This window comes from Callionymus lyra, chromosome 15 (genome assembly GCF_982586985.1).
Source record: "Callionymus lyra chromosome 15, fCalLyr1.hap1.1, whole genome shotgun sequence".
In the NCBI taxonomy this organism is placed as follows: Eukaryota; Metazoa; Chordata; class Actinopteri; order Syngnathiformes; family Callionymidae; genus Callionymus; species Callionymus lyra.
In genome coordinates, this window is record NC_141832.1 from 22,127,031 (window position 1) to 22,199,119 (window position 72,089).

Genomic DNA, 72,089 nt, shown 5'->3' on the forward strand with positions numbered 1-72,089 from the left:
AGGAAGAGAAGTAAAACAAATCCACAAAAACATATCACAACTGTATTACAATGCTATTGCAAAAGTAATTGCTCACCAGCCAACCAGTTCTTGGCCGTAATATTCAATGACAGGGGACCATCTTTTTTCAAACAGAGGGACTTTAAGTTGCAGTTTGGTAAGTCATTTTTTCCATCTGGTAAACATGCTTTATCTTCTGTTTCCATTGATCCAATGTTGGTGGGTTTATTTTCATCCAGTGAATTGTGATCATTTTTCTTGCAGTTAACAACAGTATATGTAGGAAATAAAGTTGGTCTTTGTTATACAGATATTCTTCTGATACATCAAGAAGATACAGCATGTTATTATTTTTTAACTTGTATATTATTATTGAAAACCACCACAGAACGCTGGCAATAACGTTTCGTAGTGTGTTTTTCTTCTTGTGTGTTTTTATTTTTTGTTATTATTTTTTATTTTATTTTATTTTATTCTGTTAATAGTGTTAATTTTTAATTATGTAAATAATTTGTATATTTTTAAGATCGTTTTATTTTATTATCTCTTTTATTTGTGACCCTGGTCTAGAAAGGCGCTATATAAATAGAGATTATTATTATTATTATTATTATTTCTTTTTTTCCTTGCACTTTAATCTCATTGTTCACCATTTTAAAGTCCAACAGGTGGCGCTCTTTGGTAAATAATCGCGGACTTTACCTTCGTGTTTAAAGAAATATAATAAAAAAGAGAGCATTATACGGTTCGGGGGCAAATAGTTTCTTGTAAATGTAAAGGTCAAACCTGACAAGGGTCGTCAGTGGTCAAATGGTCAATTATGTTTATTATAAAGAATGTAAATATTACGTTGGAAATATGTATAATGTATGATTTGTCAAACTAAATTCACGTTGAATCTGAACATGAAAAAACGTGTATAAACTTAAATAAACGAATTCATGTTAATTGTCATTATTATGACAACAGGTGGAAACATTTATTATTGTCATCCCAGTGTGTCGGAGGATCAGGTCACCGTCAGTCCCTCAGACGCGTTCGGAAGGCGTGGCCAGTCCTCGGGAGTCCCGGAGTTCTCTGGTCCTCCTCCCGGGTCAGTGTCAGTCTCAGCGTCCGCTTAGACCGGAGCGCAGCGTGGAGCCAGGCTGGAGAGGACGCACCGCCCCGGCGCATGTCTCTGCTGCTTCCTCCCCTTCTTCTCGACTCCTGGAGCGGATGCTGGATGCCAGCGAGCCCCGCGTCCAGACTGCACCCCTGACGGCCCCAGCATGGACAGCCTCGGCAGCCGCTGCAAGATCGTGGTGGTGGGAGACACTCAGTGCGGGAAGACCGCGCTGCTCCACGTCTTCGCCAAAGACTGCTATCCTGAGGTAACACGCGCAAAAACTTGTTTTTTTTTTATTTCTTGAGCTGAGAACAGCGACAGGTGGAATTAAGATTTAGGATTTATTATCACTGCTCACTGACAAGTGCGTCTACTGATGATAAAGTTTGGTACTATGAGTCAGGCTTTTTATTTATACTTCAAAATGTACATGATATTTAGTATTTCATGATATTTTTCTTAACTAGAAGATTCATTGGATGGAAAAAGGAAAATCAAAAAAACGTTTAAAAAAAAGTCTTGAGGAATAAGAGGTTGTTTAAAGGGGGAAATATAAATATTTGTTTGAAAACATGATAATACTGATCACTTTTTTGTCGAGTGCTTTTAAATGATTTGTGTCATGAGCAGTCAAAGATGAGTGAGTTATATAGTTATTTTGTGGCACTGACCAAATGCTTCGGTATTATCGAGTATCGAAACATGCTTCATCTTTTGGTGGCAGTTTTCTGTACCCATGCGTGATAAAAACTAACGTGTGGATTTTCCGTGAGTGTGACAAAGGCAGTTGACGTCAGTTCCATATATAAGAAGGTGTTCTTTTGCACTTGAAATTATTTGTTATGTATATTTTTCTAAAAAAAATGGCTTAAAGTGGAAATATACCTATGTGAAAGTCAAGGTCTTTACTATGTGTGATGTCATTTCCTTTCGGTTAAATTTGATCTGGGAAGAACTGTATCGTCAGGAACTGATATGGAAGTGAAGGTATCGCTATCAGTACCGGTATCAACAATTTTCGATAGATAACCAGCTTTAGATGCCAATTTTTACGCCATTTTCTAGATGTAAAACTTTGCAGTAATAACATTGTCTCAGTTAATAGCGTAAGGAGCCATAATTGCATTTCTAAAGACTTCAGATTTCTAAGAATGGAATTCATGAATTTTTATAGTTCTTTTCATTAACAACAACTTCCTTTAACTCATGAATATCAATCCTTGTTAATCTGGTTTTCTGTTGTTGTGTTATTATTATTAATGTTATTATTATTGTTGGTGTTGAATAAGTTCATTTATATCCAAAGAGTGGAAGCTAAATGAATTAAACATGGCTTTGCTTGATTTAACAACAATAACATTAGTTATGAAGCCAATTTTTCATGTAAATGTGATGATTAAAAAAAGGAAAAACATTAGAATACAGATATTACTTAAATATTACAGAATACTGTCCAACATATAATAAATGAAATCAACGTTTAACAAACTGACAAGTAACAGGGATATGTTTTTGCAATACATACACATTAAAAATGAATACACAGCCATTACTGGAGCTGTTCGCTCATTGTGTTGAAAAATGACTACTTCACTGTTTATTGTTTGTAACGATGGAAATAGTTGCCGTGATTTTAAAGGGTTACAAATAGATTCAAAGTGAGATACTTGAGTTGAGGACAGGTTATAATCAGGTAAGTGATCCAGCTCACCTCATCAAAGAGATGGATAAGTTGAAAGACTCATTCCTATTGAAATGAATGAATGAATAAATCATCAAATTGCTTGACTTTTTTAAAGTTCAAACCTTGAGAAATGTTCTTACAAGACATAAAAAGAGCCTGTTCATTATATGCCGCTGATGTTTGATAGTTCATAAAAGGGTGAGACAGTCTGTAAACAAAGAATTATGATGATGAATTAGTGAAGAAGAGGTTTAAGTTAAAGTTTATTTTATCTTTTTAGTGCATTTTTTATTTAAAAACATTTTTTTTTTTACCAGTTTAAGTTGAGTGTCACTGCATGCAGACAATCCTAGTGAATTAAATAGTATATCCATCTGAATGTACGTTCAGAAAATATTCAAAAATTATAATTTTATTCTTAAAATTAAAAGAAAGATGGCATTGTTGTAGATCAGGGGTCACCAATTCTCTGCCCCTAGTGGGCGATGACGAGGACCCCCTAGAGTGCCTTTAAAGTAAATATAGCAATGGAACAGCTTACATTAATACATGTTTTAAATGTATGGATTTAACAATGTATTTACAAAACAAACTCTGGACACTTAAGTCAAATATAATGCTCATGTAAACACACTTCTTTCCTGACACATTGAGGAGCAGCTTAAGCCCTTAAAAAGTTGACAGAAAAGTGATAGAGGAAACTCTATTTCCACAGTGATCAGGAGGAATATTTGAAAAAAAGTTTGTATCAAACAGAACCTGCTACTTGAGCTACTCATTGACCATGAAAATGCATAGGGTTTAGTGAACCTTGTGATGGATTTAATGATGCTTTGAATCGTGTTATTGCTTCTCTACATGCACATGCTGTCTCCTACTCACTAAAACCATGAATGACTCCCTTGTTTGCAGACCTACGTGCCCACCGTCTTCGAGAACTACACGGCCAGTTTTGAGATCGACAAGCACCGGATAGAGCTGAACATGTGGGACACGTCAGGTAAGACAAACGTTTGAGATCAGAGCTGCTGAGGATCATGCAGATGGTGGGCTTTAGAGGGTCCGTGTCAGAGGTTTGACGGATGGGTTCTGACCCTGCTGGCTGTCTTCGGTCTCGGTTATTTTCTGTGTCAGAGCATCTGCTATTTATGTTGTTATTGCAAGCACTGCCGGTGCCAGCCCAGTCTGGACGCAGGCCGTGTGTGTTTGCATTCCGGCTGCTTGCTCGGATTCTCTCAAGCTCTGGCTCAGGGTCAGGCGACTATCAGGGGGTTGGGGAGTGGATGACGGTGCCAAGAAGGGACTGAGGGGAGGTATTTTTTGGGGGTGGAAAAGAAAAAGGGCTTTGTCTAATTGTAGCAACAATGTTAAAGTGGAGTGAAGTGTTACTTTCGAGGTTGACCATGATATTATCAGCACCAACACAACATAAGGCTACACACACATTTTTCCACACCAGCTTCCTTTTGTGTCACCGAGTGATTTTATGTTGCCTGGCAGACGGTTGGCTTCAAAATCCAAGACATTTTTATGTTGTTATTGTGACCTCTTAATATATCAGTGTTTAAAATAAAACAAGAATCAGATTACCAATTATGCTAAGACTTTAGAATGGGGAACACATTAGAACTATAAATAGGCAATTTATTTATATATGTATTAACAGCAAATTAGCTACGTATTAACCATTATAAAGTACTAACTCACACCTTGTATATTGTTTATTCTACCCTCAGTATCATGATAATAAGGAGTAAGCTTAAGCTGAACAACACCTTAATTACTTATTATAAAAAGAAAAATAAAGAAGTAAATAAACTAAATCATGGCCTTATTATGTAAAGTACAATTAGTCATTCACTTTTAATAATTCTCTCTCTTTTAAAGTAAAAACATAAGATTGCTATTAATGCTAGTATACATTTCCTTTTTTCTCCTTTAAAAGACACAGTAGTGTGAATGGTGAATAACTTCTTTAATTGTATTTAAACCTAATAAGGGGGAAATATAGAGTAGTTTGTTTTCAAGTTATTTCTTTTATAAGTTATTTATTTTCCGTTAATAATCAGTTATTATGGTGTTGTTCCAATTGAACTCCCTAATAGCATTGGAAATCAAAATCCTAGTACTTCCTATTAGTGAAATTTACATTTGTTTGGCCCCTAACTTAGCCTGCTAAAGCAGTTTGGCCCCCTGTGTGATAGAGATGGACACCCGTGCTCTTTGTGAAAGGTTTATAGGTGTAATAAGATGGTTCAGAAACTTGAACATTCAGAAAGCAAAACTAGTTTCATGTCCCGTTTTAACGTGTTGCTGATGGAATCCCAACCCAAAAAAGTATGAGTGAAGGGTCAAACAAGAGTCAAACTGCCTTTTTAAAAAATTGGACATCATGCATCCGCTTAAATAATAAATAAAGCGGAGTAAAACATTTTCTAGATCTGTAATAAATGCAGGCAAGAGGTGGATATACGTGGCTAGATGGATGGTGGCTTACGAGAGACTGCCTTGCGATGTGAAATGGGACCCTTGAGTAGTGTCTGTAATAAAAGATCAATCTCTACAATTATATTTGATAACTCGTGTGAGCACAGGTGCACCTTGGGAAATGTGGTTTTACGACAGATATGCTCCACTTACATTTCAATTATTTCAGGGCAGATGGCATCTCTGTCGCCACTATCTGTATTTTACATCTCACTCACGCCTGACCAGCAGAACGAGCGGTCGGCCTGTAACACAAGCTCCTCCCCTTAATCTCTGCCCAAAGACTTTCCCAACCTATCTTTAGATTTCATGGGAGCCAGATCTTTTTTTTTTTTTTTACTACAAAAATGTTTTCCTTAAAAGCCATATTGACCCAGCGAGTAAATATCCTCGAGCCTGTCAGTCCAGGGTCGGGGTCTTCGAGGGCCTGGGGGCCACAATTAAGCCGGGTCTCCTTATCTCCTTCTCTAATGACGTGGGCGGGGGGGTGGGGGGGGAAGATGATGTGCTTCTGTTGCTTTTTTTTAAATCCCAAAACTACCTTTAGCAGTTTGAGTCTTTTAATCTCCGTCCAGGAGCTGCCCAACAAACATGACGACAAACCCACGGGCGTGTGTGTGTGTGTGTGGACTCCATTATTCATTGATTCACAGCAAACACAGATGTTCATATTTTCTCTTGACAAAGAAAATAATTGGCTCACACACACATGAGAAAGGCTTTCATCTGATAAAAACGGGTCTGCGGGTTGGAATTGGATTTCTTTATCTTAACCAAAACACATATTAGAGGCACAATTGCCTAAAGACACCGGTTCTGTGAATTACCCACTTCACATATTTCTTCCTTTTTATTCATTAAAACGACTCGGGAGACGTTTTCATTCCTCCCCAACCTTATTATGCCGTTTCCATAGAAGCACAGGTCCTCGGATTTTTGTGAGAATTAAGCCCAAGAGTGATCAGGAAACAGCTACAGGCGTCAAGGGTTTGACTTGAAAAGAGAATTTACAATTGCAATTCTGACCTGAAAGTTGAAAGAACATTTCAGGGAGAGAGAGAGAGTAGAGAAAACCGTCTTACAGGTTCTTGCACTTAACACATTAGGTGTTCTCTTGAGGAGTCATCCACATAATCACATGTGGCCACACAGGATTGTTGAAACGGCGGCGTAAGCACGAGCACACCAATTTGTCTATTACTGAACTCAGGTGTGATAAATAACTGTTAACGTTGTTTTGTTTGTGTTACACAAGTACGTTGTCGGGGACAAGACGTGTCCATTAGGGGGTTTAATGAGAAACGGGTCTGAGGTAACATACCAGAGAAAAATACATTGGTACAATACAGCAGAAGTTTTTGGCCGAATGGTGGTCATGATGTCTCCTCTAGGGGCGGTCAGTTCTCAGGGTGGGGTCCGCTTGTGGAATCCTGGACTAGGAATGAAATAGAAACATGAACTTACGCAAATATGCTTCAATGAAGTTGTTTCGGTCAGTTTTGCATCCTTGAGCTCCAATCTGACAAAGACAGTACTTGTAAGTCGGAATTCTTTCCTGTTTAGTAACCGGGGTTCAATGACATGCTTCCTGTTAGTTTTGAGAACTGGGTTGAGTTGCGTTATCAGAGGTCTGTCTTTTTTTTTTGCGTCAGTGAGTCTACACGGCTGCAAAGTGTTATAGGAGATTCAGGTTTAGCCACAAATGTCAAAAAATGTTCTTTTCATGAACAAGTCAGTCTGAGCTTAATCTAATTTCCACTCGTATCCTGCTTGAAAGCACTCTTCCTGGTGTGGAAAATACAACAACCTAACCTCTTTTATCCAAAACCCTACTGTAATGGTTATTGCAGGATGATCTATATCGGTTCAGTTGATGGGATGACAAGCAACATACCATCCAGCTTAGTGGTGTATTTTTGTTTTGTTTTCAGGGCAAGAGGAGCAGCCTCTCGTGACAATCCCAATTGTTGGGCATTCACTGTGAGAGCATTGAACGCCAAGCTTTTAGTTTGATATGCAATTTATGTAGGAATGTAAGCTGTAAACACTTCCATTTAAGTTCTTCCAGCATTCACCGTTGGTAAACTCGAGTCCACCAGTGATTTGATTTGATCTTATTCATTCAATTTCCTCCTTTGCATGCTCAGAGCGAACAGTGTTACTCAATATATCAAATGTCGGAAACACTCACTCGTGAATCTGGACATTTGTGCTGCATTCCTTCCATGAAGGTACTTTCAGTATAGTTTGTGACTTTCCATCACATGTTGAAATGTGTAGTACCTGGTGAATCAGACTCAGGGTTGAACAGAGAAGAGTTTATTTTGCCTTTAATGAATCGGATGATTCCACGATTAATTTGGTCCTCGAGCGAGTGGTCAATAATGAACGGAAACTGCTTGAAAAAGCCATTAAAGCGACTACCAAGTAATGATTTGTCTATATTATCATGTTGTTGTGTTGTTCTTCTAGTTTCAAACTCTCGAAAAAGGCCAAAACAAGGCAATATGTTGTCTACTTGAGTCTGGAAGTGCATGATTGGGTGATTTCATCAAGCATCTCCAATAACAAGATTGTGTTTAAGCATTTCTGCGTCTGATCTCCCACATCCACCAAGAAGATTTAGTTGGAGTCATCCAAACCCACCGAAAGTAGGTCAAAGACTGAAACACCATTGTTTGTGTCCTAGGTCCCTCATTTAATCAGATGTTTCCTCTCCTCAATTGGCTCCTCGAGCAAGTCATCAAGTGGTCAAAATGTCAATGAGGCCTGTTGATGGCTTGTCAAGGGGGCAGCGTTGATTGCTGAAAATGCTCAAGGGCGACATTTGAGTCAGCGATTCTGGCTTTCTTTTAAAAGCGTTTTGAGCCGAGCCAGGGGCGTTTACACGCTTTCTACCCTTTCCCAAGATGGTTCCTGGGAATGATCCCCCCCCCCCCCCCCCCGGCCATGACCTCAGACTCATTCCCTTTCCCAGAGGTGTGTTGGCTGTTTCTCACCAGCCCAAGTCATGACAGACGGGGGTTCCCCAAACCCGACTTCAGGAATTGCCACATGTCTTCCTTTGTTCAGTAAACTGGATTATCATTGGAACACATCATGTCTCACTGTTTCAGTTCAGTCATCGGAATGTCTGCAGGATCTAGAGCTCTATTGTTACTAATCCTTCATGAGAATTAATTTTGATGTCACACCCTTGTCCACCAAATCACACCCTTTCTTTTTCATATCACCACGTCTCATTGGAATGTTGTATAAACTTGTCATCAATAATTATACTTAACATCTGAATTATCACTGAATTATACATACTATTAAAAAAATATTGTGGTAAATTAATGTAGGTTAAAACAAATGATTTCTTTCTTTCGAACCTCCTTTCTCTTAGTCATGATCTCGTCATTCTTCAGGTATTCCAACAAACAAGTTACCAGCGTTTTGGTTGTTGTGTTTCACTGAGATACCAAGTCGTTCCCACAGAAAAAGATCTCAAAGATACCAGGGGATCTTCCAGCTCAAGTTGTTTATTTGTTGTAGCCGCCACGCTGTTTGCAGTCTGTTGTGTGCTTCCTCTTCCGTGTGGGATCACATAGTGTACTATTATGGCACTTTAGTTCCGTGTGTGTGCTCAGATCGGCTCGGGTTGCCGAAGGAACCGAAAACAGAAATGGTCCAGTCAGAGTGCGTTTACTGGTGCACACCTACACATACTATTGAAGACACGTCCAATTCAGGGGGGGACAATCCGACCGGCCAAAATGTTTTGTTGTCCCATCAATTAACGTCAACATTTAACGTTGATCTAAAACTGGATCGGCTACATTGTAAGGTACAGGCCAAAAGTTTAGACACACCTTTTCATTCATTAACATTTTCCATGACTGTTTAGATTGTAAATTATCCCTGAAGGCATCAAAACTATGAATGAATACATTTGGAATGATGTACTCAACAAACAAATTTGAAATAACTTAAAACCTGTTTTATAGTCTAGTTTCTTCAAGTTAGCCACATTTTTCTAAATCCTGCTTTGTAGACTTATAGTTTTTTCTTGATGAATTCAAGAGTTAGTTCCCCCGACAATATGTTACAGGTGTGTCTAGTCTGGGTTACTTTGTGGCATTTCCTGTCTTTTAATGGAGTTCATCAGTTGTGTTGTGCAGAGTTCAGGTTGAAACACAGCCGACAGCCATTGTCAGAATTCTTATTATGACAAGAAAAAATCGGCTCAACTGAGGGAAACGAGTGAGCAGAATTACTTAAAGAGGTGAAGGTCATTGCAAAAAAATTCGAATGAGCCCATTAGGTGTGTCCAAACTTTTGGCCTGAACTTTATGTTAGCTGCTTTGTGGACTCATAGTTAGGCTACGTTAAAGTGCTACTTTCTAGAAGTGATATTTTGTAGGTCAAAAATTCTAAAAGTAAATTTGTTCAAAGTCATGTTTTGGCATCTGACAAAAACAGTACAATTTGTTGTCTAAGAAAACAACTTCTGTAGCAAATGTCTTGGTCTCAAGCAATGAACAGTACAAGTTATGTATTAGCAGCTTTGTTTTTGTCCGGCCTACGTCTGAGTTGAACCTTTTTAGAGCCATTGCGTCATGGAGTTTGATACCTCTGCTTAAGATACATAGTGTCATGGGAAGAATTGGTGAAAAGAAGAGATGATCACAGAACCAGTGGGATGGCTTGGTTCTATTGCATCACATCATATCACATCATCACAATACCATCAGAATACCGTCCAAAGACCATCAAAATGACAAGTATACATTGAGTTAGTAATACACGCTGGAATGGTCTTTACAAGAAATCGTGTAAACACAGAAATGTTTATCTAAATTTATGCTTAGTGACGTTAATTTGTCCAGGATAATACAAAAACAGAGACATAAAAGACCAAAGATGAATTGTGACATTTTCACAGCTACATTCTAGTTTCATACAAACACACTTTGACAACAGATTCAACAATAACACACATCATAGAACATTTTGACTTTGAAGCAATTAAATGTCCAAGCTGTGGCGAACATATTAAAACTAAACCTTCTTCTTCTGTCAGTATTTTTTCCAGAGCTATAATTGTTTCTCCTGCTGAAATAGAAAGAGAATCACTTCCTCTGCAGGATTTTGACTGAAAAAAAAAAAAAGCTCTTTTGTAATTTTCCTCCGACAACACAGTGAGTGACGTTAAGTACAAGAAAAACAGGTTTGGAAATGTCACAAATTGTGAGAAGCTGCTAAAGAACATTACTTGGTTTAAATATGACTGCTCAGTGGGCAGCTTTATACTTCTACACGCTGTGTGTCTCGGTAGCACATTCGTCACAATAAAGCTGTCAGAGAGTTGTTGTTTTGAACTGGACGGACAAGGTGCAGCGAGTGAGCGATGCTCAGCTTGTCACTTTCCCCTCACACCTTCACCCACAGCTTTTTCTGCCACCTTCAAGCCTGACATTCCTCTCACGCTCACAAGTACGACGCCCCAGACGCCTGTAACACCAGACCCTCGTCATTTCTGCCTCAGCAGCAAGAACACCGAGCAGACCCTATGGGATCTTACTTGACTGTAATATACAGAATATTGTTTGTTGAAAGGTACAAAGGTAGTTCAACAGTTTTTCTTTTCTTCGGCCAAAAGAAATTGAAATGATTTGAATTCATCTAAATAATGCTAATTCTATGTTAATATCATATAGTGGTTAGGAAATATGTTAACTTGAACACGCACATTTTTATTTTAAGGCCATTTAAAAAAGAAAAAATGTATATCAACATCTAATGTCATCAAACCAATTTATTTATAAATTGCGTCTTTATTATAAGGGAAGAGCAAACATTAGTGCAGAAATATTACTTAAAAGTTTAAGTTATGATATGTTCATGACTCCATTTATATAAACGCTTGTAAGTATTACCTTTGTAACTATTACCTATTGTAATTATTAAATATGTATTACCTATGTAATAAGGGTATTTTCTAATGACAGATGCTAATTATTAAGGGGGTCAGAAAATATTGACACTCTGTTATATCGCAATATTGTTTTTTCACGATACTATATTAATATTTTACAGCACTGTGCCAACTTTTCTTTTTTTTCCTTTTAATTATATTTGATGTTTTACCATACTTTTTTCATAGATAACATTTAATCTTCATTACAATTAAAATGCAAATATTTGTAAATGCCATTTGTTCATTTTTGTGTCGCAATTAAACTTTCGGTCGCTAGATGGCAGCTGTCATTACGTACAACGCATCTTAAGCAACAATGAAATCGCACAAGATCCCAGCAATGACTAGGGACGAGAGGATACAGTCGACTTCATCAGCTTTTAAGCTGATGTTTGGACATATTTTCGTTTCAAAATTAAAATAAAAGCAGTTTATTTTCTGCAACATTAGAGTTAAATACTCGAGCAATACTACAAATGTAACCTTGTTTCTATTTTATCGCAATATTATTATATCACTGTCTTGCCAATACAAACTTATAAATGCATCACATTTTCAAGTCCTCAAGTGCTTCTGTTCTGCTGCCTGATCCTGTGGTTAAACTTATAAAAGCATTAGATCAGAAACATCACTTTTTGTGTCATAAAGGGAACATGGCTGATTGTAGACATTACTTGTATTACGGCGAATGAACCTCATTCTTATCATGAATCAGACGTTCTCTCCCTAGACACGATACTTTCCAGAGTAATGCTGTTTACAGGTTTCAGGAAAGGCAACAACAGGAGATATTTAAGATGAATTACCATCCTGGGGCAAGGTTGACGACATACTTTTATCTGCTCCGTGCTCAGAGCCAAACCCCCTCCGCCCCCCTGAAAAGTCTCTGCCAGAATCAGCCCCGGGCAACACTGGAGCTTCCAAACCCGTACTGATGAGACCGAGCTGGCTGGAAGACCCAGCCCTGCCCCCCGGGGGATGTTCAGGATGACAGTTTGGGGTAATGAGTAAACAGGAAATAGTGCAAGGTTGATGAAATACAGCAAAATAAGGGATTTTAAATGATTCATCAAAAATCCCTGCACAGTATTTTTGTACAGAGCGTATAATGTTAGAAGTTTTAACTACACAGTCATTCTGGTTATAAATGCTTCATGTCTAAAAGAGCTAAAAGTACAAAAGGGTTGACAATATGGGAATAAATCTCAGGGTGTTGCCTGTTTTCGTCTAAAGAATTAAGAGACTTAATGTGGGCATGTCTCGGCGAGGCAGCGCAGGTAGACGTTCTCCACAAATATGTTACTCCTCAGGAAATTCAATGAAATATTTCAGGACATTCGGTCGTGTGAAAAACTCAATCTATGTTTGAAATGTTTTTTTTTTTTAATTTTAGGCAAGGAATTGAATATTAAAGTGTAACTACTATATACATACTTATTTTAACACATCTTCTCTTAATAACTAAAATATAATACCAAGACGCATTTCCAAGCAGTATTTTGTAACTAGAATTAAAAAAAAGGAATTAAACAATGGATATAATCTTTTGTTTACCATTGCAACATTACAACCTAATACTTCTGATTGTTGAAGTCAATACTATTTATTAATATGCATTATTTGTTCTTGTTGGCATCTGTTGATGAAGCGTATTGACATGGAGTATTTACTAATTGAAAAAATCCAATGTAACCTTTATAGAGCAGCTCCTGCTGAAAAGAAACAAGCTCCTGATGTGACCCATTGAATGTGCAGCTGCGGGAACATTCAGTTCTCATGTTTCTTGTTCTGTTTTGACTTTCTTAAAAAAAAGTCTTGGCTATGTTTGGAAAATGAAAAGTCATCAAGAGGGAAAAGGTGTCGAGGCAGCGATTGCACCTTGCAGATGGGTGAGTCTAAGTGTCGGATGTGTAAGTGGTTGAAATGAGGGGGTCTGTCAGGGGACGGATTTCATCCCCATATGAGTCAACTCATGTATTTGTGATTCACGGCTGATTGTTGTGGAGGAAATTGTTACGTCCTCGTGGTCTGACAGCATCACATTATACTCAGGGAAACTCATTCACATTGAATTGTGGTGGAAAAAAGTCAGCATAACGTGTTCTTTTGATGTTTGTCAAATGTAAAGGAACCATTAGTCAACTTAAAAAACATTTATTGCTTATTATAATATAATTATTCTCAGCCGGTTTCAGTATTTAAATTGCAGATGTGTGCTCCACCTGGTGGCTGCTCTCTATTATATTCTTTATAAAAGTTACTGAAATACATGTTTGGATTTCACCTCCATCTTCTCCATTTTCACACAGAGCCCCAACATGACACACAAGTCTAACAAAATATAGAAATACTAAGGTAGTACATTCTTCAGAATAAACTCCCTGGTCCCTCCAATTATGTGAGAATATAAATAATGTCTTAACAAAAAGAAAACAATTAAGAGTTAAGGTTTAATGTTTAGTATATGGGCTACATACCCTGGGAATTTCGGGTAAAAAATGTTCGGGTACAAATGCCGATAGCATTAGCCGTGAGCTATACGAGCAGATTATGATAAGGGGTTAAACTTCCAGCCATAAATTAAAAGATTCACATTATTTCTTGGTCATGTTTTTTTTTCACTTAGAACAGTAAGTCAAATAGTATTCACTTAAATTCATATTTTGTAGATATTGATTCATATTGTAAAACGAATTAGGTTCATGAATTTAAAACTAATGATCAATAGCTGTTTATATAAATATTAGTATTGATCGAGCCTTTAAGCCCTTTATCCTTTACACACCTCCTTACTTATTAAGTAAAGGATTTGAGGTGATAAGATTCAACCTTATTTTCATGTCTTTATCTTCTTTATAGTGGTTTTCATTATTGATGGTCTGACGAAGCTTCATGAAACAGTGTCATGTTTTGAACAGTGTTCTAAACAAAGGAAAATAGTGCAGGGACTGCCATCTAGTGGACTCTTAAAATAATGACACTGCTTCATGAAGCTTCATCAGACCATCACTAGTTTTCATCCCTTTTCCCCCAACAATGGAAATAAAAAAAAAAAGGTAATTAGTGGTTTCATGTTGTTTTACTACACAATGTTCAGGTTTAAGATGGAATTTAATTTATTTATTGACCACACACTTGTTTTACTTTCCTCACGAATAACATAGTTTGACAACATCGAGGATAAAAACCACATGACTTTATTAGAATAGATGCCTGAATCAAACACTTAATGCATGACCTTAGGATTATTACCTTAATAAATAAAATAGGTAACTCCAGCAGCCACGACTTTCATTAATAAAAGTGAAAATAAAGTTGAATAGCGAAATAATAGCGAAAATAATGTCTTCTGTCTGGAGTTGCTTCAGTCCAGATTTTAAATTGCGACTAACCTTGGTGACATTGGTTTGATAATGAATATGTCCTTTTTTCACGGCGCTGAAATGACGATGTCTGTCATCCAGGAATAGCTGTCTCTCATAATGACGATCTCTGCTGCACCTCGTCGCCCACCGACTTTTCCGAGCGGCTCGTGTGACATTTTTTGAAGCTTCACGAGCAGCCGCTTGATATTCGTGCGGCGGGCGAAGCTGAGACAGATTTCTAAAACCCACAAAGGGTCGGCGAGCATTAAAAGGGTTACACGACGTGAGAGGGAGGATGAATAAAGATACGTGGAAGGATCACAGTAAAGTGCTTCCCATCATCCTTCCGTATTATTCACTTTTCAATTTAGTCTTGATTGACTAACAACCTTTCCTGGTTCTCTTTTTGCACCATTTGACCCGGAGTGCTTGATGAAATGAGAAAAGACTTTGCAATGTTTGCTGATGTGAGTGATACGTGATTTATTTTTCCCTTATAACCTGGATCTTAGTTATTGAACACAAGCGAGAGATTTGAACCTTATAATAACCTCAACTTCCGCTATAAATGTCCCTCGCTGTCCTACACTTGTCAAGTCGAGCGGCGAAACATCTCACGTCTCATTTCATCTACAGCTCAGTGGATTACAAAAGCCCGTAATCCGTTTAAAAGGCAGCACCAGGATGGAAATGTGGAAATTTACTCGCATAATCTGGCAGAGAAATAATCTAAGTTGACTTAAAAGCTTTGGTTTCGCAGAGAAGAAGAAATAAAAGCTCCTCAGGCAGCCGCGGGTCTGTCTTGTACCAGCGAGTGCAACTCTGATAATGATCCACATCAAGGACGACACAGCGCCGTAGACAAGCGTTAACAAAAGAGGGCAAATAATGAACTCTGTCAGCGTCGTGGGGTTTATTTTGTAGTTCAAACCTGAGGTTTCGTAGCAGCAGAATTGAATCTTATTTCAACATAATGTGAACTGCATGTCAAATAGGAACGTTCTAACAAAAGAGAAAGTGATGAAATAATGATACTGAGGCTGTGATGGTCGGGTGTCGCCGTGCATTTAGTGAAATTCAGTCACTGGACTGAAAGGATTATAAAGACAGAAAGAAATATAAAGAACTGTGATTTTGCTTCAAGGTTGAAATGACCTGTAAAAAATATTTCGATTCGGTTGATTAATTATCTGTTATGTATTCAATTTCAAATATTTAAGGAGACTTTGTTGTTTGAATGACAGTATGTTGTTTCAAGGACACTATGTTGTTTCAAGGATATAATGTTGTCTGAAGGACATTATTTTGTTTGAAGGACACTATGTTGTTAAAGAACATTATGTTGTTTGAAGGAAACTGTCCTTGGGAAGACTCAAGGTCATTAGAAAGATTCAACGTCAATTGAAAGACACAATGTCGTTTTAAGAACACTATGTTGTTTGAAGGACACTATGTCATATGATGGACACTATGTTGTTTGAATCACACTATGTTTTAGGTCACTAGGTTGTTTGAAGGACACTAGGTTGTTTGAAGGACACTAGGTTGTTTGAAGGACACTATGTTGTTTGAAGGGCACTATGCTTAAAGGACACAATGTCATTTGAAGGACACAATGTCGTTTGAAGGACACAATTTTTGAAGGACACTATTTTGTTGGAAGGACACTATGTTTGAAGGACACTAGGGGTGAAGGACACTAGGTCATTTGAAGGACACTATGTTAGAAGACACTAGTTTGAAGGACACTATGTCTTTTAAAGGACACTATGTTAGAATGACATGATGTTTGAAGGACACCATATCGTTTGATGGACACTATGTTAGAAGACACTATGTTTAAAGGACACTATGTTTGAAGGACACTATGTTTAAAGGACACTATGTTTGAAGGACACTATGTTTGAAGGACACTATGTGTGAAGGACACTATGTTTAAAGGACACTATGCCATGTATATCTTCAACCAGTTCAACACAAAATTGAGAACTTCTACAGGGACAGACAGGAAAGATGTATTTAGCAGTTATCATCAACACTTAGCTTCACTGTTAAAGTGACTGCAGGTATTTTAAAAACTTGCTGAAGAAGATGTAAATCTGAGCGGTAGCATTTAGGTTCAAATGGCTTTAATAACTTTACAAGAAACTGAGTTTCGGTTGCCGGACTAAAGTCCGGTGAAATCAAGTTTTCAGGAAGAGGACAAAACAATAAAAACGTCAATCGTCTTCATCTTCATCAACTGTTATGTTGCTGCATTGCAGGGATAACACTGTTATTTTCTCAGACGTCTCCCTTTTTACTTCCTTCAGATTGAATTTACCACAAAACGGCTGAGGCCAGACTTCTATTTCTTATATTTGAATGACTCAGGTGGTCTCTTCCTATACATCATTTGAAGGGTCTAAAATGTCTCCAATTCACGTTCAGTAAAGATCTTTAGTCATGCATTACATTTTGTTTAATTTTTTTCTGCGACAATCTTGCGTTTCTCTTACCTGGTAAGAATAAATGACTATTAACCAATCTTCTCAACAAACTCTTTCTTGTGAGGGACGTCGATTGAATTTTCAACTTGAAAGCTTCTTGAGTATCTACACATCCACTGGTCTCCTGGTCGTCTTTTCAATGCAAACCTGTTACTTAGATTGTCTCATTCAATACGTCTTCTTGTTGCTACATGCAGCATTGTTAATGGATGAATTTATAAACAAACCACAGTTCTTTCCTTGTTACTCTACTCCAGGAGTGGAATTGGACTTGAAGTACCGGTGCGTGTCGTCTTCATGACCCCCCCGGGGAGCGGCAGAATGGGCCGGGGTTGATAGATAGCGCCATGATTTCCATTCATTCACGCGGTCGCAGGAAGTGGGAGAGGAAGCAACAGAAGAGTCTCCACTCGAACCAGTGTTGAATCTTTTTTCCCCGCTTTAACAACTTTACGGCCGCACGGAAAGACGTTGTTACTTTATATTTAATGGAAATTCTTCTGCAAAAGGAAGGTTCAAAGAATCAGAATTGATATTCAAAGAAGGGATGGAGTTGTCAGGAAGAACCTGCGCGACTCTGTCCTACTGATTTGGAATAATAGAGAGCTATTTCGAAACAGATGGAAAAATATAAAACAGAATCCTGTTGGACCACAAGAAAGTGTGTGGAATTTCCTTTAAATGCAGAACTTTGCTTGTTAATCAACAAAAAGATGCTTCAATATTGACTTGCTTTCTTCCCTCCACACATTGTATTTGTGTATAACCAATATTTGAACTCTTGTTGGCTCAGTTTTGTTGGATGTCTGTGGAAACTTGTGTTGTTTACTGTCTTTTTCATTTGTTTTACTGTTGTATTTCTGTAATGTCTCACCCCTTACTTTACATTAAAGTTATCTTCCCGAGCAGAGAAGCAACAGGTGAGAGGCGAGGGACATCCTGGAAAGTTCACGACTATATTATTTCTTTGAAAGACTGAATATTTAATCATGGGGTTGAATCCATAGTTTTTTAATATATTTTTTTATTAATGGAATATTTATTTCCTATAATGATTTCCACCAGAAAATGATACAATAATGTTCTTTGGAAAATTTCATATTAAGTCCATATGTTTGATTATTTTATTCATGCCAATAGTTAGTTAATAATGATTTAAGCATTTTTCTGTCTTAGTATATCAAGAAAACGACCTACACGTGAACTCACAAACTGTTAATCGCACGAAAATAAAGTTAATTTGTAAAGTGTGATCTCAGGGAAATGTGAAACAGCATGAAGATAAAAAGAAGGAGGTTGAGAAAATGACGACCCAAAACATGTTTTTCTACTGGCTGGGATGTTTGCTGCACTGTATCTACAGTTCTGGGTCTTGTTTGCTGTTTTTAAACTTTACCGTTAGTAATTCAAATAAGGTCAACCATTGACACACACACACCCCCACTTACACACACATACACAGAAGAGACATTGCTAGAAATGAGCTGAAACTTACCCACCAGTTTGTAAACTAAGCCACTGAACTCCCATTCCAAAGTAAATAGAACATTTTTTAACTTAATTTCATATGGGGCCACATTATACACAAGCCAAACAAAAAAAGTGACTAAAAGTAGCATCAGCATTAATCATTATAAATAAGTAATATACACACAAAAAAATAACATTTCAGCTTAAGTTTTTATTTGATAATGTATTATTTCAGTTTATATTTAATTTAATATTGACTATAAAATAACCATGGACAATATAAAAAAACAAAATACCAAATAAAAATGACTGAAGAGGAAAAACGACAAACACATTTGAACAACAAAAAAAGCAACTGCATCTGTGTTTTATATTGTTACTATGACCTCATCAAAATACACACAAGGTCCACATGTGACCGTAGTTTTACCATGTACGCCATAAAGTATGATATGAAATCATATTTCTGCACCAACTTTTTTGTGACCCCGGAGCAAAACGCAACATTAAGTTCTACAAGTAAATTATTTTAAGAAGGAAATGAAGGCTTAGCTACTGATATTTGCTTGAAACAAAAATTAAATACAATAAAATTGATTTTTAAACATGTGTTATTAACAAGGACAGCCGTAAAAGAATTCAGCGATTAGATGAGAGACGGTTTCAAGTGTTCACAGCAGTGTGAGGATCAAACGGTAGAAGATGAAATGTTCCTCAGTGGAATGTGATCACAGAAGATAAAGGACACATGACCCCATCTCCTTCCCCTGGAGTGTGGCGGACGGTTAGATCCACCTCCCCTGTCCAACCTGTCAGTGTGGTGGCTGCTTCCAAACCTGCCTGTGAGGACAGCCTAAGACCCTGGACTGCTCAAAGAGCTCGGACGTCCCTCAGAGGCGTCGCCTCCACCGGGGCGACGGCCCCGTTTTCCCTCTTTGATCCATATATCCCTCGTGTGCACGCCGCCGACGGGGAAGGTTAATGGACATTTAACCCTGCGTCACCTCCCTTGTCCCTGCAGTGTGTTAGCACCTCTGACTGCGTGACCCTGCATTAGTGATCACAGGCGTCACATGCGTGTGCGCACAAACCTCGTGTCTGTAGCGAGAGGCTTTACGAGGTGACTTCATTACAAGCTCCATCTCGGTTTGTCGCGCTGGATTGAGCTGAAGAGTGAAGTTCTAGAGGCAGCTGCAAATTGTGTTTTTATGTCAAAGCTTCTGTGTTACAATCCAACACTTCCATTTGTTAGAGTTACACGCACTGTAGCCAAGAGGCCTGTTGTTGTTTCTGCAGATGGATTCTACTATTGAGTGCTGAAGCTGGATAAAGAATTTGAGTCCTTCACAGTTTATCGCCAAAAGATACAATTTAAATACGAATTATTGAATGAATTATACACTTGTAGAGAAGCACACATTAGTGTGAATTAAGTGCACTTTAATTTACAGAAACAATTGTGTGTGCACTCATATCCCAGTCATCATCCTTACTCACATTTTCCGATCTCACCAGGGTTGTAGCTATGGAATATTCGGAAGTCGAGTTTTCTACTGAAAATGTTATTGAAAAACATATTTATGGAGCAATTACAAATACTATTAGAAATATGACATTCCACTTCATAATAAATAGCCAATAGGTTTCCTTACATCACTGATCTGATCCAGCCTTACACCCCAGCTCGGGCTCTGAGGTCTGTGGATCAGAATCTACTGATGGTTCCACGCACACGGTTCAGGACCAGAGGAGAGAAATCTTTTCAGGCTGTTGCTCCTAAGCTTTGGAACGATCTTCCTCTCTCTCTGATGGATCTACTGACTCCTTTAAGAAACATCTTAAGACGTTTCTAATTGTTCAGGCTTTTCCTTGATTTTCTGGAACTCCTGTTGTTATCAGTTTTATCTTGACCTATAAAGTATATACTTTATTGAGTATTGTTCTGATTGTTTAAGCGCTTTGTGACCCTGGTCTGGAAAAGCACTATATAAATAAAAATTACTTACTTACTTACTTACTACGGATAAAAGGTTAAAGTTCACACAAATACAAATAGAAAACAATATATATAACAAATAATTCAAGAGCTTTCGCTTAGAGGAATTTATTAAGAAAAAAAAAGCCAAACGTTGTCTTCAACTTATCTATGTCTTTGTTTTGTTTCATTTAAAAATACTCAGTAATGGATTAAATGTTTCATCACAGAAAACATTTTTTTTTTTTGTGGGCTCAGCTTAGGGTAACTATTTCAATGAAAAGAGAGTTTTGTACAAACAGACTCATACTGATGAGTACAATAGAGTCCAAGATCTATTTAAGAAACACTTAAATCAGCACATTAGCTGTCCCTTAATTAATTAATTTGTAGCATTGTATAGTTGTTTTTTTTACCCTAATTCAGTTTTCTGTTGCCACTGACTTGGCTGTTCTGAAGGAAAAAGGATCTTTTCAAAATGTAACAGTTTCCTTAAGTAAATTAATGTTTTTTAATAAAGGCCCTTAACTAAGAAGGTGTGCACCATGAACTAAAGAGACAGAGAATTCATCCGAATTTTTGGAAAATCTGTTCTTAATGTTATGCATGAAGACACAAGAAATATCTGCCATTTACTCAAACCTCATGTTGCCTTGAATGTCTGACACGTTCATTTGTGCAAACAAACAGCCCTGAACAAAGTCTGATAAAAGTCATATTTGGACAATCCCGGCGAGAAGAAGTTTGACAGGTTTGACCTAGTTACTTCCTAATTTTCAATCACCAGAGGCACCATGCCGTGAGCTACACTTTGTTATAATTGCCACATTCATTATCAGGACCCACTTTGAGGTGTGAGTTCACCTGACATCTTTCCTTATCAGCCTCGACAGCCTTTGTTTTCCATTAGTTTCCAGAATGCTGCTAAACGAATTAGCAGCCGAGGTGAAATCTGCATTTTGTTTTAGCCCCGTGCTCCACAGTGAAGCCATACGTCTTGCAGTTATCAGAAGCTGCCGCGCGTGTCCTCCGATATCACTTCGTAGTGTGCTCTGATTCCAACGCCGACCCTTCCTCTGCCAACTCCACTAATGGAAACCTGAAATAGAAAAGAAATCAGGCTAGTCCAATTTGAGTTTTTTAAAAACAATTAACTTAAGTTCTGCTTCCCATTGCCGTCCGTTCGTGACCTACTAATGGAAAAAAAGACTGTAAAATGTTCAGGCACTAAAAGCAAAAACCCTGTCTCTAGAAGTCACAGCGTGTGCGAGTACTATTTATTTTGCAGAATATAGAAATACATCTAATTAAGTGTTAATTAATTAAAACGTAATCAAAGAATTAAAGTATCCTTGATTGATTAATTGATAAAGCAAACAAAAAATGAAGTGAAACAATTACAATAACAATTATATTAACAAAAGCACAAGAAAAGATTTGGAGAAAAATGTACGACAATTACACAGGTCGTCTGGGTTTATTTCATTATACAGCTGCAGAAGAGTTAAATAATGCATTGCACATGCCTCTTAGTCTTATTTTTAATATCTTATAGTTACATTACTGTTACACATACATGGTTAGACATACATTTTTAATATCTGCAGTCACATTACTGTGTAAACCATTTGAAACATAAAAGTTCCACTTTATTACACTGAAAAATTCTAAAGTAAAGTAAACGAGAGATGATTAGTTTAAGTTTGAAAGTTTAATATCTGACATTTTATTAGTCAATTTAATTTAAGGTACAAATGTTTTTTGGCTAGTGTTACAAGGTACAACTATCACTCAAAAATATAAACAGGTTAGTAAATAAATAACCAAGGTACCAATGTTAGGGAAGTACTGTAAAATGTAACTTGGGTAAGAGAAAAAAACAAAACAAAAACAAGAAAATCAATTCTTGTAAAAGTAAGATGCCTTTGAAACGTTTGTATGTGAGAAAAAAATCATATTACAGTCTTAATAAGGATTTGCTTAATACCTTGTGAGCAGACAAAATGCTAACATTAGTTAGCAAACAAGATAGCTCACCGGGGAAAAAACTTTTCATTCGGCGAATAATAAAAATAGTCAGCTGGAAACCTAGCAACTGGAAGCTTAGCAGGGTAGTACTTTACGTATTACTGAAGTATACTTTGGGGTTCCCAGGGCTGATAATCATTGGTTTACAAACTTGTTATAAGGCTGGCAACTTACAAAAAAATGAGGTACTGGGTAAACCAATAGATTGTGTGTTTAAAGATTTTCACGAAGTGCATGAGCTACAAAAACAAATAACATAATACTGTGGGTCATCGCCGTATTGTGGTTTACCTTCTGCGGTCTCGCTGTTTTCGAGGGTTTATTTTTATGTCTTTAATATACTGTAGTGCTCTCGACTGAAGAGATGAGATGGCCGACCATGCACAAGCTGAATTAGGCCAAAACACAGATATTCCGTCTTGTGCTGTTAGACAACAACTATGATCTCTCCTGTACCTTTACTTATACAAACAAATCTCAAGTTTGGTATAAAAAAAAGCTATGAAAACATTACAGGAGGGTGGGGAGGCAGTGTGATCAGAGGAGCTGTAATATATTTTAGTAAAGTAATCATTAATCGTTAAATGGTGTGTTTGTTTTTAGAGTAAACCAACTATGAGAATATAAATAACAGTAAGTTTATACAGAGTGCAACAGGTATTTGAATAGTGAAAATTAAAAGGTCACTATTTCGCGTTAATAGTATTGAGTGAGTAATGATCATTTTTGTATATTTAGTCACCATGAAAGATGCGTCTTAGGCTTCTATAATACAGAATCCTACAACACCTTCTTGAAGAAAAGGTCTGCTCAACCACCTGAAGTCGACTCTTTTCTTCACCTGTGATGGTGTCTCAGTCATTACCCTCCACACGCTCCTGCTGCTCCTTTTCTCCTCACAATGAAGCCTTATGTGTCCCTCCAGGTTGCTATGATACTCGTCCACCCTAAATAGAAATGTTTCTCCTCTGCTTTGAAGGTGGCTTTTAAGAGAAACGCAGCTGCAGGAGGAAGAAAAAAAAGAAGCAGATGCTGTGTTTGTTGTTCTTTAAAAAGTCCTTATTTTCGTTCGGTACTTCCTTGTTGTTTTGATGCATAAATCAAGCTTGAATGTTTTGCAATGCCTTTGTTTGTCATTTTTTCCTTCTTTAACGCCGTTTTAATGATGCTAGTTCCGTGGACTTTAGCATGTGTACAGTGATTGATCTTTTTTTTTTTTATCAAGGACTATCAATCTTGCATTTGTGACAAATAAAGAAAGGAAAGTATACTTTTTCTGGAACATTATTTTCTACTTTATATCCCATATCGTTTCATTTATTCAACTTAACAAACTATTTAGTTACCTTAATTTTCTATTGCATCCTGTTAACAAAAAAACACATGCTTTAGTATGCTCACACCACTTTGAAGAGCATTTACCCTCCTTTTAGTCTAGTTGAATGTGTTTTCCATCCTCGCCTGTTTTTATTTTAAATGTAGCACATCCACCCATCACCACAACAAGATTTAAGTTAAATCCACCATTAATATTAATACATGGTATTTATATTTGTGTAATAAAATGTTGCATAAACATTAAAATATGTTGTGTTGATTGTACTTTAAGTCATTTCAACACGAGGAAATGGCATTGGTGACGAAAGTGAATAAACCGAGGAGGCAAATTGTGATCCTAAATTTAAGTGTTCACTTAAAACAAAGTGCTAAATTAACTCAAGTGTTAATGAACACAAGCAGGTGTTTGACAGAGAGAATGAGGAGAAACAGATGGTTTAAAAAGAAAGCAGGACTCTGAAAGAGATGTCATGTTTCTTTTCTGGTCTGAGAAGTTTCCTGTTCTTACGGTGAAAAGTTTTGAAAGTCCTTGATGAAAAAAATGCATGTGTGAATATCAATGACGTACCTTTTGCATCGTTCGACTCTCTCCCAACTTTGTTTTGTTTTGTTTGATTTATGGCAGACTCGTCACTGGAAGGACACTCCTGCCCTCTATTACCTCAAGTAATTTATTTTTCTACCTGAAAACCTGCAGAAAAGAAAAGCAAGATGATCCAAGAAAACATTTAAGGGAGCCAATAGTCCACTACTGATGTAATTACACCTTTTTATGGACCATCATAGTGTTTGAGTATAAAGCTTAATTTAGTCATAATATAAATGATTAAACCAATTTTAGATACAGCCATAGCTGAAATATATCCCATAATAAAATCAAATGTGATTTATGATAGCTATAAAGATCAGGAAAATTTGAATTGAATTAATTTTCAATTATAATGATGTATTTTTTAAATTAACCTAGTCCCTTCCCAAGTATAGGAAGTGTTTACTGTCATTGCTTTTTTCATCCATCCATCCAATCATCTGTCCATCCATCCTATCATCCATTTGTCCATCCATCTGTCCATCTATCGATCCATATATCTATCTATCCTTCCATCCATCCATCCATCCTCCATCCATCCATCCATCCATCCATCCATCCATCCATCCATCCATCCATCCATCCATCCATCCATCCATCCATCCATCCATCCATCCATCCATCCATCCATCCATCCATCCATCCATCCATCCATCCATCCATCCATCCATCCATCCATCCATCCATCCATCCATCCATCCATCCATCCATCCATCCATCCATCCATCCATCCATCCATCCATCCATCCATCCATCCATCCATCCATCCGTCCATCCATCCGTATATCCATCTGTCCGTCCTTCCACCCATGTTTCTAATACCTTCTAAGGCTTCGAACTGACACAGTTACTAATTGAGTGAGGATTGAAAGCTGAACTAAATTATCTCATTTTAATTAACATTTCATTCTGCCATGAGAAAATAAATCATAACAAAAAGTAATTACTGAAATGGTCATTTCTGTTTAGACTTGGTGTTTGACTGCGTGCCCTCTGATGTAATCAACATTCTCTTTCATCCAGACATGAAAGATGAACAGAAGGAAAATAAACATTTTCTGAAGCGATGGACGGTCTTCCCTCAGAGAAATACATGCAGTCAACTAACGGATCTTAAACTTAAAAGATGAACATAACTGTTTTCTTCTGGTTGGTTTCAGCCTCCTTAGTGTTTTGAGTTATTAATCTATGGTTCTTGAAGCCAATGTCTTAGTCTCAGGCCAAACAAAATGTATCTTTTCTGAGGCTCAAAATAACTTAGTTATCTGTGTGTTTGTACTTTTTATTTTTTAACATAATTTTACTTGTATCGTACACATTCTTAAACTCTGTTTCTGACCTTAGCTTACACTATTATCACCATAAGTCACCAGTGACATTTATAAACATAGATTTTGAGCTAACCATCTGGCAGTGTAAAAATGGTGAAAATGACAACACCACTGAATTCTGCACCAGATACTGTTGCATAAGTCAGTCAAATGACAGTTTCCAAATCACCCATTATTATTGGTCAGAAGGCTCCTACTTTGCCTCCTACTCCTAGTCAGTTGTATAATCACAGGTTTCAATGAGATAATAGGCTCTTGCTGTAAATTAAAGATATATCAAGGCACAGTGAAACCCCCACCACTGTTATATGAACATTTTTTTTTTTTTAATTCTTCAAAATAATGAGTTATTTGAGGCATAAAACAGTGTAGTAACGGTTCTGTGAAATAGCTTTTTTTTTTTGAGTGACGTAAACGAGTTGTTGAAAAGTATGAATCTTTTAAAGTGGCACAATTGAATCTCAGAGCTTCCTTCAGCTGCTAATTGGACAAGATACGGTTTTCGAGACTCATCCAGGAAATTCTTCCAGGCGTATCAGAGGCCTTTAGATTGCTCTGCCAGAGCATGGCTTAGTCAGCCTCGACTGTTACACCCGGTGTGAAGAATTGCAGATGGTAAATCAGAATAATGCTTCAGGAGTTTGTTTTATGCCCGTCCTTGGCACGACGCGTTAGGGCAGCGCTTCTAGCCAGGCATGATGGTTTTGGATGTTTCCAGCCAGGCGTTGCCTCCCGCCACCCCCTCTCTCCATCCATCTCTTTCTACCTCTGTGGGAAATTCAATTGACCTTTTGTTCCACCTCGCAGCAAACGGGCACAGGCCAGCACACCGGTAGCCAACGCCGGAGCTCTCCTGGCTCTTTATTTGATCTGTCCTGCTGAATCCATTGCTTTCATTACCTTCCCAAACACCCACTGCACTCTCCCGCCCGCTCTTTTACTGTCCTCCGCCGCTACATCATCTTTTATCGGCAGTCTCACTTCTGAGGACTTCTCAAGTGTGGCATCGTACATACGATACAGGCGATCTCCGTCCTCTTCTTCCCTTTTTTATTTAATAATTTATCATCCTGGTTATAGCTTCTCCTCCTTCAACACAGCACTTTTCCTTCCTCTTTTGTGACTTTGCAAAAGTGCTGAGGTAGTTTCAGCGTCACTCATGGTCTCTGAAGTGCTTTGCTGTTGCAATCCCTTTGCTGACCAGCAGCTGCCAATCACTGTGATCTTCCGGGGGTCTTCGCTGACGCCTCATTAAAGCCCTGAATTAAATTTAAAGTGACAAAAGCACGATCACTTTTTGCAGATGTTTTTTTTTCAGATCCTTCCTGTCATGGGATCTTGGACGCGCCCCGGTGTCAAAGTCATTAAATCGTCTCAGTTTCCTCGTCATCTTGACCCGTTCTCCCCGGGTTCCGGTCTGCCGCGCTTTGATTCATAATAAGGGACACATTTGTCTGCGACCGGCAGAAACCGAAAGTTGACGTAAGCAATGCTTGGCTTTCATCAAACGTGGCTCGTTCAGCCGCACAACTGGGTGGAAATATCTCGCTAACGAGTGAGGTGGAAATAATAATGTGGTCTGAGGCGACAGAAAAAAAAAGCCGACGTGAGGAGACTTCTTCTTTCATCAGGGTTATGCATAAAGAGTGAGGATATCTGAGGGCAGACTTACAGAGACCTGGTGGAAGCTTGTGACAAAAGGTGGCTTGATGAGAAAGTGATCAGAATGCCTACTAAATAGAAGGGTACGATGGTCTCTCTTGTTCCCTGGCAACAAGTATTCAAAATCGTGAAAACCTTTCATTTTTTTTAAACGGGACAATACAGTTTTACAGCAAATAATCAAGACAATATTTTACATGTTAGGGATTTTAGACATAACATTTGTGCCTCCAACTCACCTGAAAAGAAGTGCCAAGTGTATCCTTTCACAGTGAGACACTATTGTTTGTATACACTTGTCTATTTTATTCATTCATTAGATAGACCTGTGTTATAGCCACCATCAGCTAGCCCACCAGGCTCGCATCTGTGATTTACTAAACAATGAAAGCAGAATAATATTAGGACCAAAGGACTAAGGGACTTAGTCAGTCTTTAGCTTAATGGTGAACTTTCCTTACATATATAGCACTTTCTCTGCTTGTTCAGCACTAAAAGCTAAGTCACCCATTCATACACATAGTCACACACTGATGGGAGTAGGCTGCGAGGCAGCGCTCACATTTAGGGTTTAGTTTTTTGTTTATGTACACACGATACAATCATATCCAGATCTGGGATCGATCTACTGTCTGAGCTATGTCAAAATTATTATTATTATAAGTAATTAATTATTATTTGTTAAGCTTCTTTCTTAGACCAGGGTCACAAAGTGCTTAAATAATCAAAACAATACACATTTAAATTACATACTTTAAAAGGTCAAGACATGCATCAATTATCATTGACTTACGACCAAACATACTTCAGCATCTTTTATCGAATGTCCTTCTATTTGAATTTATATTTCGTTGCATGGATGCTTTGCTAGCAAATTTCATGATTTTAACATGCATTACAGGTGTGCTATTGGTAAAAAAAAATACACTTGCCAGCTATGGCTTTTGGTGACCTAAAAAATGGCCAAGCAGGTCTCTTGCCTCTTGGTCAAGGTGAACGACCTCTATGGCTTCCAAAAATACATACTCACACCTTGACCCTGAGAAAACCAAGGGATGAAACATGTGCCTTATTGACTGCACACTGTTCGCTGGTTTACGCTCTTCAAAATAATTTAATACAAAGAAAATTAGAAGGTGTTTTTAAATGATCGTTCAGTTATTACTATTTTTGCAGAGAAGTCAGAGGTTGAGCTGAGACAGAGGGAGGTTTACACTTTTATCGGCAGCCTCGTGTGGTGCGGCTTTAATTAGAAGATATCAAGTGTTTCATCTCGTCCACTTACTGATGACATGACGCCCTCAAGCAGCAGGTGAGAGTCTGCAAAGAGGCCAACGCTGCATATTAACAGATGGACCCTCAAAGTCAACAATCAGGAGATCAGTAATAGCGCGGTGAGTCAGCACTTTTCAGGGATGGCGGAGGAAAAAACGTTCCGGTTTCATTAATATGTCAGACCGGGGCTCCCAGTGGTCCGGGTCAGCACACTGACTGACGGGACCAGAGCTGTGGACGGTGTGTTACCATTGTCCCCGTCTCATTCCAGCGTTGACAAAAGAGATGCAGTGATGCTCAAACAGGCTGTGGCACTATTGTTGTCACTCTATTTACCCAAACAAAGGCACAATTCACTTTAACAGGCAGGTTTGTACCAAGCTGGTAGCAACACGTTAACAACTAATAATAACATTCACTTTTGTCGTTTCACTTAGGCAGGCTTAGTTTAACGTTCATTTTATTCTCTGGAAATCATAATTGTAACCAATATTTATACAAGATAAAATATAAAAAGTATACTTTTAGATGAAAAAGGTGTCTATACGTAAAATGCGATCATTTGTTCATTATATAATAGTTAGTTGCCTGATTCTTGGTTCCTTTTTAAGGGCCAGCTGGATGAAAGTAAGTGACTGCGCCCCGTGAACGTGAGTGAGAGTTCAAATCCGTACCAGCCCCTGAGTGAGCTGCCAACAGCGGCTGCCACTTTTCACCCGGAGCCTGGATATTTTTTACAAGTCTTCTAATGAGGGCGTCACAAGAGTTGGAACCATGAAGGCAGAGAGACAGTCCTTCATCCACAGACGTAAACAGCAATAGTTAAAAAATCTTATTGAGTGTCAAGATTTTTCTAGTATGATGATATTTGGGTTTTATCTAATGTATGTAGTGACAAATGCTTTCTTTTTCTGTGGACGTATTGATACTTGTAAACTAGTGTCATATTACAGTCACAATTAGGTCAAAATTGCATTTTTTTTTTTGTTCATCCAGTTGTTGCTTTCAGTTTTTTTTGTGTTGGTCTTCTTGTGTTTGAGTTGTTGGGTCGAAAAACAAAGGTCAGTCACCACCTGAAGTGGACATTGATGGGTCTGGTGAATGGTAGAATACTTGTTCTTAAATGTGCTGTCTGCTGCTGGAGACTAAAGGTTGCAGCCAACACTTGGGAGTATGCTCAAATACAGCGTAACTAAAATGACTAGTAAAATCTCTTCCAGTAAAAAACATGTTTTTCTTATTTATTAATATTTTCTTCCTCCACAATAATTAATGTAAATTAATACAACTTAAGAACCTTTCTCTGCAATGTTTGGTAAATTAATTATTCTCTCAATATTGGTTTTAATCTCTTGACATCATGATTGTAAACACATTGTTTTGCCGTTTCTTCAAAGCAGACTTAACCAAGACATTTGAGATTAACAGATAAACCTCATTTCCACTTGTTATCGATGGCAGCACGTGTTGCCATCGTCGCCTGGTGAGGCATTTAAGCACTGATTCACTTGGGTGTGTGATTCAAGGTATCCAAGAGTCGCACAAAGGGCTTTAGAATTCAAATTGCAGTGGGAACATAAAAGCGTCTGGGAGTTGTTAGGACTTTGTTATGTGCTACAATATGTGCGTATTCACTCAGTAGCTATTCATGGTGTTATATGTATACATATATATATATGTGTATGCTATAATATATATATATGTGTATGCAATAATTGTAATACTATTACTTTTTGTCTCTACAAATACTTAAATATATTTGGATTAGAAAACTTGAAAGATCAATTAAACTATAGTTTCTACATTTCTACATTTTCAATAGAACAAATGGACACAAAGAAACCTTTTTATCAAGCGAATTCCATTCTGCCACCTGCTGTACGAGTGATCATATTTCAAATGCTGATCATGTATTGAATTATAAGGAGGCCATTTATGGGATTAAATGAGTGGTCTGTTCTCTCAGTTTATAATAGAGTTTTAAAATTTCTCCTGAAACCCAAATTTCTCTCTTCGTAATTTTCTCTTTCTCTATACATCATCAGTTTTTTGGGGGGTAATCAATCTTTGAGAAAACTGATATTCATAGAATTGGCTTCCATCTCATTTTTCTTTATTTAACGCGTGTGTATATTCAGCGCTATCGTGTGGCTATGCTAATACTTATCATCATTGTGTTTTTTTTTCAATTATGCAGTTTGTGTTTAAGTAACAAGCCTTTACGACTACACAGTCTTCGTGACATGAAGCCTATAGGATTGTCTTCAATGCTGAGATATATAACTAGACCCGGGAAAATGAATGGTTCAGTTGATTTCATAATAGAAATCAAACTTAGTTTTTTTATTTACGACTAAAGAAAAAGTTAAAGACCTAATTTAATTTAAAGAATAATAAGTAGTTCAATCTTTGTCCTCTATGCGGCCGTTGTTTTCTATTGCAGCTGAACGTACGGTCTCTTGAGCATACTCATCTAGATGTGTGCCTATAAATGACCCTGTGACATTCCTTGTGAAAGAGGACAGATGTTTGTACGTAGCAGCTCAGGGGACAAAGCTCCTCAAACAGAAGTGCACGAGTGCGCCACGGTGATTAGCATCTGCAAAATGGCTGCATGTTTACTCTCTGAGCTACTGCCTGACCTTTAGCTCACCTTCAGCACTGACGGACTGAAGGAGCCATATGTTCGGGGTAAAGGAAACTCCCCGATCGGATCGGTTTAAAATATTACACACGGGAATTCCTGCAGAAGTCGTTTTGACCTTTGCCTTATGTTATTGTTCATCCGCAGGTTCATCCTATTACGACAACGTGAGGCCACTGGCGTATCCAGATTCAGATGCGGTTCTTATCTGTTTTGACATCAGCCGCCCGGAGACGCTGGACAGTGTCATCAAGAAGGTCAGTGCTAAATATCCATTCACTGTTTTACAGGGGTAGGGACGAGAGCAAAGAGACCCACAAGGATTGCTCAAAGGTCTCCTCAAAATGTTACCAAGCCATTGATGATGTGGAGGATACACAGATGTATTTTGAGTCTCTATTGATTGACGGAGCTAAGCAGTTTACCTATAAAGGACAGTCCATACCAACGTTTGTGACCATGAGTGTAGAAATTGAGATTGGCTGGTAATTTAACTCACGGCTCAGCTCGACAGGCAGATACAAAGAGCTCATGACTTCACGATCTTGCACTTCAACTTCTCCACCTAAAAAATATCTTTGCTTAATCCTGGACATGGCATTTCACCCTTTTCCTACTGAGGATCACGGTCTATGCTTTGCTGCAAATCCAACCACGTAGTACTACAGGAACTCAGCAGCCAAGAGCATCACATCATCTGCAAACAGCAGGAATGAGATCCTGTTTTTACTATAATGAAGGACCTGGACCAAAATTGTATTTGCACGGAAAGTGGGAACTGAAAAGGTGGTTTAAATCCAACCTTCACTGGATAGGAATTGGGCTATTTACTGGATACAGGACAACATGATGATACCCTAAGAAATATGTTTCGAATGCCTTTGTCAAGTCCACAAATCACATGAGAACTGATTGAGTATTGGATTATTCAGATTGACCCTTTTGTGCCACTTTCTGCGAGCGCCAACAGTGCCCCATGGCCTCACCAAAGTCTTCCTACTTCTGATTTTGTTGCCCTGATTACAGCCATGGCTGCACACTGCTTGGCCTGTCAGCAGCTGTTTCCTGCATAGTGATTCTGAGAAGCCTGATAAACGCCCACTAAGCATCCTTCTTCAGCTTGAAGACACCCAACACCTCCGTGTACGCCACAGCTCAGAGCCACCTCTGCAATGGTTGCCGTGGAATGCAGGCCATTCAAAGCCCATGTCCAATGTGGTGGGACCTCTTTCCAGTAGTTGGTCTGGAAAAAGCAGGTACTCTGGACTGTTAATTGGCAAACAGTTCTGACCCAGCCCCCAAGTTAGAAGAAGACTGACACACCCATGAATAAATAATGCAGTTGGCTCATGGTAAACAACTCACATCACTCTTTTTTTCAATGCCTAAGATATTATCTTGGCCTGATTTTTCAGTTTAACAGTCCCATTCATTTTAATTTTATTTCCAATTGTATGCTGTGCTTATTGAACATTTTTTTTTTTTTCACATAACAAGTGAATAGGAACTCTAAAAACACTAGTGTATACAGATGAAGAACATGTTTTCTATGTAAGCTAGTTCATTACTCAAACCCCCATTGAATGTACGTGAATTGATATACATTCTATTTAAATAGAAAAAAAAAGTTTTAAACCAACACAACCAATGGCATATCCACATCCAAAGGGTTTATTTAAGTACAACTTTATCTGGTAATACAACTCTTAGAATAATTACTTTTGTAAATGTAAGAACTTCAGTTCTAGAAAACAAAGTTTTCTTGGTCTAATAACCCATTGGTAAACGGTAAAAATATAACTTTTTGGCACGGCTAACTTTCAAGTTATTTGGTACATACAATGTGGTAGCTTAACTATAGAAACCCTGAACATTTCTAACTCAACAATAGATCAAAAGGACCCAAAGAAACCTTTTCTTAATTCAATGAAAACAGCCACACTTGACCTCAACTCTCCTTGCTAAGACAGTTTCTAAAAGAAGGTCAGGCTTTTCAGCTGGGTTGGTGGGACCTATATCAGATGACTAACTACTCCAGAATTAATTGTGGTGGAAGTGCAAAATGTAGTTTACCAATTTAAAACCAGGTACAAGTCATTGAATTTGTATTTGTGAAAAATGCCATTTCTAAAGAGAAAAGATGAAGGAATTGCCAATGAATTCAATGCAAAATAAGTGCGGGAAGATTGAATTTAGGATTGCAATGAAAGGGAGTTTAAATTTAAAGCTGACTAGTCATGTGACATTTGGGTGGTGTACAGTAAGTTGAGACATGCAGAGGTTTCGGTCATGGGCGTATTTTACAGAGTTGTTAAATACAAACACAGACTCTTGGTGTCTCTGTGATGTGTCATTTAAAATCTTCATCTTGCGTCCATGTGCCCCGTCTAGCAACAGCCCCGTGAGGTCCACGGTTGGTTCCCACGGCTGACTTGCTGACGTGTTTAGCGGTCTGTGGGGAGCTGCCGAAATGCCCCCGCAGACTCTGTAGATCTAACCCACGGCACCTTGTTTTGAAGCCCACAAATATCTCCCGAGCCTGAGTGCACTCTGTCAACAGGGGGAGGCAGAGCCGCGGCCGGGCTTTGAGCTTTTCCCATGCAGCCAGCGGCGGAGGGTTGCCATGAACTCTGACCTCAAGCTGTTGCGGTAGCAAACTTAAATCAGGTCGCCGTGAAAAACCTGTTGCAGAAATCGCCTTCCTGAATTAGACTCTTGACCCCTGATGGCGAGTGGGGGGTCAGAGAAGTGGAAGGATGACAGCGGGGGCTGGACAGAGGGTTAAACAATCAAAGCTTTTGTTGGGACACCAGCTACAGAAGAGGGTTGTGCTGAAAGGTCAGAGGTGCTTTTTTTTCTGATGGACACAGTGAGGTGAGACATATGGCATTTGGAGTATGTGGGGCGTGTCTGTCAGAGCATTCATGGCATTGACAACGTTTTGTTGTGTAAGGAATTTTGGCCGATTCCAACCACAACTTGAAAATACCCTAGTCAGTGTTTTTATGTATGGATTTAAACATCGCGATTTTTCAATGTACTATTAACATTTGTATCCAATTTCAAATCAACACATTTGATTTGATTTTTGATTTGAATGCTTTATTCCGAACATGTGTAGGTCCATAAGACAATAAAACAAAACTGATGATATTAGAGAAACAAAGATAGCACTAGTCAAAACAATAATAGTCAAACAATAATGATATGAACCCATATGTCCCAAAAGGAGTAGGCTGAAGCATAAGCTTATTTAAACCTACCCCTTCTCCATAACGCAATTAATAACAGCAAACATTATAGGAAGCAATTATATCTTAAACCAGTAGTTATAGGCAGGAACGTATGCCTATGCTTATGTAGCTACCGGTGCTCACTTGTCATCATCTAAGCAGACTTACCAAAACATCCAAATATTTCCATACTGCCCAAATGTAATGTCTCTGCAGTCCGGGCGAACACACTGGGAACTCTCACGAGATTTAGCCTGAGAAACCTTGTAGCCTCTGCTACAAACATCTTAAAATATAGACTAGTTTTATTTCATTTTGAACAATTTCTTATGTCGAGGCTTCAATACAAGATGGATGTTACAAATGAGCAGTACTGAAGTATTTTGGTGTTTTTACGTGTCTTTAGACAGTTCCGGTCGCCATTAAAATGAACATACATTTTTGTCTATAACACTGAAAAGGAACTGATTTTTTTTTTTAATCGCAACCCTTAGTCGATAGGAGGTTGAGTAGAAAATGAGTGAAGTTTGAATTATCACTTTAAAATCTGGTTTTCTAATCGTGGCTAGTCAAAATGTTTTTCTTTACCATGCCAAGATTCCCTCTAGACATTTTGAAAGTTGAAAATTATTTTATTTTATTTAATCTAAGATCACTCTAAAACTGCATTTGTAAATTGGATCATTTGTATATGTATTTCTTAAAAAAAAAAAAAAGAAAACACTTTGTTTAGAACAAGTTATGGAAAATAGTGGCTATCAGTGTTTTTTTTAATTTATTGTATGATTTTAAACTGTATTATTAAAATGTTTTAATTTTCACTTATAGACATGTGTGTATGACCTACTCCTTGTGTGTCATTGACCACAAGGAGTGCAACTTTTTTTTTTTTAAATGGCTAATTGGAGTTTAAGGGAAAACAAAGCGGCAGGTTGGAGCAGACTCCCTGCTGTGTCACAGCTCATGCTCGAGCACCTGCTGGTGCAGAAATCAAACAATCACAATTGGGCACACGGAGTTAATAGAACCAGAGCACACGTGTAGTAGCCTGCTGTTAGGTAAAGCTAAGGGGTTGAAGCGCTCAGGAGCGCTCAACAACACATGGTCTCTCCTCCGCAGAGGTGATGATCCAAGCATCTGAGCCCGACCTGGGATGGAAACCACAAACAACACATGGAGATAGACCAGTATCCACAACATGGCGGCAAAAAAGACTTGGCTTTAAACCAAAAAATATAATATAATGAAATCCTGGCGTCACTCAAAAGTTATATTTTTGTTTTGGCATTAAGTATTAAGCGAAAAACTTGTTTACTTTTAACATCCTTTCATGTTTTTGTGTTTGTTTGCTGTCAGTGCAAACTTAAGCTTTAGATTTATTTGGGTACATAATAGAAAAATGTTTTTCAACTGAAAACTAGTTTATTTTTTGGCTTAAAGTGAGCGTTACACGATGTTCAAATTTCCCTTATTTTCTACTCACCCTCATGACGACTAAGGGCTGGGATTATTTTCAGAGTAATATGATCCAAAAAGACAAATTTAAAAACATCCAAATACATCTATACTGCTCTTCTGTAACGTCCATCTTGTATTGAAGCCTCAACGAGAGAAGTTGTTTAGAAAAACTTAAATACGTTTATATTTTAAGTTTGTTTGTAGCGGAAGTTATCATTCTCTCAGCTCCTGCCTGAAGTGTCATTCAAACACATTGTAGGTGTGAACAATTCCTCATGTCGAGGCTTCAATGCGCATGAGCACCACAGAGGTATCTGGATGTTTATAAGTTGTTTTTTTGAAGTAAAATGAAGACGAAGACAGTTAAGCTCCAGTCGCTACATTTAAATGAACATACATTTTTGCTATAACTCTAAAAAGGAACTGATCATTTCCCGTCCATAGTTGACTTAAAGGTGAGTAGAACAGGCATAAACTGCAATAAAAGTACAGTTAAAAACTATAGAAAGTGCGTAAAAAGTGGATGCAGGAGAGATTGGTGACGCTCACGCTCAGTCATGTATCCGGTGGAAACACTCACACGATATATGTGACCATGAATTCTGATCCGTCTCAATCACAAGTCATTTAAATTCCTCCTGGACCTTTCTTTCCGTCTTTCATCCTCTGCCAGACAGCAAGTCCGGGTCTCTGCCTGGGTGGTCTCTCACTTAAGTAACATCAACTCCAGCAGCAGACCCTCAGAAGTGTGCGGCGGCTCAGTGTGGGACACGACAGGCTCGGTTATAAATCCACCAGACAAAGGTTTTGGGCCAGTGTTTATGACAAACTTTTGTCTGAGTCGAACCGCACACTGAGAGCCTCTGGGAAACCTGAAAGGATCAGCCTTTAGAGTGCCACCTACAGGAGGTTCTGACTGTAGTAGGTCAAGGTCAATAAACAGCATAAATGTCTGGTTGGTCATAAATAAAACATCTATTAATCTCTTGTATATAATCCTGCTATGTCTGATAAGAAACACATTTTAAATGGTGTCTTGGATTACCATCCGAATCCATGAAGGATTTGAAGGGTTTGTAACTCTCTGTGGTGAGAGCTCAGCAGGACTTTTTGCTTCTACTGTATAGATTGTTTGATCCACTTCAGGCCCCTGCTTTAAAGCTCATAGTTTTAACAATACTTTACATGCTGAAAAAGGTATTTAACCCTTGTGTTGTCTTTGGGTCAAGGTGACCGGGATACCTCAAGCACATTTGTTTTCAAGCCTCCGTGTCACCTTGACCTAGAGATAACACAAGGGTTAAACTTCAAGGCTAAAATTTAATGTAGATAATTGAGTTTAAATGCTTTACAATATCACATCAAAAATGACATTCTGAGTTAAGAGTTCTTAGAGAACATAAGAATAAAAATGCACACAGGATATTATTATGTAAATGTTAAAACAAAGGATTTTCTTAAGGGGCCACATTGTAAAAATTGACTGTTGTGAGGGGCCATCAAGCAAAAAAATATATAAAAATGAGCAAAAAGCCTAAATAGAATAGGATGTAAACATTGAAAAAGGCTGAAATGTTGTTATTTTTTCAATATAATATATTATGTTTAATGTAAACCTTTTTTTAATCTGGTGTGATAGCACTTTAAAATATATATTTTTTGATATTCACTGTTATCTTTTTGATGGGCAATAAATACTCACAAAAATTACAAAAACAAGAGCCCTATAATAATTTGTACAGTTAGACTAGTTAAGAATAATAACAATAAATAAAACATAAAATAGTCAGTTATTACATAATCTGTCAGATATTCCTTTGACCTTTCACAATAAAAGAGAAGCATGACAACGAGGGCCACATAAATACAGTCAAAGGGCAGAGCTGTGTCTTCTTCTATGGTATCCTTCAGGCGTAAGAATGTCGAAACCTGAGACGACTTCTCACAGATCATAGAGCCTGGCTTAGCGCCACCAAAGACTCTAACAGTTGAATATTATTATTGATACTTGACTTCGGCTCTGATTTACTGCCACCATCATCTGATCGAGCGCCGTTAAGTCGTCGGAATCCCGTTCAATCTCTTTAGCCAAACTGTCATCAAGAGTCCATCAGTCTCTGTAGGCCCAGTTATTAAGTGCTGGAGAAGCCAAAGATCAAGCGCTCTTCACTCTCTCTCTCCAGTAGTATGACTGGTGGTATTTATCGGTCTCCTCTCCGGTTCATTCGCAGTGGCAAGGAGAGACGCAGGAGTTTTGTCCCAACGCCAAAATAGTCCTGGTGGGCTGCAAGTTGGACATGAGGACGGACGTCAACACGCTGAGGGAGCTGTCGAAGCAGCGACTCATACCTGTCACCCATGAACAGGTGAGTTAATTTTTTAAGACCATTGGACAATAAATTACATTTTATGACCATTTTCTTTTAACTGAGTAAAAAGCATTAAGGTTTTTTTGGTCATTCTAATGTATTTTTTTTAAAACATTTTCTTTTGTCGATTCCCTGTTTTGAGATATCGTCAAACATAATAGCTGATGAATAAAATACAAATAATTGCATGCATTGTAAAATGAAAAAAACATTAAAAGCATTACCCCTAACCTGAACAACAATAAATATACACATTAAAATGAAAGATTCTCATGGGAAATTGAGGATAGTGTCATGTTCTCACTAGTGAGGCTTCATGAAACAGTGTTAAGTTGGTTAAAGGTCAGTAGGTGGCGCCATCAGTTTAAAAACGATGTGATGTTTCATTAGAACAGTTGCTCAAAACAAAGGGAGATAGTGCAGAGACTGCCATCTAGTGGACTCTGATAATAACGACACTGCTTCATGAAGCTTCATCAGACCATCACAAGTTCTCTCTCTTTCAACTGGCTCTTTGCATTTTTTACAGTCAGGGGACTTTTTTTTTGTCAAGAATTACAACAATTCTTAAATTAAATGAACCCTGTGTTTTGGTAAAGCCATTTGAAATGAGCTTGTTGTCAGAGTAATGCACTAAGTCTAAGTGCTTCTGTTCTTCATTAATCATTTACTATCTGCAGAATCCCAGCATTAGAACACCGAAGAATATTTCTGTGCCGCGTATGTAGTTTGAAGTCTTGTTTAAAATCTTAAAGTTACATTCTTTTTACCTTCGCGATGCTGATTTAAAAATGAAGATTAATTGTGGTGTCTGGTTTGATTCCTCATCCAGAATGATGTCGTAAGGTGAAGTGGTCAGAAGCACTTCAAGGTGTTCCACGAGTCAATTCAGCGTTCAAAACAACAACCGATGCAGAAAAGAAATTAGAAAGAGCTTCAGCTTTAATGCGCACCTTTCCAAGATCAGCACTCGTCCAATAGGACGGGAGGTTTGTGAGGATGTGTGTGCTGTGCAGCTCCGGAGGGACATGCTGCTGGGCTTGGCATTTTGACCGAATTGTGCTGACGAGGAAATCGTGGTGGCTCCGGGGCGAGAGGTTGAGGCGCTTTAGTGCCGAGAAATACTTTTCTGAAGGAGGGAGAGATTCATGCAGATTCAAGTCTTTTCAAGGTGCAGGGAGAATAAAAAAAAGTGACATTGACGAATGACTGACTTTGTTTCATGTTGACCTCTGAGTCAAGGTCAGATCTACATATTATGTCCGTCCGACCCCACATAACTGAGGCTGAATGTCTCCTTGAACCTTCTGTCTATCAATATTCATTTCTATATATTTATTTTGATATTTGTAGTAATGTTTTATTTTGGTCTTGTAATGTGAAAACCCAAATCTCCTGACTTATTTACTTTTTAATTACATTTTGAAGTTGTCCTCTTCAAAATGCAGTAGGTCATTCATAATCTCGTTGCTCCATTTTGAAGTAATTACTTAATAAAGTTCTCTCCCGTCTGAAATATCGCCAAACGAGATTAGGGTTTAAATTATACATTCTGACTTCACGCTGGTGAAAAGTCCTTCCCTAGAAGCTCTAAATCGTTTAAGTACATACATGTTAATCGTGAAACAAAAATAAATATTTATGTAAACATGGTGAGAGTTACTTCTGCCTTTAGGTTTTTTTGTAATGTGTACATTAAGCCGTAAACCTTATTTTTATTATTAGTTTTACATGTACAAAACGGGAGTTTTAGGGGCGAGTTTGAAATTTATGTTAGTCCTTGAATGCAAGTCTTTTTGTGACCAATCAGAGCAGAGTGGGCGTGGTTACTTGGACGAGGCTTCTTCTCAGCCAAAACAGTGCATTTTAAGTGGGTGGGGCTTAAGCGTATTTTCTAATATAAATATCTTAATTAAACAAGAGTTTTGTGGAAAAATAAACATACTGATGAGTATAATAATGGTCCTAGAACAATTTAATAAACACTTAAATCAGCAAATTAGGTGACCTTTTATTGATCCCTTGTCTACAGAGCAACAGTTTTAAAATTAGATTGTCGCCAGTGATATGAAGGTAGAATGTAATAAATCTTCAAAGAGGACATTTTCTCTCTTTGTAATGACGTTGAGCCTCTTCATAAAAATAAAAGGTTCCGCATAAAATTGTGCGTAAAAGAGTTATTTAGTCACAGCCCAGCATCTTTAGCCAGTGTAAAGATGCCGACAATAAACATTTTAGCGCTTCAATCCATTAACCGGTATCCCTTTGTTGATCTCAAATTGAATTCCGACACAGAGCAGCCGTCCTCAGTCGGAGTGACCACCGGCTGAACTCCACATTTCCGCGCTAATCCGCCTGAGATCCGATCGCTCTTCTCCGCTTCCCACAGCAATCTGCTGGTTCACCTTCCAGCCGTAGAGTTCCACCTTAAATAGTTTCGGAGCCTCTCATTTCGCCGCCGTGATAAATATCAAGAGGAAGAGGAAGAAGAAAAAAAAAAAGAGTGTGTCGATGAGATTTCTGAAGTCGTGGGAAATATGTGGCGGTCTCATCCGTCACAACCTTCTTCTCCACTTCAGCTCGGGAATGTTCCCCCTGGACTCTCCATGTGAGCTTTAGTCACTGAAATTAAATCCATAGCATAATATTTAATAGATACCTTATGGTAAAAAAGCAGTCCCATATTTCCCTTCTGTTTTTTGGTTCATAATCATAATAAAATACATTACTTTTAACAAGATGACTTTTCTTAAACTTTACTATTTATCTTGAGAAAAAATCTTTAAAAACAATAAAAACAACAAAAAAAACAATCCAACTTAATTATTTGATAAAAGAAACAATTTCATTAGCCCTGCCGCCTAGAGCTTTTGGACAAACGGTTAAAATTGTTTTGTTTTTTTTCGCCATCATCCATTATAAATAGCTTCACTTAACCCTTGCGTTATCTCTGGGTCAAGGTAACCCTGAAGACCCGAAACAAACGTGTTTATGGTATTCGTTTGTTGTGTGCCTCTAGGTCATCTTGACCTTGAGATAATAGGATTAAAAATATTTCACATTTTTTCTTAGAATAAAAACAAACAATTATTAAAATAAATAAAGAAGAAAACGTTATTATTTTTTTAAATTTCACACAAAGGATAAAAAAAAAATCTAAATGTTGGTGTCGCTCAATTAACCAGGCACAAATACATTTGTCAGGGAATCAAACTTCTTTTTTTTTTCTCTTTTTAGTCAATACATTTTCCATCCAATTTTCATAGTTTTTAATCAAGGTTATTTTTAGAGAAAAAAACTACTGATGTCTAAGCTTCATTAGGCAGTGTCATTATTTTCAGAGCCCACTAGATGGCGGTCTCTGCACTATTTTCTTTTGTTTTGAACAACTAATGAAACATCACATCATTTCTAAACTAATGGCGCCACCTACTGACCTCTAAACAATATGACACTGTTTCATGAAGCTTCATCGGACCACCACTAGAAAAGCTTTGATTTTTGGAGATTTTTTGTAGAATACAAATATTTTTGCAAATTTTTTGTATCTCTGTCACCAATTTCAAATATCGTTTCATCCAGAAAAGTTCACATACATCCATTCCAGAGTCTGCAAATGTCTCCATTGTGGGATCATTTTTTGTCGATATTTAAAAATGAAAGTTTACTCCCCTGAAAGAGAAGCGTTTCTGACGAAAAACATGTGTTTTCGCAGGGGAGCACCATAGCCCGGCAGATCGGAGCCGTGGCCTACGTGGAGTGCACCTCCAAGGTCTCGGAGAACAGCGTCCGGGACGTGTTCCACATCACCACGCTGGCATCCGTGCGACGACCACACAAGCCGCCGCTGAAGCGCAGCAGCTCCCGCAGGGGTCTCAAGCGAGTGTCCCAGCTGCCCCTCCCGCCTCTGCCGGGCCGGACTGAACAAATGGACCAGGCGCCCGCCATGAGGAAGGACCGCGCCAAGAGTTGTGTGCTCATGTAGAGACTCACTCTCCACACCTGTACATATGAAAGACAGAAATATACAGAGGAAGTCTATTTATTGTTTTTGGCCTCACATTTTATTTTTCGCAATCTGGAGAATCTAGAGGTTTCTCTTGTCTTTTTATTCCTTTTTTTTTGGTTATGTGTGCATATATTTTGGGTGATTTGGAAAATGACGGACAAGTGCGCCGAGAGTCATCTGAAGAAAATGGATTTCAAAGTGGAACAGATTTTCCAAAAGCCGGGCCAGAGGCAGGTGAAGAGAAGGTGTCGGAGATGTACGTCTATATCTGGTCATATTGTTTAGGAACGAACTGCTGTAAATACACAGAAAGGTTTATTAAATGAATCTGCAAACGCTGACCTTAAATATTTGCAAGCTGAGATGAGATTTTGGGAATGATTGGGACTGTGTGTGTGTGTGTGTGTGTGTGTGTGTGTGTGCTGACATTACCACCGCAAGTGCATTTTTTTTGGAAAATAATAAAAAAATAAGCCAGGATCTTTCGGATCCTCTTTAGCTCACTATGTTTCCTGTCAACTCTGGTCGTGTCACTCTCATTCACTGCTGCTCATTACAAAAAAAAAAGATGTTTCTTTGTGGAACGTAGTGTGGTGACGATGTCAGGGTTATTGTTTGGTGTACCTTCACTGACGTGTCGAATAAAGCTCAACGCTTTAGGTGAGAGATCACTGCTGGCTCAAGAGTCTTTACTCTGCGAGGGTTCAAGTTTAGACCGTTTCGGGCTTAATAATGTAAGGTTTAAATATGTGGGATGGTTTTCAATAATCCTTCAACAATGCGACACAAAAGTGAGAAATACATTGCACTCATTTAAACACACTAGTCAAGCCTAACATTATTGTATCATACACTGAAAATAAGTAAGTAAGTAAGTTATTATTATTTATAAAGTGCCTTTCTAGACCAGGGTCACAAAGCGCTTGAACAACAAAACAATACACAGTTAATATACATGTTTAAAAGGCCAAGGCTGGATCAGATCACAGATGTAAGGAGGATTCTGACCATGAATAGATCTGAAAGTAAGAACCAGAATTTTAAAATGGAATCTGAAAGAAACTGGCAGCCAGTGAAGAGTTTTAAGGATCGGGGAAATGTGAGTTCTCCTACTACAGCGGTAAAGTGTTGCTGGCTGTCATTTAATATCTTTTACTAGTTGATTTTAAATCCCCCCCAAAAATGGATTCATTTGTCAAAAGTCTGTTTATTATGTTGTAAAAACTCAATATCCTACTAATGAAACTTTCAATGATACAATATACAGGGAGTTCAAAGCACACAATTTACTTCCAGCTATTTCTAAAATCAAATTTTTTAACGTTTTATTTTAATTCTGTTTTCAGGTTGAGCCATATCGTTCGCCCCCAAAGAAAAATAATTTTGCGTCTTGGAATATGAACAATTAAAAGTCTATGCTTAATTACATGTTTGTTGACGATGGAAAATTCTTGACTATTTCGCTCGTCATCTGCTTGAACGAGCTGCAAACATTAGGGTTTAATTTCAGATCGTTTTTAAGCACATGAAAAAAACATAATTTTGAGGAATATTGGTTTCCAAACTTTTTCTTTAACAAGGATCTCTAGAGGCTTAGCAAGAGTATCTCACACACTTGCTTGACCTTCTCTTCTAATGTAGATGATGGTCTACCTGGTCCTTGAGTTTTGCATAAACAACCTTCTTGTTTACATTTTTGCTACCAAGTCTTAATTGGTAGTTTGGTCAGTTTGTAAAGTTTTAGACACGATGCACAGTCTTAGGTGACTGTGTACGAGTACAAAATGACTTCTCTTTGTGAGTTACCAGCACGGCTCAACTGGACTACAGAACAAAAATAAAACATGAAATAGAAAATATTGATCTGTTTCTCCGAATTCTGTGAACATGTAGGTTATTTCAACAATAATTGCAAAAAACATTGTGAAACCTGTTTCAAAAACATTTTGAAACACCTTGTATGTTCAAGTTTTAGTTTATCCACAAACCTACTCGATGCGATTTACTACTTAGTGTTTGCATTAAAAAAGAATCGTAATGATCCAAAGTGTCATTTGGGTCTTAAGCGGGAAACAGTCTCTCATTAAGTTGTTTCCTCCGTCAATGATCACAGATGTGTAGCAACATCTCCTCCGTTTAGGCAATTAAAAAACTCCTCAATCTCGGTGTTTGGAACCCACAGAATTTACATCTCTCGTCAGATTAGTGTCAGATTAGAAAACTTGATAGACTTCAGGTCATGACTATTGAATCACAACATCTGTGAGACTAAATGCCTAAAGCTAGAAGACTTAGCTACAACGTTAATCCTGTGTATACCTTATCCTTGTCTCTAAACTCATTTGAATTTATTGTATTTACCCAATTTTCTCAACCCTTGTTGATCTCTGGGTCAAGGTGACCCGGCAACTCTGACCCATAACACAAGGGTTACAACAACCTAAGAAAACAAGTCAAAGATAAAATGTTTGGATTTCTAACGTGTTAAAAACACTAATAATAATAATAAACCTAACAGAACTTTCACTTGCCCCCTATTGCCTCATCATTTCAACTTAATGTAGACTTTTGCTGAACTGACTCACATCCAAGCTAGAATCGCAATTACTCTTCAGTGGAAGTTCCGTTATATGCCTGAATAACAATGTGCCCCGAGCCCTACAGAGTTAAATCATTACATGTGCTCTAGTTTACATTCGGTGGTTTGGATTATTTTAGTGGGTGCTTCCATTTGAACATATCTGAGTCAGAGACCGCAAGTATTCGCTGTGCTATAAAACAATAAACCACTCGAAAAAGAACAGGGTGGGCATAATGACAAATTCGAGCTGTGCTACTTGAAAGGCTGATTTTGTTCTTTTCATCAAAAATGAAAATGACATTGAATTTTTTAAAATCAAGATTTATTTTAATTTTAAAAGGACAATTTGTTAAGTTACAATTGGACATCACCAGGATTCATGTTTGTTTCAGCAAATCCAACATATTTTTAGTTGTTCAAATATTTACAGTAACTTAAATTGTTTGTTTAAGTAACAATACATAACATTTTGACATGATTCTTTCTTTTTTTTTTGAGATTTTTAAGATATTTCTATAATATTCTTCACTACAAAACCTTGCCTGGTCATGACCACCAAACTGCTTTACAATCTCCAACACAACAAGGGACTTTCTTTCGTTGAAAAATAAAATGCAAGAATCGTATTGGCAACTGCAAATAGAGAATTAATGGAAGTGCAATTAAACTATTCTGCGAATGGGGGAACCGGGAGCCCTATTTAAATCATATGGATTGGGCCTTTAATGAGGATTTTGGTCAATCGTCTTCTGGAAAAGTCATTCAAAATTAGTAAGGCTATACCAATCGCAATTTGGTTGAATTCTTTGTCTTGGCTGATTTCGATATCCAATCGCCCCAGCAAACGCAAACAAAGCAGGGATAGAGATCAAGAAAAAGATGATTACGAGGGGACGCACAGGATAGAATTCAGTTCTTCTTTGTCTTCAATTCATGCTGTTTTCACTCGTAGTGATGAGACTGCACATCTCAGAGTAGTTTGGATCTGATTAAACATTTGATGCATGAGCACATCGGAACAAGATAGATCTTTTTGTGTCATGTGAACAGAGAAGACGATTCTTTGATCCGTACGAATTAAATCTGATTGCTGTAAAACTGCTCATGTAACAAAACCATGCAACCATGCTTGGCCACGATGACATCAACCAGTCTGTTCCAGTTGATGTCTACAACATCATTTCTGTTCTTTAAAATAAAATCACTTTGAAAAGCATTAACCTTTTTCTTTTTTCCTAATTTTATTTTACCCAATATCATTAAATCATCATTTGGTTGTAAAACTTATTTTGACTTAAGTTGTTTTTTTTGTTTTAGCATGTTAGTCTATAAGTTAAGCTAAAAATAAAGACTTGTTTATGTTTCTCCAGAACAATTCCCATTTTCAAGGCTTTAACACAAGAGAGACGTTACAGATTCCACGGAGACATTTGGATGTTTTTAAGTGTCTTCTTGGACGAAGATGAAGACGAGCACTGAGCGCTAGTCGCTACATTAGCATGGCTATAACTTTTTTGCCTATAACTCTAAAAAGGAACACATTTCCCTGAAAATAATCACAACCCTTAAGTAGAAAATCAATGAAATTCGGGTAAACTAAACCCTTAAGTGTAGGATTAAGTCAGTTCAATCAATTCATGTTCTTCCTCTGTCGATATGGTATGAGAGAACAAATGCTGCGGATTATATTCGACGGCAGCTGTTCTTGCAACCTAAAATCAACATATTGGTTAAATAACACCAGCCTCTTCCTGTGTCGCTGCCATCTGTGCTCTCATGTTGCCTCTAATAGAGCCGCTACCTCTGGAGCGAGACAGCGTTTTCATGATAAAAATAAACTCTCCTTTGTGAAAGAAAGAGTTTGCAGGATTGTGTGTCTTTAACCATCATATCCTGATGTCTTTGATGGTAATCCGTACAACAGATGACACGAGGTGAGCCCTTTCATCCAGGAGATCTGCCAGATTTAAAGTGGCAGGGTTTTTTTCTTTTTGTTTCTGGCTTCTTTTGGAAAGTGAATCCTTGGTCAGTTCTAATAGACACTGTTCTCTGAGGAGCAAGAGTGCTTCTGCACTTGAAGGAGTTTCTCTGCCTTGACAAAGTGTAGCTGAGAGCTGAAGGCTGACAGCCCAAATCTGCTGTAAGTCAAAACACTCTGGCAGTAAGTTGGTTATTAGCGATCACTGTTGACAACTGTTGTCACTTTCCAGACAGACAGATAAACCACTAACAAGATGTCTGAAAAAGACAGAACAAGTCTCAGGAAAGGCAGGCAATTGCAACCTTCGATAAAAGTTGAGCAATGGAGGTGTATTAAAGGTTAATGTACATCAACCGCATAGAGATAATGAAGTAGATGAGGCAATATATCATCGGTAACGTTATTTTGATGACACGTTGAGCATAAAAACGAAGGGCCTTTGACTAAATTATTGTCGTTGGAATTTGGTTTACTGAAGTGTGTTCGAAGCTTCACAAGAAAATGTGAAAAACAAACATTTATGACACTTTCCTCATTACAAAATAGAAAAAACACAAAAAACCTCACCGGCTCAGATGTTAACAAGATTGACTTGGGAGTCCCTGAAATGCTGACGTACAAAGTCATTGTGGTGGTAGATGGACGACTGCAACAAGGCAATGGACAAGAGATGAGAACAAGGTATTGTTGGGATGCTAATACTACAGTAACATGGGGCAGCTAACATGGCTACATGGGTACTTGGATTTAACACTTATTTAAAACTCCAGTCAACAATAACTCAAAACAGCTAGTCTTCGGTGTTACAGCACCAGATGGAAGTGGACATTGATTTCCCCTTCAAGGAAAGGGGTACTGAGAGAATTTAGCAAAGAAATATCTTACTTAAGCGATAAGATTATAGCTAAGATAAGCCCCTGTCAACCCCGACACAGCTAGAATAAGTGCCGGGGACGACAGAGTTCCTACCCAAGGTAAATGCAGTGATAGAAACGATTCCTACTGCCAGCATCACTCAGACCAATGAGCTGGTGAACAGTACAGCAACAGTTATTTTAAAGATGGAAGATGTGAAGGAGAACAAGGGACAGTGCCCATCATGGAAAAGGCTAGAGGCTAAAATCAAGGTGAAACCAGGGTTAGCCAATCATCAGAACTCTGGAAAGATGTAAAAAGTAAAGAACTACTTGAGAGGTACCCAATCCTAAAACCATGCAAACTGCTAAACAAATAATCCAATCCTTTCCCACTGAAGAGATACTCAAGAGAGATCGGAGCCATTAATGGCTAGCAACAAATCAATAACCCAACAACTTTGAAACTCCTGTCAGGCATTATTGTGGCTAAAATATGTGGACCCATGAATAACACATGATTCATCAGTCATTCATTCAAATTTCACTATTTTCTACTCAACCTCATGCCAGGGGTTGGGATTTTCTTCAGAGTAATGCATTTCTTTTTAGAGCTATAGACAAAGATGTATATCCATTTTAATGTAGTGACTGGAGCTTAGTCTTATTTGTCTTTATCTTCGTCCAAAAAGAGAAACATTCATATGCCTCCATGTTGCTCGTCTGTGATGTCCATCCTGTATTGAAGCCTCCACATGAGGAATTGTTCTAGAAAAACTTGAACAACTCTATATTTAAATTATGTTTAAAGCCTTTAAGGTAAGGTGAGGCTTAACAGACCCTACAATTGTCTTGAACCTACAATGTTTTTAGTCAAAAACAGACTAAATCAAGTTTGTTCTTCTGTTATGTTATTATTATTATTATTTATTAACTGGTGATGGATGAAGAGTGTGTTTGCAACAACCTCTGCAAATCCTATGTTCCATAATCATTAAGAATATATTTGGATAAACAGTACAATAAAATACTGATCCATTGATGTAGATATGTGAAACTGACTGGAGACGGTGGCACAAGGAAGAGTGCTGCCCCGGGCAGGAAATGAGCTGAGGGAATGAGGCCAGTTGCCACAGCAGGGGCACCGAGTTCCCACTGACTTTTAAGAGGATTTATGTTCCGGTGCCAGCGCGAGTGCATTTTGTTCACTGATCACTGGCCTGTGTATTTGTCGGCTAAAGTGATCCTTCGTGGGCTGATTGAGACCCCGAGTGAAGACAAAAATCCGCTGATCACAGATCAAGATATCTTTTGTGCCAGGATGTGAGCCTCCATTTCAGCAATCTGATCAGCTGTTTGACCTTTACCACTGAGAATCCAGGAGGATTAACGATACCTCTGCGAGTTAACACTTCTGAATTCTTCATTTCCCCCATCTGTGCTTCTGCAAGGCACTCTGCTAAGCACCGAGGGACCAGGAACTGTATCCTCAGATGACCAGCACTTAGAACGTCCACTCAGGAGACACACAAGACAATGAATGTTCTCGGATAATTGAGGCAATTTGCACATGAGGTTACGTCCGGAGGGACACAGGAGATTGCCGGAGACACCTTGCGAGGAAGTGATGGACAGCAGGGAGAGACATCGCCGGCTAAAGGCCACAGAGGAGGGAAACAAATAACACAAACTCATGAGAGGATTTGTAATGAGAAGCAGCATGTGACTAATACATCATAACACCTGAGAACACCCACACACTCACACGTCCAGAACCCACGCGCATGTACCCGAGATTGACATTAAAATCCGTCAACTGCAGATTAATTTGACAAACTCTCCCTTGTTCCTTCTCAACATTTCCGACTTTATTGTCTCACATTTCCCAGCAGATCAAGCCAATGGAGTATAAACTCACTCAGTCAATCTGAGCTCGGGCGTCTGAGATTAATTAGACAGCGGATTAGTGCTTTCTGCTGCAAAGGACTGCTAATTAAAATGTGTGAACATTTGTGGATGTGTGCATCTGAGAAGGTCTTTTTGATGTAGACCTGCAACCCTGCTTAGACATACCTGCTTTCACATGTGCTTTCATTCTTCTTGACTTGGATTATACACAGGTGTTCAATCCTTTTTAAATCCAATGACATGGTGCTTGTTTTGGCTTTAATCTAAATTATGTTCAGAAACAAATCCTCAAAGTATTCCATGCAAGTCCAACTGGGAGGAGACCTGGGGCAAACCAAAGACTTTGTCTCCAGGATGCCTGGGAACGCAATCAAAACTCAAATCCCTTTTTTTTTTCATCTTCAATGTTCTCTGTTGCTCTAACGTGTGTTTTAAATAAGATCGGTTCAATTTGATAGTTGATCCAGGGACGTGGTGTCTGGGGAAACAGGTTTGGCAGACTTTAAATTTTTGTTTTCTCCCGTTGCTGAATAGTTAAACGACTTTATCATTTGAGTGATCTGGCAAATCATTTCAAATGTGAGCAAAGGAGTTGTAAAAAATGAGATAAGACAAATAAAAATTAAAATCAATATTTTAAAATTACATTTTGGCCTTAAAAACATTCTTTGTTTTATTTTTCCATCAGCATTAAACACTTAACACTACAAAAAACTGTGTTTAAGTTAAACATAAGTTAAACACATTTGTGGATCAATTCCAGGTAATATGTTTTTACAATGTTTATATAAAAAATAAAAAATATTTAAATCTTTGTAAAAACTTAATTTTGAACCCTTTTGTAGTCTTTGGATCAAGGTGAACGCAGAGGCACCTCAAGGGCTACTTCAAACAAAAGACCCACCAAATAACAGCTTCTTCAATATACTGAATATGAAAGAATATAGACAAATTAAAAAAAACAAAAAAACATATTCATCATCTCTCTTTTGCTGCATTTGTGTTTCTGCTTAAATAAACGTCTAGCAACTGTTGTATTATGAATGTAGACCTATATATAGGTATCAATGACTTTATTTTTTGCCCGGTATACTTACCTGAGTGCGCAAAAAACATTCAGATCGTTTACTTAAATGTTATAAAAAAAGAGTCATTGTGTCAATAGTCTTATTATGTGGGAATGAACTCCGTTGACATTAATTTTTATTTATTTTATTTTATTTTTTTCTGATACAGCACTTGTTCCTATACCAATTGAATTACATAATATTAGGGCAGGTTTATTTGGCAGACACAAGGCGTCTTAAAAAGTTAATTGACCATCATGTAGACTCAAACAAACAACAACAACACAGCTAAACCATGGATGTTCATCAGTCTTCTTGACCCTTTCCTGTCTCGATAGGCCAGTACCGTAATACAAAACTCCGCAGTGAGAATTCTGACCTGCTCTAGTAGAAGAACTCACATTTCCCCGATTGTTATAACTCTTCACTGGCTGCCAGTTTCTTTTAGGATCAATTTTAAAATTCTGGTCCTTACTTTCAGAGGTATTCATGGTCAGGCTCCTCCTTCCATCAGGTCTGTGCATCAGAATCTACTGATGGTTCCTGAACACGGTTCAGGACCAGAGGAGAGAAATCCTTCCAGGCTGTTGCTCCTAAGCTTTGGAATAATCTTCCTCTCTCTTTGTGTTTGATGGATCTACTGATCTCGATGATCAGAGCCTGGAAGACAATATATTACTTTCGGCCCGCCTCAGACAGCGGGTCCAGTAAAAACAAGGAAGTCAGGGGCAACTCAGGCTTTTCTGTTTCACAAATAATATTCAGCAAACCAAGAGTAAGAGTCACTTACCCTGGCAACATACACCTGAAGACAAACCTTCTCGCTGGTATATTTATTTCTTCAACTATCCCAAACAATAGGCATCAACTTTGATTGATAAAGCACATATTCTTAAAAATAATGTTTTTTACCCTGTTGGGCTTGAGAGGAACCATTCACATTGAGTCTGTCAGAACGAACAAAAACATGACCACTTTCTGCATATGTGGTTTTAAATATTCCGTTTCCATGGTGACTTGTGTATGATGTGCTTGTTAATTCTATATTATCATGCATGAGCTCCATGTGGGGCAACTTTGACTTGAGCTTCATTGAACAAATCAGGAACTTCTTATTCTACCTTTCAGATCTGAGATTACCTGATGCTGGAGAGACTGAGATCATTATCTGGCGGTTTACTTTGTCAAGGGCTGAGAAGAACAAACGCAGAAGGTAAATTTGCTCCACTGGCAGTCTGGCAGTGATGGCGATAGAGCCATATTCTGTTGGAAAATGCTTTGAATCTAGCATACATCAGGAAGGTCATCACTGTGTGAATAAGAAATGAGTTGGTTAAATATGGTCTCCCCCATTGTGTTGGAGAGGAAAGGACGGTGACCACCTGGGTAGTAGTTCTCAAATTCAGACTCATTAAGAGTAAGCTTCTTTAAGACAGAAGGCAACGCTGACTCTTTGACAGGGTTTGGGAAGTTCCCAGTTGACAAGCTTTGCATTATTTCCTTTTTTTGACCATGAGGCGAGGTGGCATTTTAAATTAGTTGACTTATTAGTGTAGAGTTGAAGTCACAAAAATAATAATGTTTGTTTTAGTGCTTTTTTAGGGTCCCAACAATGCTTTAAAATACACAACAGGGATAGAGATGGACAATACATACACAAAGAGATACTCGTAAAAACAACTATCTGGAGAGAGTAGATAGGGAAAAGAGGAAAAGAAAGAGAGCGGAAAATGATTTGTCAGGTCTTGTAATGTTGAAAAAAATGGGTTTTGAAATCACTTTTGAAAGACGACAGTGAATCAAAGTTACAGATGGGGAGATGGGTGACGTTTCAGAGGGTAAGGCAAGGGCGAAGGCAAAAGTTCTGTCCCCTACTGTGAGGTTTTCTGTCCTAGTCATGGGGGAGAGGATGTTCAGCAGTGGAGAGTGTTCGGAGGTGTCACTGGGAGATCTGTCAGGTAAGACGGGCAAGGTTGTTTAGGGCTTTGTAACAGGAAGCCAATGAACAGTGACAGAGGATGGGTAATGTTCACTGGAATGCCTGTACCAATAAGACACGATTGGCAAGGTTTAATAATAGAATTGAAGGACAACAGAGAAGAACCAAACGAAAGGCCAGTATTCGACAGGAGGACATCTAGCTCATCCCAAAAAATAACCCGGAGCGTGGTCAAGAATAACAATGAGCCTTTTAAGAAGGTTGTTGTTTCAACATACAGTCCATGTTGTTACTGTCCATCTATGTTTCTGCCAGAGCCAGGAGTTCCAGCTGTCGATGGAAAGCAAAGGCATGACATGAATGATGTGTTTTGACTAGCAATTGACGATGTTAACGACTGACTTAAGTTCTACATCTTGAATAATAGATGATTAAAAAAAAGACATTACTCTCTATTCCAGTTGTCCCAAATGAACTGATTAAATATTATATCAATAACCATAAAAGCTTTCAAATTACTTTTTTAAACGCTTGCAGAAGAAATCCAGACACAGGGGTTATTGTAGGGAATCCAGTCAGAAGCAAAGTGTAAAGCAAAGTGAGTATATAATTGTGCAGAGGAAAATTGATTGAATCATCTTTACTGACCTTCTCGTGAAGGTTTCAAAGATCCGCCTTCTTCACTCTTCACACAAGGGTGGATATACATGATCTAAGTAGTCTCACCATTACTGCGATCCTTGAATGTGCTCGAAAGATTAGATCTGCAAACATAAGATCAGTTCATAGTAAGGATCAACCTATAAGATCTTAATTGATGTCAGCAACAACAGATCTACCTTTATGGCAACAATGAATTCATTTTAAGGGTAGAAGTCAGGAATAGACGAAAAATGCGATCAATATGAATATTTTTGGATACAAAAGAATGTGATTACAGGGCAAGAATGTGATTGGATAAACTATGTATTAAAGGAGATGATACAAAATCATAACAGAAGAAAATAAAGTGTGGATCAAACACTTAACTGAAATATGTTCACATAATATATAAATTATATTTTGATAAGTTGTAACAAATTCGTCCTGTGCAATTTGCAGATAACACACACCTTTTCTATTATCATGATGTAGATAAAGGGATTCTCAGGGAAACTTCTGGGAAAAGGCACAAATATCAGTTGCTCACAGACACACATGCAAACAAACACACACACACACACACATTTTTAAGATTGTGCATAATGTATAGAAGAATATTACACAGTCATTTATATTGTTATCATCCAGGAGAAGGCCACTAAAATATTGAATTTAAATGATAAAACTTTTTTTCATCACAATAAATCAAACCATGGACTTCGTGTACTATTTAGTCGAGGTTGACACATGGTTTACCTGGAAGTGCAGCCAATTAGGTCACCTCCAACCAACAAGCCAGAATCATGTGCTTCCACTGATTTAATTCCAAGAGCTGTCAAGTACACTTTAACTTGTTTGGCGTTGTTGTACGTGGAGAGCCTTGACTGTAGTGGCGTTGTCACCACTAATGTTCTCTGCTTTACCACTTTGGTGTCATTTCCTGTTGCATCACAGGGTGGGCAAAGCATGGGAGGGAGTTAGGTGATTTCCCTTGGATTTATACAAGTTTTTTACCGCAGAAGCCATGAAACAAACACAACATACTCTAGATCAGGGGTCACCAACATTTTAGGGAATGAGTGCTACTTCATGGGCACTGAGTCGGACGAAAGGCTAGGATAACCTATTTGATCCAAATCGCTTCTGACATCTGGGACTCACATTAAACCCGGGTGCAGTGCACTGCGGTAACTCACACCAAAAATGTGTTTTTGTCTGGAGGGTGATGAGGCTGCACTTTTCTTCAGATCATTCAATCACAATGTTCTTTTGATTTGATCTTGGAGCTCTATTGTACTCATCAGTATGTGTCTGTTTGTACAAAAATCTCTTTTCATTTAAATAATTACATTAGAAAATGTGCTCAAGCCCCGCCCACTGAAAACACTTTGTTTTTGATGATTAGATCATGTTTACCATAACCACACCCACTCTGCTGTGATTGATCAAGCATTGAGGTTTGTCACACTGCGTCATCAACCTCAGAATTATCAACCTCCAAATGACTCGTTGTATAAAAAAAGTGGTGTGATTACTAGTGATAGTTTGATGAAGCTTCTTGAAGCAGTGTCTTTATTTTCAGAGTCCACTAGATTGTTCTAGTGTTCTGTTTCTACTGTTCTATTTAAATATCACATCATTTTTAAACTGATGGCGCCACCTACTGCCCTCTAAACAACATGACACTGCTTCATGAAGCTTCATCAGCCCATCACTAGTTATTACAGTTTACAACTTCTTAGTAATAATGGACTCCACTTTTGTAACCTCGTTCGCCAAGATTCCAGACAGGGGAGAACTATGAAGTAATAACTTCGTCATGATGAGGGACTTAGGGCATCTTGGAGAGGAGGACTTCAACATTTGAAACATGTAAGTGAGACAGGAGAGTTGGGTTTTTAAATAAGTTGCTCTTTAAGATTTTCCGACAGTACATTGTCGTGTATTCAGTCCTGGTGTTGAGATAATAGGTGACTCTGCACATCTAAATAAAGCTCTCTTTATACATGGTGTCAAGTAAGTGAAGCAAGTCTCTCTTGAATGAGGATTGTGTTGATGCATGAGAGGCGCATTATGAGTATTCAGAGTTATAATATTTTATGTCTGCAAAAACTGTTTTTTATTTCATAAATCGACTGGGTGCACTTTACTTTTATTCACTGTTTTATTGCACGATGTTTTTTTCGGCGCTGCAAAATAAGCTGGAAAAAAGATCTAAAACCTAAGCTTAATCCAATTTTTGTGTTCTCAAAGTTTTTAGACAAACTCCTCACACAGCTAAAACAAAACAGAACAGACGCTGGACCGTAAAGCAAGGGGATTTAGTGGGATTAGATCTGTAGAATTGTTAAATTCTTCCACCACCAAGAAAAGGATAAAACTTGCTGCCTACTGTTGCCCCAACAAAGTAAGAAATGTCTTATACACCAGTAAGTCTCTATAGATCCTGCTGATGTTTTGAAGAATTCACTCCTGTAGCTGAATTCTGGACTGCTACTGGTGTCCTTTTGATAACATTAAGCTCAATTAGACTTTTTGTCATTTTAATCAATTCACTTCTTGCCACGTCCTCCAGGAACCTGCGATCCATCTGCCTGATAACCCTCACCTGTCCACCCCTCACTCTCGCTTCCTTTTTTATCCTTTTTATGTCTCTTTGTCATCTTGCCAGTGATGATCTCATCTTTTTTTTTTCATAGCTCACATTAATGCTCATGCTGTGACACTATCAATGATATCAATGATGATCTGTCTTTTAACCATGATCAAATGCCTTAAAAAGATGTGTTATCATTTAGGATCTAGATAATATAACAATAGTGTTGTTTGCTGTATGTCAGTCAGTCCTCCAGCTTTAGTCTATTCATTTTCAACAACCGTCATTATTTAAAATAGAGAAAAAAAGGCCCTGTTTTGAATTTTTACAATAAACTCAACACAACCTACCAAAGAAAAATGAAGTTAGTTAGTGAAGGTTATTTGTAAAGCGCTTTTCTAGACCAGGGTCACATATCACTTAACAATCAAAAACAATATACAGCTAAAATATATACTTTAAAAGGTGAAGACACATAAGACAAACACAGGAGTCCCAGAATATCATGGAAAAGCCTGAACAAATAAAAATGTCTTGGGATGTTTCTTGAAGGAGTCAGTAGATCCATCAAACACAGAGGGAGAGGAAGATCATTCAAAAGCTTAGGAGCAACAGCCTGGAAGGATTTCTCTCCTCTGGTCAGTAGATTCTGATCCACAGACCTCAGAGCCCGAGCTGGGGTGTAAGGCTGGATCAGATCACTGATATGAATGAATAGCTCCGCAAGTAAGAACCAGAATTTTAAAATTGATCCTGAAAAAAACTGACAGCCAGCGAAGAGTTTTCAGAATCAGAGAAATGTGAGTTCTTCTACTAGAGTGGGTCAGAATTCTCGCTGCAGAGTTTTATATCAACTGCAGGCGAGACAGCTCCTTCTTGTTAAGACATGAAAATAAACTGTTACAATAGTCTGAAAGAGAAGACACAAACGCATGAATTACAAGCTCCACATTGTGTTGTGACACCCTTTTCCTAAGTTTAGAGATTCTTCTCAGTTTTTCAAAGTTCCAACTAGCAAGGTCCCCCACCCTCTACAGAAGTTATGGCTCTATAAAAGGTTGGTATGCTAAATTCACCCTCTTTAACAAGAAGCCTCGTGTTCAGAAGGCACTTAACTGTTCAGTTTGTTATTGAAAACCCCAAATTGAAATCATAAAATTGTATACACCGCAAGCATTTTACAGGCACAACTCGATTCCTGTGGTTTTGGGTGTATCAGGAAAGCAGGCTGCTTGTTTTAGAGGCGAATTTAAAAGGACTATCACAAAAAAGTTAATCAAAACTACAACAATTTCAACTATTTTTTTAGTCTAACATCTGACAAAAATAATGCAATAAATAACATGCAATTTTATTTAGATACCATTCTATTCAGTCAACTTTTCCAAACTGAAATGCCTGGTAGAGAATTTCAGCCACAAATAAAGAAAGAAAGAAAGTAAGAAAGAAAGAAAGAAAGAAAGCAACTTATATTTGTTCCTTAAGTAGAAACTACCTGAAATATGTTTCAATTATCAATGCTTCAGATTTGACAAGTGTCAATGAAATAGTTCAGATTAAAACAAACTTTAAGAAAGAAAAAAGACAAAGGTAGCTTCACAATAACAGTTCACTTCAGCTCTAATTTCATTGATTAAAGGTAAAGTTATTTACAGGCTTTGTCTAAATAAATATTGACCAGACTAGGTGACAACCTTTTGTTGTTTCAAAAGCTCTCTCAAAACATTTGTGTAGAAGGATCCAACGAACAGTGGGTTTAGATGTACTGGCTAGAGTGGACCTTACAGTCAACTGGTTGCTGTGATTGAAATTCCCAGATAAAAAACAAGTTGTAGGTACGGAAAGATGTACAGAAAGTTTGTCCTATGCCTAATGATAACGTCTCATTCTGTAGAAACATTTAAAGTAACAAAGAACCTCCATCTCCAGACAAAACCAAAAAGAACAATTGTGTGTTACCATTTGTTAGCTTTATTTATATTAGCCAAAGGTATGTACGAGCAATTGGGCTCTTTTATGTCACCTAAAGGGAAGGAAATGCAGGATAGTGGTCCTTTAGAAAAATACAGTTGGACTTTATTTTGTTTATTGTGAAGAAGCAACACACTTTAGTCTCATCCGCTCTACTCAAGTGTCACTGGTGTCTGTGTAGGTTTGTGCATAAACTGGACTGTGTAGAGTTGCCTTGCTTTGGTACCCTTTGGATGATATTGTATTAGACTTTATATGCATTAAGGTTTAGTTTAGTTTAGTTTATTTATTTAAAAGGACAATGTGCAGTTACATTAAAAGGCTGCACCAGATTTAGCACAATGCTATTTTCCATCTTCCTCAACAAAGATGCAGACAGTTTACATAACACATCACATACAAATAAAGCAAAAATACAATTATATACAAAAACACAGTACAATCTAATAATGTCATCTGATGGCCAATGAAGACAGAGATGGAAATTACCCAGGACTCTCGGCTGTTTCTGTCACAAAACTTGTGTATCAGATCTTGAGGGAACACACACAATCTTTCTCTTTTACAAAGATTTGATATTTTATATGGCTTCCATATTGCGTTATCACTACCACAGTTTTCCGTCAGATAACCACAGCTATTGTCATCCAGTCGCACTACAGTCTACATTTCTTCTACATGTCTTGGTGATACCAGGGACGGTCATTCTCTCAATCATTTCCTAAAAGATGTTCCGTTCCTGCTTGCCTCGAAAACACTGTTCATCTGCGAGGATTTCCCTCAAAAAAGTCAGCTTGTCATCAAAACAATAAAGCAAGGTTGTTTCAATCCATCTTCGTTATAAAGTAAAAGCAGTATTTTTTCACTCACTCACTGTGATTTCGTTGGAATTTGCGCTCATGGCCACGCCCACATTGCATTTGAAAATCAGATTAAACTCTCTACTTACGCACACGTTTCAAATGTAGAAGTCTTTCTCTCCAAGATTATTACTTTCATCTGAAAATTCTCTTGTAATCTATATCTATTCACGAAGGTCTTGGTGAAGAGTCCGATCAAGACAGCAGTGCGCAAGCAGGTAGATTCGATTCAAACGGTGTGGACAGCAAGTGTCATAGGATCTATCTAGGTCAGCATGATTATAGTGTAAAAAAATCCTTCCCCGAATTGACCATTGAAAGATGTCAGAATGAGTAAAATTGCCTTCACTGCCTCTCTTTCAGCCTCAAACTGTTCGTAACAATTCAAGACAGATGCCCTGTAGCTCTTTCACGATCGAAGTGATGAACATAATTACGACAATCAAAGGCAGGAGACGTATAATGTTTGAGTTAATCACGTAGGACCAGTTTAGACGCACAGTAACAGAATCTGACCGTGATCAGCAAAATATGTTTCCACAGAGACACTGACGTCATGGCAACAGTGAGAGAGAGCGAAGCTTCAGCATGTTAATTAGCTCTCGGGCGTTCAAGACAGGTTGTCCGTCACCTGCCTGGCATGAGTCACGCCGCTTGTCTAGAAGTTTGAGAGGAAAACAAGAGAACACGCGGCTGAAGCGTGGTCAGAGGTGATTAAGTGGCACGGAAAAAAAAAGCCACCGGGCTGGAGGTAATCGGACCTGTGCAGCCTAAAGCACACCCGCAACACGAAGGCGAAATAGTGGGATGTGTGTTCGCCGGCTCGCCTCGTCCTGCTTTGTCTGCATCTGAAAGGTCATGGATGTTGTTCCGACCCGCTGCTCCATTAAACCTCAAATTCAAAACTTCTTCTGAAACTGCACTCGACATGCGGCCTCAGAAAGAATGAGGTGACTTCAGTAAACAGATCGATGGAATTAAGGATAGCAGAAATAGTGCAGCAAACAACCAGCTGGCCTGAGCAACAGGGACACAGTGTTGCCAATTAGAAGAAAGAGATGCAGTTCAAGAGCAAACCACTGGGCCTTGGACGAATATAAAAAAAACCTTCTTCCTATCTGATTTCTGTTCTACTCATGTATGTTTTTGAAATGATTTTTTTTTTTTCAAACAAAATATTTTTTCCATAGTAACTGTTTATCACCTTGTTGCTTGACCGGATTCAGCGTATCACTAAGATGTATGATCTAGGCACTTGTTGTGATAGTTAGTGATAGTTCCTCCAAAATTCAATTTCACTCATCTTACGCACACTCTCATGTTGACAAAGGGTTGAGATTATTTTCAGAGCAATCCGTTTCCTTTAGTCATAGGAAAAGATAGACTTAAAAACCTCCAAATACCTCCACGGTGCTCGACCATAATATCCCTGTTGTATTGATGCCTTGACGTTACAAATTATTTTGACATTTTTTTTAATTCATCTATATTTTAATCCTGTTTGAAGCAGAAGCTACAAATGTCTCAACATTGAAACACATGGAGCTTTCGCCAAAAACATATATATTATAGACTTGAGAATTCAATACAAGACCAGCAATATGGATGTATATATATATATATATATATATATATATGAAGACAACTGAGCTAAGGTAAAAAGGAACGTATTTCTCTGAAAAGTTTGAATTTAGGGTGAACTATCACTTTAACGTTTATTTTGCCTATTTTTCATTTTGCTGTTTTAACTTAAGCGCCGGCTCGTGAAAATTAATCCCAACATTAAACTGTTCCTTGGTTTTAATACAGGTTGAATACCCCAGTGTTAAAAATGAGTTAAACACAAGGTCCATGAAGTCATACTGTATATTTGGTATACGAGCATTGCATATGTCAAGTTAACTCCTAGTTTAAACTTGATACTAATTCAAAATGCACTCAAAAAGAAGTTACTCTTAATAGTCAAATATCATAACCTATATTAAGTAATGGCTTCATGAAGTAGTGTCATCATTTTCACAGCCCACTAGATGGCGGTCTCTGCACTTTCTAATTAGTGATGGTCTGATGAGGCTTCATGAAACAGTGTCATGTTGTTCAAAGGTCAGTAGGTGGCGCCATCAGTTAAAAAATGATGTGATGTTTCATTAGAACAGTTGTTCAAAACAAAGGAAAATAGTGCAGAGACTGCCATCTAGTGGACTCTGAAAATAATGACACTGCTTCATGAAGCTTCAACAGACCATCACTACCTATATCTGCACCTCAACAGTGTTGTTTTAAGCAGATAAACTTGACAAATAATCTCAAAACTTCAAAAAAAAAAAGTTAAAAAAAGGTGCACATTGAAATGTCTGAAGACAGTATTGAAGAGGCATGACTATAATTTAAATTCTCCAATACTGGTGCCAACCTCGTACTTTTGTGCCGCTGTATAAACACTGCCTATCATGTGCTTAAAGAATGATAAAAAATAATTGCATTTGTTTCCATAGGAACAAACTTGATTTATGTTATTTTCTGTCAGAACTAATTAGGGGCTACATTGTTGTGTGAGATGACCTGCATGAGGGTCTTCGTGGGCTGTCGATTATTAAACACATTGCATTTACATAGCCTGAGAGAAAACATCCGTCTATAACATAAATCATTTTCATTTACACACACATGTGTAAATATATATATATATATATGCATTATTTGCCAAAGTAAGTGATACTATAGTTATTGTGTGTTTTTCTTTGTTTAAATGAACTTCACATTGTCAGTCCAAACACAGCTGTGGGCTTTCAAAAGGAAAAAATGGTTTCTCACAGGGGATTTTAGGTCCAGTGTTGCTTCAGTGTGGCCATTTCTGCCGTCAACTGTTGTTGTTTTTGTCACGTTGACTGGCATTGCTCCAAGTTGCTGAAAAGGGTCCAACCTGCGGCAGGATTGTGTTAGGAAAAGTACCCTTAAGCTTTTTGTTGTTCCTAAAAACATCCCGCTACTCAAGCCCGAAAAGGCGTTTGCACGTTTAGTGCCTGAAGACGATGTTATAGTTTTGGTCACGTTTACACCTTTTTACACCATTTAAATGTTGTGTCTGTCCCTCTGTTTATAATGAGAGACACTGTTAGTAGGAAAACCAAACTAATGAGTTTCTGCACTACTTTTCAGTTTTAGATGGAATTTATAATGTGTATGTGTTATTTTTAATGCACCAACATTTTGAGGGCCACAGAAAATACTCATCATAACAATAATATAATTAACTATAAACAATAGGGGGGATGAAAAATATCATTAAACCTGTTATATTTTGTCACAATACTGAAGCATTATTCAACAGCACTGTGTACATTTTTTCAATGTTTCAAATCACGTTTTAATTTTTCGTTACCAGTTGTTTTATGGTTTATATTTTAATAAACTGTGTGTAAAATGAAACAATTACATTTTTTGATTGACCATTACCATGCAAATATTCATTTTTGTGTTGTAATTCAACTTAAGTCTTCCGCAGGTTAAGGAACAATTAGATACCTGTGTTGACTGAGGATGAGGGGATACAGTCGACTCCAGCAGCTTTTATAGTTGATGTTTGGATATATTTTGGTTTCAAAGCAAATAAAAAGTACTCGGATAATAGTAGAAATATATGTTCTTACAGTATCGCAATACATCACAAAAGCGTATTGTGTCGCCATATTCTTGTCAAGACATACCCTTAATAAACGGGGTTTTAGAAATAAGGTATTTGCCGCCCAAAACCACATGGAAACAAGTCTTTTATTTGCTCGTGTGAGTGAATCTTCTCTGGCATACATGCATTATTGTATACATACCCATTCATACATTCTCCCTATGAGACTCTGCACATTCCCGTTGACTAAAGAGCTACAAAGAACCCTGTTGTGTAAAGAAAGAGTGAAGGGCGATAAGTTAAGTAAATTTTATGCCCCTGCTACGTCTTAACTCGTGAGTTGGTATTGTGTTTAGGCTGAACATAACTCGCATTGATGGCTCATCTGTCAGGAAGATGTGTGGCTCCCGCTCTGCCCGACACATAAATCTCTGCCTCCCAATGACCGCAACAGAATACAGCGATTCATGTCAGTGTGGAAATCTCTTCATTTACACGAGAGCTCACATGGTTGCTGAGGGTAATGTTGTACACTTTGCATTATGTTCATTTAATTGTGTGTCCCGGTCTGATGTTGAAACACTAATGGTAGCCACTTAAGGCAGAAATAATGAAAGCTCAATTATAAATGTATTCACCACATTTGTATGTAGATATTTATGGTGACAAACCTGTGGGAAAAGACTTGTATAACACAGAGTAGGGGTGGACGGTTACATTCCAGACAAGGTTGTAAGGGGCAAAAATAAAGAAGTGAAAAGGGTACAAAATATGATGGAAAAATAAAGGTAAAATCTGAAATAAATTGTATAGGTTAAGCATAAATTTTGATAGTGTGTTGTGTTATTTGAAATGTATTCATCCCAGGATTCCAATAACTATGGGTAAAACATATACACATCAAACATATACAACATTATGTTTCATTTCAATTTATTTCATATTTTTAATTCAATTATAAGGGTACAAAAAAATGTAGTACGAGATAATAATTCACATTTCACTTCTCCATGACGATGGTTTTAGTTGCGACAGTCATGACAAACTTGGTCAACCCACCTGAGGAAGAGAATATCCATGTGAATACTAAACAGCTTCTACACAGTTGAATAGAACAGTGGGAGACGGCTGTTCTATTCATTTCCGTCACAGCTGAAATACGAAAAGAAGGTATTGAATCTTCCAGGAAGAGACAAGGCTCGGAAAAAAGCCTTTTATCTAAATGTGTTCTCAGTTTGACACTGTTCTAAGAGAGGAATAACCAGGAAAATAAAAAAAATGTTTGAGTCAACAGCTCGAAGCAATGCCTCCTGGAATGTTTGAGAAAGGTTCCGAAAAAATATTGGTACTCTTTTTAATTAACTTTTTACTTTTTAAAATTCCGTTTTATTGTTTTGGTAGTAAAAATATTATAGGAGTGTAAGAGGAACCAGTAACGCTTTAAGAGAAAATCGTTTTTGATTGTGTTTTATATTTCGTGTTTGCATTTTTCAACTAAAAGTAAAAAAAATATGTGGTTGGGAATCGCTTTGTGACCCTGGTCTAGAAAAGCACTCTGCGAATATTACTTACTTACTTACTGTTAGAAAGTGCACTTACTTGCACATTGCGCAATTTTCGACAGGGTAGTACTGTCTTATATCCGAAACTGCTACTACGCACTTACTACCGGAAATGACTCGAAAGCTTCTTCTTCTACTACTTTTTAACACTAATTGCAACCGTCTGGTGGAACCCTATCGCCACATTATTAGTAACATTATAGTCTGTTGCCTCACTACCTCCTGTAGTCTTTATCTAGCCTTAAGTCATCATATTTGACCAACGTTTTCCTGCCTTTTATTTTTCTTGCCTTTTTTTTCCTGATCCTGTGTCTGTATTTGGGTCCTCGCCCTCAGCCATGACAATGATAAACTTGCATCTAAATGGAAATTGAAGTTCCATCGTGGAATCCCCAATGCTTTGTTGGTCAAAAGTGTTGCTAGGTACTATAAAAAAGAAAAAGAAGCATGAACGTGTGGACACTAAAATCAAGTTGTAGTTGCTTGTATTCCCTTTTGTTTATCTTGTTTTGTTTTTTTTTGTTATCAATTTGGTTGTTCCTTTATTCCAAGATGTATTTTACTATTTCCTTGTAACAAAAACCCCAGAAGAACTTCATTAACATGCATTATCATACATCTCCTCCTATAGTTCAACTTCCACCAGTATCAAAAAAAAGCAGAGCTTTCAACAGCAAAATGTCACACTGGCTCATAAATAAGTCTTCAGCCCCCAGGGCGGGCCCGCGGCCTCGGCCAGGGTCCTGCTCACTGAGGGAAAGTTAGCCACACACAGTCAGAGACTCGTGCTAATAGCCCCGGGCTAGTTGCTGCCTCCACGCAAGTGTAAACGCTGCTCGCACTGGGAAGATTTCCCGCGGCGAAAAACAAGCGGATGGTTAGGTTTGTTGACTTAGTTGAAGCTGCTGCGGGAAAATGTAGGATTTGACCAGAGATGTTGGTTTACAACTGACAGCTGTTTAGCTGAAAGAAGATCTCTTAAATGTTCGACTCAGTGGTTTATTTATATATATGTGCTGCACCGTGATCATGATTTTGCAACATCTGCATCATCTTGACGGACTGATCTTTGTTCTGTCTAGATGTAAACATCAGAGCAGATACAAGAACAGTGAAAATAATACAAATGTATTTCCTATTTTGGTCAACCATATGCACACGACAACCGCAACACAAGGAATTCCTGAAATACTTTTCAATGGGTCATAGTACTACGAACATTTTTAAAATGTCCAAATACTTTCATGAAACATTCTGACATTTTTCAGACAGCTTCATAATAGCAAATTCAAAAAACATTTGAAGGCCCACATAAAGAATATATCCACGCACCTTTCCTGTAGTTTCTTGTGGTAAACATTTAAGATTTATATGGCTAGTTTACTAGTCTTTAAGTTTCCAGAAAATTAAAAAATAATACAATGTATTATTAATATATAAATACCTTTCACTTGTTAGATGTTTGTTAGATCACTAGTAAGGGTAAGGCAACTTTCTCTAGTTAAATATCTTACATTTTGATTCTTTTATTTAGTGATGAGCTGATGAAGCTTCATGAAGCAGTGTCATGTTGTTTAGAGGTCAGTAGGTGGCGCCATCAGTTTTTAAAAAGGATGTTATGTTTCATTAGAACAGTGGTTCAAAACAAAGGAAAGTAGTGCAGAGACCACCATCTAGTGGACTTTACTAGATTTATTTCCTTTTTTTTGCCTAGGTAGCTAGTTAACTTTTGGTCTTCACTGATGAACCAGTTTACATACTTACTAGAGAACTACTGGACACAGTTAATTGTTAACTAGTAAAAACATGTTGTGTCCGATATAGTCTACTAGCAAGGAAAGGGGCTGTTAACACGTTAGTATATCTGCCCTAATTAATTAACTGGTGATCATTTCCTCCTCATTAATTAACTAGTAACATAGTTCATTAGTGAGTTTAATTCATGTTTTTTACACGTGTCATCAAGGATATGGAACAAATTAATCCTCGGCTGTCCATGGTGCACGATGCTCCAGGCTGCTAGCAGCATTCAAATGACATTCAGACGATGTTCATTTATACTGTATTTACTGCAATTAAATGTTTACTGGTGATGCAGAAGCTCAAGCTTATTAAAATTGTATTCCAATATAATGTCGGAAAACCATTCCCTTTGGGAGCTCACCCCCTTTATTTACTCACCTGTTTCTCTACATACTGAATCATGGAAAAGATAAAAACCTGAACAGAATATTTATGTATTGCCCTGGAAAACATGAAGCACAATGGTGTTCTTTTTTCTAGTTGAAATATTTATGGTGAAACATTCATCATGATGTATTTTCTGGCACTTCTTTCTGGTCCTCTCTTAATGGTGCTCACATTATGTGTGCCAGAACAAGTTCTAAGTGATGAGGTCTCTTTCGAGATCTTCACAGGTTCATGGGAGCTCAATCAGTTCACGTATGTTTTTGTCATTCAACAATGTTTATAGTGACTCTCAACGGAGGGTAGACGAGTTGTATGAGGTATTTTTTATACATGCTATTCGGTATGACTGTCTTTGCCAGAAGAACTAAGGAATTAAGTTAACTTATCGATGATTAAATGGCAACCAATGTCTCTTAAATGGATCTTGGACCTCTATTGTACTCATCAGTATGTGTCTGTTTGTACAAAACTCTCTTTTCATTGAAACATTTACATTAGAAAATGTGCTTAAGCCCCGCCCACTGAAAACACTGTTTTTCTCAGGATGAAATATTGTTTAGCATAACCACACCCACTCTGCTGTGATTGGTCAAACATCACGGTTGTCACCACACATCATCAATCCTAGAAGTCTTCACCTCCAAGGGACACATTGTATAAACAAAGCAGGCGCGATTACAGCTGGCTGAATGAGTGAAGCTATTATTATGTCATAATGGACTCCACTCTTGTAACCTGTTGTTTGCTGAGATTGCAGACAGGGACGAACTTTAAAGTAATAACTTAAAAATATCGTCATGATGAGGGACTAACTTCATCTTGGAGAGGAAGACTTAAATATTTGAAACATGTGAGTGAGTCAGGAGAGATGAATTTTCACATTAGTTTGACCTTTCCGTATGACAGATGCTTGATCAGTGGATATCTAATTCTGGTACCGGCCACAATGATTGACTGTGCCAAATCTACAGAGCGATCACCCACACTGACCTTAAATCCTCTGTCAGAAGAGTTGATTCGCACATTCAGGACAGGATTCAGATCCAGAGCTGACTGCAATGACTGATGCCTGGCATCCCTGTTAATATATCACAGAAACATGACCTTTAAAGGAACCTCAGGAGTTAACAATAAATGATGCTCACATGATAATCATACATATTTTTAAAATTAAAAAACAGCATTATTTCTTTGGTGTTTTGCTGCAACACACACTTGGCAGTGGTTATGAAAAAAAGGTGCATTTCCTTAAAAAGCAATCTCATGAATTTAACAGCAGGGGCAGCATTAGAGTCATCAGTATCCTATTGTTTGGTAGGAATTGAGAAAAGATCTTGTCATTTAACATAACATTAAAATGTAATTGGAGTTTTGTTGCAGTGGTTTATTTCAATAGTGTGCATGTACGTTAAGCCTGTTGCCGCTCTCTGGTCTGTAAGATGTTTTTTTGAAACTCAACCCCATTGACGCTTCTAATGATGAAACACCTCTCCACACACAGATGACATATCCGTGATTGACAGACTGACGAGTCCACAATTGCAATAATAGCTCCGTTTCATCCGAGCCGGACGAGGAATGCGAGCGAACAAAGAGCCGTGGCAAAGTTGACGACGGCAGCACCTGCCATGCAAAATGGATGCGTTCAAAAATGGATCGCTATTTAAAACAGCTCAGAGAAATTAAGCGGATTATTCATGCCTCTTTTTTTTTTTTTTTCTTTCAGAACGGCCATTTCCCTTTTGCTTCCATCAGTATTCATTCCTCTCGGCCTCTGAAATCCTCCTCCACTCAGCTATAATTTAGCCTTTATCGCTCTTGTTCTGATTGCTTTGTCTGCAAAGACAAAGACCCTCTAAGTGGTCAGTTATGAGCGGGTCACTGTGTTATTGAGGAGCTGGTTAATGTCTCTGATTAACTTCTGCATTTACTGGTTAATTATGACTCAACGCATTTGTTTCACATTAGTCCTTCAGCAAAATGTGTGCTTCAGTGTACGTTTGGATTTTTTACACAACTTTGTTAAATATTTAATCAGTCCTCATTTGCTACAGTGGTTGTACTTTCCTGCGGGTCTGACAACGCATTTGTTTGTTCATGAATGCGTAAGAGGCGGGGCAGCACTGATGTAGTGGTTAGCACTGCAGCTTCACAGCAAGGAGGCCATTGGTTCAACCCCAGCTCTTAGATCTTTCGTTGAGTCATATCTGCATCACCGTCCAAAACATGTGGAGATTATAAGTAGGTGAGTTTAAGTTGCCTAAAGAAAAAAACATCAAAGTGTGATATATATATTTTTACTTTTAAGTAAATTCATTCTGACATATTATCTGAATGTATTGTGTTTGTTAATATTTATTGGTCACAACTTACCCAGCAAAACAACAATCTTGACAATTAAAGAGTTAAAATAGAAAGAAAAACATCATTTATAACTATATATATATATATATATATTCCTGTTCTATTATAACTGTCTGAAAAGGAGTTTTGTCTATAAAAAAAGGAGATAAATAAGGATTACTTTTCAAGGTTTTTGCCAGAAGGTCGGTCTGTGAATATAATGCTGACATTAACCCTTGTTTGGTCTCTGGTGCAAGGTGACCCAGAGGTTAAAAAAAATAAATGTTTGTGCTTTCCCTTATGTTGTCTCTGGGTCAAGGTGAACTACATCCACCACTGCATATGTATTTCTGGAAGCCTCCTGAATACCTCAAACACTTTTGTTATTCGGCCTCTGTGTTGCATTGACCCAGAGATAACTCAAGGGTTAAAGCGAACTTTGGTGTAAAAAGCTAAAGGGACCCTTGGTTTAAAAGATCGTCCGTCTGTTCGCAAAATAAATTAATGGGCTTTAATGCAATGTCCGGGTCAAATGAGATGGTGACATTTGTTTGGTGTTCCATAATATATTTGTGCCTTCTTTGTGTTCAAATTAATTCCAGACCAGTACTGCGACCTGCTGTAGGTTAAAGCTCTCAATGATCTTTCAAATGTTAAAAAATATGTTGAGTTAAATGGATAAAACAACTAAAGGGCAATAATATTGGGTAAAAATAACACTCACGATATGGGCATATGAGAAGTTAAGTGGAGACCTACAATTATTTGAGTTTCTATTCTAATTTAGATTTAAATTAAACATTTAAACATTTAGTCAACCTTGAAATGTTTTAAAGATAGATATCCTAGCATACAGCACGTACTGGTCCTGCAACACTTCTCAAAGATAATTCTTTTTATGTTTTTTATAACTGCAGAAATCGTTTCTGCTTGAGTTCCCGTCTTAGTTTTACTGCTCAGACAACAAAGCTTCCTGTCACACAGCCTTTCCCTCAAAAGAAACTCGGATGATTATCCTCAATTAGGCGCAAATTGCCGGCAGAGTGAGTTGAAGACAGATAACTGGATGTCAATACACGATGCTACTTCTAGAGTCTTATGTTATACTAGCTGAAGTACCCGCTGTTGCCCGTTATTTTAATCATTTTTTACAAGATATGGAAATATTTTTAAATCAAAATTCAAGGGCCATTTCACAAAGTTTTAAATATTTAATTGTCTTTAACTAAGTTTGCTAGCATAATTTTTCGGCCGTGACAGATTCAGTAATATGACGCAGAATGTGCAAAAGGCCAAAATAAGTTCAAAAACTTTGGAGAAATTGCAACTTTTAAAAGGCTGTTCTTGCTTAATATATGTTTATTTTTTCCCTCTTATCTCTTTTTTCCTCTCCTCTTCTCATCTTCTCTCCCCTTCTATTACTATATTCTCTCCCCTTCTGAGCTCTATTATTATAATTATATCCAATGTAATTGGAATATCATGATGACCTTTATTTATATTTTTATTGACCGTTGTTTTGCAACAGACAGCGACTTAATCTCCTTGGCATAGGTGATGAATGTAAAATAAAGTATTTAGTTCTAAGTGAGCTCAGGGAGAGTGAGCACTCTTCATATTGATTTACACTTGCCTTAACAAGCTTGCCTTGTATCATATCAAATATTGATAGCCACTCGAACAAACATACATAAACACGCGCATACATCTTATGAATCAGGTCAGTGAACATCAGTGCAATGGCCGAGTGTGCAGAATGTCCCTGAAGCTGTTTACACTTCAATTGTAGCTTCTGTCTTTCTATCTAAACACCAACTCTAGATTCAAACAGGAGTTCATATTTAGTGTGCTCGCATTGTACTGCCCACCACTCTTTTTTCTTTTTTTTAGAGGCTGAAAAGCTTAGTGAATTGTTTGCTAGAAATCAAACAATGACTGAGTGAAAACACTTAAATGTGGACAAAACTGAAACACTGGTGATTGCTCCTGATCATAAGGTTCCAGGGTTGAGTCAGTACTTGGGTGACTTAGATCTTTCTGTCAAACTGAGACTGAGAAACCTGGGAGTTGTATTTGACAAAGACATGTCTCTTGTTCAACACTGCAGAAAACTGACCAGAAACTGTTTCCTTCAACTGAGAAAAATCTCAAAATTTAGGAAAAATGGTGTCACAACATGATCTGGTGTTTATAATCCATGCGTTTGTTTCTTCTCGTCTGGACTATTGTAATAGTTTATTTTCGTGACTAAACAAGAAGGATCTGTCTCGCCTGCAGTTATTACAAAACTCTGCAGCAAGAATGCTGACCTGCTCTGGTAGAAGAACTCACATTTCCCCGATCCTTAAAACTCTTCACTGGCTGCCAGTTTCTTTCAGGATCAACCTTTAAAATTCTGGTTCTTACATTTTCAGAGATATTCATGGTCAGACTCCTCCTTACATCACTGATCTGATCCAGCCTTACTCCCAAGCTCGGGCTCTGAGGTCTTTTTTTAAAAAAAATTTAACAAAACAAAAAGGTTTATTTTTTAATTGTTTTTCGGTTAATTTAAAAAGGAAAAAACTGAAAATGATCAACTTAAATATTTTAATCAACATGTAGATTGGTAACTAAAATATGCCTTTTTTACATTGGGATTGTAGTTACAACTTAAAGTCTAAAATATCACATGAAATTTCCAAAACCAGAACATCCACCAACTCGGGGAATAAATAAAAAAGGTAAACTAGAAGAGGAATTCTGAAAAAGGGGAACAGACCCGAAGGTCAAAATCTCAAAAACAACTTCAATACTCGGTCATTAGTGCAAAAGGAAAAATCCCAATAGAAATGAAGAAACTCAAGAAACAAGGTTTGGAAACTTTTCCTTAAGGCAGGTGATAGAAATACTGCGTGATAAGCTCCAGTTGTGTGCCGTCAGCCCCAGGGGTGAGCAATTGGTAGAAAACAGGAAGTGATCAACCAAAATAAAACCACAATAAGATGATAACAGAACGCACGTGTTTGCAAAGGTCTGGTCTAAAGGAACGTTAAAGGGAGCTCATAAGACAGTACAAAAGTATAGCTGAGCTGATGGCTACATTATATCTTAAAGAAATAAACGTGTGTCACACGGATAATTTTTGTGTGATGATAAGAGCTCTGTGATGTTCTGGCAATCTATCCAGCGTGTCCCTTCCTTCTACCCATTAAAGAAATAAGCAGAAGAACATAATTGCATTAAATGTCTGAGTTCCCAGTTGACAGCCTGTTCATTTTCTGAAAGAGCCTTCAGACATTTTTATTTGTGAGATGTTGGCCTGACTTTCATTTGAGTTCCAGCACTGAGAACATCTTGTAACGAACACTGTAACACAGAGTCACAGCAAGCTCGAAAGTGTTTAATTCTGGTTCTGTCCCGATCTAAAATGACACAGTAGATATCATGGTCTTGATATGTCAACACTTTGTCTTAATAACTAGCCTGCAATGCTACTCTGTGTCATCATAGTCATA

General features: G+C 37.8%; 1 protein-coding gene across 1 annotated transcript; it reads left to right on the forward strand.

Annotated features, from left to right (window-relative positions):
- The first annotated feature begins 1,096 nt into the window (after nt 1-1,096).
- On the forward strand, nt 1,097-43,144 carry rnd2 (Rho family GTPase 2). Its single transcript, XM_087810014.1, has 5 exons — nt 1,097-1,370; nt 3,702-3,789; nt 31,552-31,661; nt 38,327-38,461; nt 42,180-43,144. The coding sequence occupies exons 1-5, from the start codon at nt 1,269-1,271 to the stop codon at nt 42,447-42,449; spliced, it is 705 nt and encodes a 234-aa protein (XP_087666140.1). The 5' UTR covers nt 1,097-1,268; the 3' UTR covers nt 42,450-43,144.
- The last annotated feature ends 28,945 nt before the right edge of the window (nt 43,145-72,089 follow it).

Excerpts from the sequence above, each read along its gene's own strand:
- rnd2 (XM_087810014.1), top strand. The coding sequence starts at position 1,269 with ATGGACAGCCTCGGCAGCCGCTGCAAGATCGTGGTGGTGGGAGACACT. Across the intron at positions 3,790-31,551 it reads GAACATGTGGGACACGTCAG|GTTCATCCTATTACGACAAC; the intron begins GTAAGACAAACG and ends GTTCATCCGCAG. Across the intron at positions 31,662-38,326 it reads TGGACAGTGTCATCAAGAAG|TGGCAAGGAGAGACGCAGGA; the intron begins GTCAGTGCTAAA and ends GTTCATTCGCAG.